Source organism: Centroberyx affinis, unplaced genomic scaffold (assembly GCF_046629955.1).
Source record: "Centroberyx affinis isolate AG114_WGS23_722 - 3 ecotype Tasmania unplaced genomic scaffold, CSIRO-AGI_Caff_v1 ptg001231l_1, whole genome shotgun sequence".
In the NCBI taxonomy this organism is placed as follows: Eukaryota; Metazoa; Chordata; class Actinopteri; order Beryciformes; family Berycidae; genus Centroberyx; species Centroberyx affinis.
The window spans coordinates 29,283-96,194 of record NW_027279744.1 but is presented as its reverse complement, the minus strand read 5'-3'; the positions used below and the strand labels follow the sequence as shown (position 1 = coordinate 96,194).

General features: G+C 44.2%; 2 protein-coding genes across 2 annotated transcripts; both read left to right on the top strand.

Annotated features, from left to right (window-relative positions):
• Positions 1–2,343: 2,343 nt before the first annotated feature.
• On the top strand, positions 2,344–5,329 carry ndp (norrin cystine knot growth factor NDP). The gene is made up of 2 exons (XM_071524764.1): positions 2,344–2,550; positions 5,105–5,329. The coding sequence occupies exons 1-2, from the start codon at positions 2,344–2,346 to the stop codon at positions 5,327–5,329; spliced, it is 432 nt and encodes a 143-aa protein (XP_071380865.1).
• Positions 5,330–15,358: 10,029 nt separating this feature from the next.
• On the top strand, positions 15,359–38,003 carry mao (monoamine oxidase). The gene is made up of 15 exons (XM_071524761.1): positions 15,359–15,456; positions 25,608–25,702; positions 25,874–26,011; positions 32,713–32,817; positions 32,924–33,015; positions 33,221–33,362; positions 34,737–34,886; positions 35,937–36,096; positions 36,388–36,484; positions 36,610–36,663; positions 36,751–36,808; positions 36,917–37,014; positions 37,173–37,284; positions 37,496–37,558; positions 37,654–38,003. Exons 1-15 carry the CDS (start codon positions 15,402–15,404, stop codon positions 37,807–37,809), a joined length of 1,575 nt encoding a protein of 524 aa, XP_071380862.1. The 5' UTR covers positions 15,359–15,401; the 3' UTR covers positions 37,810–38,003.
• Positions 38,004–66,912: the final 28,909 nt, after the last annotated feature.

Sequence of the window (66,912 nt, the reverse complement as noted above, 5' to 3'; positions counted from 1 at the left end):
CATAAATATAGTTTCAGTATTATGTTTGATCTGAATTGATTTTACAGATTTTCTGTTTATAAATCCCTTTCTTAGGGGCTTAGGGCTGCACCCGCATATTCTATCTGCTCCTCCACATGTTGCTTCAAACGCAACCCTGCTGTCTTAACAACCTGAAGGTGCAGGGTCAAAAATATCCCATACCTACATGGCTTTAATCCCTATCTATACTGATTTGTATTACATGCATCCACTCGGCCGGCTTCACTCTGTATGGGAAACTGTAGGTAATAACATAATGACTTCTACAGGTACATTACAACTACCTGGAAAAAGGGGCGCTAATGACTCCGATAGCGATACCAGCAACAGATGGGGATAACAACGGCCATTGTAATGCTGGGCCAGGTAGGGCTGGCAGGGCTGGAGGTGCTGATGGGTGCTGGCTGTGCGAGGCGGCCTGCCGGTCAGAGCAGACTGGGACGACTGCTGTGTAAACTCTGCAGCACATGTTCACTGGGCCAGCGAAACATCTCAGGGAGTATTTATTTTAACAGGCCAAATGATACTTCTATTTCTCACAAGAGGAATGTTAAGGCTAAATGATTCCCCTTAGAAAGAAAAACATTGGGGCTGGGGTTGGGAGGAGGGGGTAAAGCGGGAGGGATGAGGAGGGGGGGGAGGGTAAAGGTTTCAAATGAACCTGATGCATTCTGTGATTTCAGTTCAAACGAGGAAATCAGTGCAGAGTTGTGCAGCGATGAAGACGGATGCTAAAGAGGGAGTTTTGATAGAATGCAGGGTTTTGTGTTTTTTTTTCCTAAATGATCATTTCCTCTGTTTAAAGCACGCCAGTCCCTGCTCTGGAGTGCAGTTACTGCCACAGTAACTCAGGGCACAAAGCCATGGCCTTGACTTGCACTCACTCTTGTGCGCATGTACCGGCACACACGCACATACACACTCACGCATATACATAAGTGTGGAGTCAAACCTCTGCATACACAAACATTCACACACACACGTCACACACAACATACAAGCATAGAAACCCTCATGTACACATACACACACAGAAATAAGCACAACATAGTCAGACTCAATGACACACATGCACACAGACACTCACATATCTAGATAGACTAGGTTAACAGTGAGGATAATAAAGTTTATCTTGAACCTTGAACCTTGATCATACACTGCCAGTCTACATTCACACGTTCCACTCCTCTCCCGCTCCCTGACCCCGCACGTATACACACACACCTCTCCTAATTTGCAGCACATTCCCTATTAGCAAGCCCGCCTAAGCTTCTCTAGCTGCAGCCAGCACGCACCAAGCTCCATCTTAACACGAACCCTATTGTCAGGAGGACAATAAAAACTACGAAGTTGAAGAAAAAAAAATACATAAATACATGCGAAAATATGCGGTGGGACTGGCAGAGGGTTTGTGGTCGTGAGAGGGCTTGTTGGGAGAGCGATTTGTTTTAATGAAAAAGTCATTCCTGGGGAGAGGAAAGGGCCTGGCTGGAGGCTGTTTGTGCATGGCTTAGGTTTCTCCTCTGTGTAATAAAAGCACCGGGGCTTGTGTGTTTGTGCGTGTGTGTGTGTGTGTGTATGTGTGCAGTGCGTGGGAGTAGAGGGGATTGTGGAATAAAGGAGAAGAAGTGGGCAGCCAGGTTTCACTATGTATCATACACCTACGTGGTCCTGGCTGGTTTGGAGACTTTGTGACACACACACACACACACACACACATACATATGGATACTTGTACACACACATTCATGCACGTCAAAACTGCAACAGAGCAAGAGTCAATCATTACAACTGGCAAAGAATTCTACTAGTCCTCCATAGGTAGCCTGTCACACACACACACACAAGAGAGTGTGTGATCTGTTCTACAGCTCTCATAGTTCCCTTGGACCTACAGATGACTAATAGACAAAACATTACCTGATACTACAGCCTACACAGACACACACACACACACACATGTACATACACGCTTGTTTCTCTCTTTGCCTTTATCTGTTCGTATTTCCACTGATTCCTTGCTTTCTGTCTTGTCCCTCAGACTGTGGTGGGACCCAGTAGGAGGGAGATGGAGCGGCCCGGTGAGGCGATCCCCCCCCCACCCCCCCACCAGCTTCCTCTTCTGTCTACAGCTCCCTGACCTCGAGCCTCCAGTGTACTAGCAGCCAACAGCGAGACATACAAAAGACATCGCTCCTAGAGAGACGAGAGACGGTGAGAGAGAGACTTAAAGAGAAAGAGAGAGAGGAGGAAACGCAGAGAGACTGACAGCGTGACGTGTCGGACATCCCGTGAGGATCGAGAGCTTCAGGGCGGTCGACCATGAGGCCCTCAATCTGCGCGGGCCCCCCCTCCGGCCTGCTGCTGGTCCTGGTGTGCTGCCCCCTGCTGGGCTTGGTCCAGGCTGCCAGCAGCAACAAGGCCAGCGACAACGGACACCCGCACCTGGGAGACACCGACCCGGAGCGCTGCATGAGGCACCACTTTGTAGAGACCATCACACACCCCATCTACAAGTGCAATTCCAAGGTAAGACTGCTTGCAGAAAATGACCTACACTACCAGGCAAAAGTTCGGACACACCACATATTTCTCTATTTTTCATATTTTTCATATTTTAGAATAATAGTAAAGACATCAATTTAGAACAATTTACAATTAAATTTACAATCAAAACTATGCAATAACACAAATGGAATTATGCAGTGACCAAAGGCTTTGAAAAGAAATTCATAGATAGACATCAACTTCACTATTTATATTTGTCTAAGGAACAAATTTCAAGCATTTCATTATAAGCCTTTAGATCAAAATGGCTTTAAGATAATGAAAAATATAGTACATTCAATCAGGTGGGTCCAAACTTTTGACTGGTAGTGTATGCGCACACACACACACACACACACACACACACACACACCCTCACTGTAAGCCAATCCGCTCCTCTGCGGTCACCTGTGCAGTCGTTTTGCTAACAAGTTGTTTAAGGTAACCTGGCCAGTTCACCTGACAAATGACCAAAAGGTAATTTGTTACAAATATCAGAAAGAGAACAATCTGCTCCAAACCAGACCCCCGAGACGCAGACAAGCCCGGAGCCCCGGGCCAAAAAAAACCCTCAGCACTAACTAGAGAGTCATTTCTCTCGCACACATTTTTCTCTCTTTATGCACACTAGTATCGCTCTCTCTGCCCCTCGAAAACCCCCTCCGTTTGGTCAGTTTCTCTCTCTCTCTTTATCTCTCTCTCTCTCTTCGTCATTTTAGGCGAGTCACGCATGGGAGTGTGTCTGTATGTGGCGCTGGACATGGGCCACACTGCAGACATATTCTGCACCTCTGCTGGGACTTATTTTTGGCAGGGGTGGAGTCTCCTAGTCAGCCTGCTTTCTCCTGCCTCTGCCAGGGGTTAAAGGGAGAGAGAAAGAGAGAGAGAGAGAGAGAGAGAGAGAGAGAGAAATGGGGTGAAGAGAGAGAAAGAAAAGGGGATGGTGGTAACCTAATGATAACAGAGGTGGGACGCTCACTGTCTTTGTCTCTTGTCCCAGACACAACAGTGCAGTGTCAGATAGCTTCGAGACACTTTATGTAGAGTGACTGATCATCACCCCAACGATGTGAATGTTATTGTGGAGATGGGTTGTCAATTTCCCTTCTTCCCCTCCTCCCTTTGCACACTATTACGACTGTTCATCTTAACATGAGTAATCAGCAGTTTTGGTCTTTTGTGATATTGTGCCTCAGAGTGCATAGAGCAGGTGGCCAAACCACAGCTCAACTCAGCCGAGGCAGAACTGAACACACTCACAGTATGAAGTGCGCTTTCTATTACACGCTAAATTGACTGGAAGCCTGGCCGAGCGTCTGCTTTACCCCTCTGCCTGTACGCTCCACAAAAACATCCACCTGCAGCATGACTTGCTGTGTGTGTGTGTGTGTGTGTGTGTGTGAGTGTGTGTGCTTTCATCTGCTGTCCAGCTGTTGTCATGCTGCCATATTCCTCTACATCTCCATCTCCTTGGGCGCCGAACCCCCCCCCCCCCCCCCCATTTTCCTTCCACCTCCTGCTTTGGATGACACCACCCACTGGATAGTTCCACTCTATCACTGGCTGAGATAGATGAAGGCATGAATGGCCATCCACAGGATCTGCTTTTTTTATCTAGCTGGTCATGAATGGAAGGAGGAAAGGGAAAGGTGCCAAGGGAGAGGAGGCAAGGAGAGGAGGAGAGGAGGTCACAGAAGAGGATTTGTCACTGTTTGATAGCCTGATCCCCAGCTAGGGCAAAGACAAATGGTCTTAAAGTGGCGACAACACTCCCGAGGTGTGTGTGTGTGTGTGTGTGTGTGTGTGTGTGTGAGTGTGTCACCCTGCCATGGCCCCAGACAGGCTATTGTCAGAGTGGGGACATGGGTGGCGACACACAGCAGCTGACAGAAGGACATGACACAGGAGTCTGTTTAGGGAGGCGACAGGAATGTAGTGACCCACAGCGGAATGCCAGTCGGTCGGTCACAACACTAATCAGGCAAGCGCTCTGTGTGTGTGTGTGTGTGTGTGTGTGTGTGTATGTGTGTGTCTGTGTGTGTGTATGAGAGAGAGAGAGAGAGAGAAAGAGAGAGAGCTGAGTGGCCAGACATGTTGAGTGAGCCAGGCACAGGCGTGGGGAAGCTGGGTGCAGTGGTTATGTTCCCCTCACATTCCTCCTGCTGAGTTGAAGCGAGAAAATATCAAAGAAGGATAGCTTGCCGCATAGATTGCTCCGTTTGGGGAAAAAAAAAAACCCAAAGAAAGCGGCAAGGCATGGACTTCAAACAGTGTTAAGGAGTGTGCGTGTAAACGTGTGTGAATGGCTGTGTGTAACCCCGAGCTCTGAGAGGCAGCAGGTGTAGGAGTGAGTGACTGGTAGCGCTGCTATCTCTCAGCTTGCAGGTGCAAGGCCGAGGCTGGGAGCCTTGGGGAACACGCTGAGCACAAACAGACAGACTCAGACTCAAACACTGCCTCATTGTACCCAGACAACCAGGGAAAGAAATTTCTCCGCACTTCCCTAACACTGTGTGTTCTGCGTGTTGTGTTGCAGATGGTGTTGCTGGCTCGCTGCGAGGGCCACTGCAGCCACACGTCCCGCTCCGACCCCCTCATCTCTTTCAGCTCGGTGCTCAAGCAGCCCTTCAAGAGCACCTGCTCCTGCTGCCGGCCGCACACCTCCAAGCTGAAGGCCGTGAGGCTGCGCTGCGCCGGCGGGACGCGCATAACCGCCACCTACAGATACATCCTGGCCTGCAACTGCGAGGAGTGCAGTTGAGCAGGGAGCAGAATCCTTCCAAACCCCTAAAAACTCTCAAGATCCTGCATCCTGTCTTGCCCTAACGCTATCCAGAGCCTTTTGGTTGTTTATCGGGTCGAAAAGTGGCCCCGGAGGATAGCAACTCAAGCTGCTTATTGTCATCTTGTGAATGATAGTTTGGAACAATCATACCATCCACACATAGGCGTTAAAATTGACCTGCAGCCCTTGGGATTTGGACAGCACAGGACACCTTTGAAAACATACCCTCACTACTTATAAGTTGTCCTACCCGGTTCCTCATTGTTTAGCCATAGATGGCTCTTCAATCAGGACAAACCATATGGAAGCCTGTTTCCCCGGCACACAAAGCCAGACACCACAAACCACTGGAGACCCTCCTCACAGCAGAGAAGCACTACACTCATTACAGGCTTCAGTAATTCATAACACACACGCTCGCAAAACGCAGTATGAGAGCTCATTACAAACGTCAATAAGGCTGTACTGCCAGCGCCATAAAAACCCCACCAGCTTTTGACAACAAAACAACATGCCTCATTAAAAAGCAGCATGGGAAAGGACGAGGCGGGATGAGAGCGAGCGGGTCCATATAAGCCCCGACATATGGAGGATCTATAGAGAAGCACCTGTGCCGTGTTTCTCCGCTTGCTTATCCGCCCAATAAACATTTTACACACTCCCTGCAGACTTTCATCTAGCTGTGTAAAACATGACCAACTCTGACAGGAGAGCTCATCATTTGGAGGACAATAACAGAACCAGTGGCAGAGAGCGTAAAGGGAGCTCCGTGGATAGAAGAAGACCGAGGATAAATGCTTTGTTTGGCCAGCTTTTGGGTGGCGGTTTGTGAAGATGTGTACGGACTGTCATTCAATGTTCATTTTTAAATGTAATCTATTCTATTTGAATCTTGGTGATGTTCCTGTCAGCATTATTGAAACTGTAGCTACTATCCATGACGGGATTTATGAAATTGACGCTTTTGCCTGTTGTTTATCGTTACTAATGACATGTCCGATACTATGACTTGGAGAAACACTCTTGTCCAAACAGTGCTGTGGCTGCTCTGCATAAGTCTGTATACTCAGCCTCTTCAGACATCAGCCTCATGGCACCACCATGATAAGTACAGCTCTTCAGCCTGATTGATAATACAGTCTCTATGCATGGGCTCTAATGCTCTGCCTGAAGCCATTTACCATCAGAACTAATGGTTGGTTCATCTGAAAATGATATAGAGAAAGACATTTACAAACTGTATTTAATGGAAGAAGCCTCAATTGAAACGACTCAATGGAAGGATTCCTTAAACTATCCAATTTTCATAATTAAACCACAAGGAAACAGATATGTCAATTTGGAATTTGAATAAATGAATGGGGAGTTTTAGATGCTAATACCAGAGACAAATGTACCTGAGAAGAGAGGAGAGACAGTTTGAGGTTTGTGGCCCTCTTGCAGTATGTGCTAGAGTTGGAAACTACAGTAGCTTGTTCCTGTGAAGAAATGAAGTCTCTTTGATACCTGACAGAAACGCAGACCAGCGGCAGGGCATCCTGATGTCTCTGCGGACTAATGATCATGCCACATACTAACGACATCATGGCTTTGAAGCTTTTGAACCTTTGCTGCAAATCACACCCTGTCTCTCTCTCTCTCTCCTCCAGCCTGTCGCTCTGCACTGTGTAGCAGCATGAAGCAGAAATGCATAAAGCAGAAGTGCTGTACTGTAGTCGACCCTATACGCTTTGACCTCCCCAGGGGGTGAAAAGAGAATTTCCCTATGTGGATTAATTAAGTATTGCATTAAATAATCTTTACAAAATGTATGTCAAAAGGTGGCAATGTTGAGGACGGCCATGAGTGCAGAGCTCCATGATGAATCTGCTGATTTCTGCACCGCAGTGCTTTGGGCTCACGTCCTACAGACTTTCATGGTCCTGACCATGTTTTCACACACACATACACACACACACACACACACACACACACACGCACACACATGGACTGTACAGATGTCTTTGTTGCATTCAGAGCTGAAACGCTACCCTCCCTTGTGAAACGGCACAACATGTCGGTCTGTGGACGTTCAAATCCAGAACACAACTGACAGCGTGGCTGGCCGCTTCACACGTGAACCTAATAAACAGCTTTTCCCCTCGACTCTGGAGATTAATCTGCCTTTCTCTGCTGTCTCCTCTCACTGTGTCTCTCCTTTATCAGTACACACACACACACACATACACACACACTAGCAGAGAGGAGGCATTTTGTGACATGAGGCAGGAGGTATAATTATGTGGGGGACCAGTGTGACAGTATGACAGAGGAGCAGGATAATGGCTGTCAGACTGACGATAACTGTGCTCTTTTATGACCGTCCTAACTGCGAAACACAAAGGAGACGCTTAGCCCTTCTAATTAAAGAAGCAACACACTCAATTTTTATTATCAAATATAATTTTTTTCATCCCAGTGTGTTTCCAGGTGTGAGGCAGGCACATATGTTTTTTTTTTATAACCCTTCACATCACCCATATTAGACATCATACACATTTCTTCACCCTGGCTCCTAATCATAACCATTCAACCGTACAATAAAAATCAGAAGAGAGATGTTTCATCGCACTGTGCCATATGTGTCTTCTTGTCGAGGAGGAATTCGGGACTTTATGTTTAGCGTGCCATGGTCTGTTGCAAAATTGCAGATGTGAAACATGAACAACAGACATTTGCTGGAGTCGGGGGTTCACAATATGACCATTCATTTAGTTACCATTTATACAGCGAGTTTGGTGTTTGTCATGAGTTGTCAGCACATACTTTCCTTAGAGAGCGAGAATATGAAAACAATAATGACAATTGTACTGGCACACTCAAACACTTAAATAGTCTCAACAAACACATTCACCAGATGACAGCTAAACAGGATGAGAGCTAAACCGGAGAGAACTTTTTTTTTCCATTGCCAGCATCCTTTTATACAGATTTTTGAAAACTGAAATTAGCTTGTACGCATTCTTAGTAAATGAATCCATTACATCAAATATGACATTGTGTAATGATGGTTTATATAATAACCTGATTTTTCTGACAACCTACGATTCCTGAAGTGATAGGGCAGTGAAAATAAGTGAGAGGCCTGATGAAGAAATGTAAGACTGAGCTGAAGTCAGTTTCAGAGTACTGCTGCCCTCTGCTGACCAGCCAGACAACACACACCTGTTGCTGGTCTACAACTCAGTGTGTTAAATAAATCTCATTACCACCAACACGGTCTCACTGCAGTACAAGCTGAATAATCACACAGTGATGAGTAAATGAACATGAGGGGTGGAGGGTACAATTTCTGCTAAAGAAAAAGCAGGACAGGAGCAGCATTACACTCTTTATAACTCTTCCAAAGCCTGATACAGGCACCTTTGAAAAAATGTGTAACAGATATTGGTACACAATGTGTTCTCATGAAGGTCTGTAGCTATTCCAGTCCTTGTTTCTAGGTGAACTCCTCCCACACACACATACCTTCAGACTGTAAAGCATACAGGCATACATGCACACTTAAAATATGAAAGCGCACACATTGGTTACACTTGATCCCCCATAACTCAGCACCTCATCATCTGTCATGTCCTTAATGTAAAATCCCTCAACCTCTGAAATGCCGGCCTAGCCTGAGCTACACTCCTCATATACCCGTCTCTTCTTCATACTATCATAGCAGTGGACTATTTGTGACTTGGCAATTAGCCATTATGTCCACATGGAATCCGTGCAGTACATCTTCCATCAAAATCTTGTACTACAGTATGGCTTAGCTAGCTGAACTGCCATCAGAAAAATGTCCTATGATAAAGTACCACATGTTCCTGCAGCATTTTGGTACTTATAGATAGACCATAGAAATTCCTGTGTCAATCATTATGTGGTTCAATACTTATGCTGTGGTCTTCTTTTAGTACTCCAAATTTGGTGCAATTTGATGGGACAGTTTGCCATTGGTTTTGTTTTGGGGGTTTTTCTTTTATAAAAGGAGAGTGGGCAGTATACTCACTTTAAACCCTCAATGAGAACAAGGAAAAGATCCCATGAAAACCTTGCATGGGGGAAAAAATGGAAGAAACTTTGGGATGGGAAGCACAAAGAGGAATCCCCCTTCAAGGCCGGTCAGGTGTGCAATGGGTGCCCAGAGTGGGCAAACAAAAAATAACAAAATGTTGACAACAAAATGGACAAAATACACAGAATATGAATGCTGTGGTCAACATCCAGATCCACATCAACTCATCTTATGGGATATCTTTCATAATCAGAATCAGAATCAGAATCAGAAATACTTTATTGATCCCCGAGGGGAAACTGGGTTACATTGCAGTTGCTCACATTCTAGAAGAGAAATATATATAAGCATAGGGAACTTATAAGAAAAATAGAAATAAGAAGATAGGAAATATGTAAAATATGTGCATTATACTACAATATATAACAATGATAATAATAATAATAATAATAATAATATAGAAATAAGAGAAATAAAAATTATGTACAAATATGTGCATCAAACTCCAATATATACAAGAGTGTAAATAATTAAATAATTAAATATTTATTGCACAGTTGAATTATTGCACAAAATTATTACTAGAATCGGTATTGCACAGTTTAAAATATAAATTATAAATTATGGGGTTATAAAACTGCTGACAGGGGTGAAATAAGTCCAAGAGCCAGTCTATTGACTCAGAGTGTCTGACGCTCTGAGGGAGGAGTTGAAAAGTTTGATGGCCACAGGCAGGAATGACTTCCTGTGGCGCTCTGTGGTGCATCTCGGTGGAATGAGTCTTATACTGAATGTGCTCCTGTGCTTGACCAGCATGTCATGGAGCGGGTGGGAGACATTGTCCAAGATGCCATGTAACTTGGACAGCATCCTCCTCTCTGACACTGCTGCCAGAGAGTCCAGCTCCACCCCCACAACGTCACTGGCCTTGCGGATCAGTTTGTTGAGTCTCTTTGAGTCCGCTGCCCTCGACCTGCTGCCCCAGCACACAACAGCAAACAGGAGAGCACTGGCCACCACAGACTCATAAAACATCCTCAGCATTGTCCGGCAGATGTTGAAGGACCTCAGCCTCCTCAAAAAGTAGAGACGGCTCTGGCCCTTCTTGTAGAGAGCTTCAGTGTTCTTAGCCCAGTTCAGTTTATTGTCAATGTACTCTCCCAGGTAGGCTACTTGTAGTCCTCCACAATGTCCACACTGACCCCCTGGATGGAAACAGGGGTCACCGGTGCCTTGGCTCTCCTCAGATCCACAACCAGCTCCTTTGTCTTTGCCACGTTGAGCTGCAGATGGTTCTGCTCACACCATGTGACAAAGTTTCCCACCGCAGCCCTATACTCAGCCTCCTCACCCTTGCTGATACATTCAACTATAGCAGAGTCATCAGAGAACTTCTGAAGATGGCAGGACTCTGTGTGGTAGTTGAAGTCCGTGGTGTAGAGGGTGAAGAGGAAGGGAGACAGGACTGTCCCCTGCGGGGCCCCAGTGTTGCTGACCACTCTGTCCGACACACAGTGTTGCAAGCACACATACTGCGGTCTGCCAGTCAGGTAGTTGACAATCCAGGACACGAGGGGGGCATCCACCTGCATCACTGTCAGCTTCTCACCCAGTAGAGCCGGCCGGATGGTGTTGAAAGCACTGGAGAAGTCAAAAAACATGAGCCTCACAGTGCTCGCCGGTTTGTCTAGATGGGCGTAGGCGCGGTTTAGCACGTAAATGATGGCGTCCTCAACTCCAAGTCGGGGCTGGTAGGCGAACTGGAGGGGGTCCAAGAGTGGCTTGACCATGGGTCGGAGCAGCTCCAGGACAAGTCTCTCCAGGGTCTTCATAATGTGGGAGGTCAATGCCGCCGGTCTGTAGTCCTTGGAGCCAGCGGGACGCGGCGTCTTCGGCACAGGGACGAGGCAGGACGTCTTTCACAGCACGGGGATCCTTTGAAGACTCAGGCTCATGTTGAAGACATGGTGAAGCACTCCACATAGCTGGGGGGCACAGGCTTTGAGCACCCTGGAGCTGACACCATCAGGGCCTGCAGCCTGGCTTGAGTGCAGTCTCATCAGCTGTCTTCTTACATGGTCAGCTGTGAAGCACACTGTAGAGGTTACAGGTAGGGGAGGGGGAGGGGTGGAGTTGTCAGGTTGGAGAGGACAGTCAGTATGGGAGCCGGGGGGGGGGGGGGGGGGGTAGGACCCTCACTGGAGGATGGGGGGCTGTAGGAAGGGGGGGGGGCTGTAGGAAGGGGGAGGGGGGGGGGGGCGGTGGAGTAGACGTTGGTTGGAGGAAGAGCTGTATGCATCCTTCACATTAGCATACAACAAGTCCAGCGTCCTCTCCTCTCTGATTGGACAGCTCACATACTGTGTGAAGTTGGGCAGGGTTGTTGCCATGGTGACATGGTTGAAGTCACCCGAGATTGCTATGAGGGCACTCGGGTGTTGAGTCTGGAGTCGAGCTATGGCGGTGTGAATGATGTTACACGCCGACGTCGGGTTGGCAGAGGGGGGGGGGTGTAAACAGCCACCACAGTGACATGTGAAATTTCCCTGGGCAAATAATATGGCAGGTGTCGGAGCACCATCAGCTGATCCCGGCTGTAGACAATAACACTAATAATGGTTCTCTTCTGCCCTAGGATGTATTAAGCTTGAAATATAATCTACCACTAAGTAGTCACTATAGCTAACTACAACTAAAAATATCTTAAAAGCTTTGTATTCATTTACTCAATCTGGAACCATCTATTTTATTATAGAAACTACTCCTTATTAGTAACTCCAAAAAACATCTAGCAAATATCTATAAACTGCTGGACAAAAAAAGACAGCTGCTTTTGTTCTTCCTATTAAAAATGACATGAAGATTTACAAAGACCTCCCAGTGTGGAGAGTCGTCTGTGAAAACATTCAGATGATGTGAAATTCAAGTTTGCAGTTAATTCAATTTAAGACTCTTCATAGAGTTTATTTGAGAAGATGTTTTGATGGGTTTGGAACCAACTGACGTGTGCACACTGTAACACTAAAATGTATAGGCTACTTTTATGCTTTGTGGGATTATTATACATACATGATATACATATATATTATAGCTAAAATGACTCATTTAATAGGCTATAGCATTCCATCATGCCCTTCCCTTTGCTTAACTGGGGATCTAACAGGTTTAGAGGTTCCTCAGAAAAACCATAAGTGTATCCTTATCTCAATGGCTATTGCCAAAGAAATAATCATTTTTACAAACTGAAAAAATAGGGGTGTCTATCCATCAAATTACTGTATAGTTCAATTCCATCTTTAATGTTGCTAATTTAGAATATGTAACAGCAACACTAAATGGAAATCAAAAGTCATTTCACGATGTATGGAAAGCTTTTTTGGAAAAAATTGAAATCCCTTGGTGAAGGTGTGGATGAGTGGGTGAGGTGATGTAGATTTATTTCAGTGAGGTGATGTGTGGATGAATGTTCTCATTGTATGGGAATTGTTTTGAATATGTATGGTTATTTTTGGGTGTGTGTTTGTGTGGTATGTGAGTGTACGACTGTGTGAATGATGCGTGTATGTGTGCGTGTATGTGTGTATGCGTGTGTGTGTGTGTGTGTGTGTGTGTGTGTGTGTGTGTGTGCTGTATGTGTGTGACAATTAAAAGACAAATACCATTGAAAACTACCAATAATTTTTTTTTATGTTTTTAATCAAAGAGGAAGTTTTGGCATTCCTGTGGTCTTTGGTAAACTGATTTATTTGTGTGATTGAAGCCACCACTATTCTGTGACAATTTTTCATATCTTTCTATTTGACCATTTCCATGCCAAAAAAAATGACAAAGATTCAGTGTTTCCCGCAGTATTTCATTCTTGGCAGGGTGGGCAAACTGCTGAAACAGCATTTGGAACATCAAGGGACACTAAAACTCTTCATTGAAACCCAGACTGGTGACCCACCTCACATATTCAAGGAATTAACAAAAGATATTATTGAACAATTAAACAAACATAAACATTTCTTATAGTTTTTACAGACTGTTTTGTGTGTAGCTGTGGTCAGGGAGGAACCTCCATCATATCAGAGGTGGATGACATGACTGGCCGATATCCTATATTTCATCAAATATCGGCCCAGTATATTGCCAAACCTCTATATCACTCTAACCCTAGTACATTACCACTTACTCTACTGTGATACCTAAATCAAGCACCGTAGAAAAACTATGAAAATCTCAAAGTACCACAGGAGGTTGTTGTAAGGGTTTGTGTTCTAGCCAAACAAGACTGGCCAGGAGTTTCATTTGTACACTGAATGTACAAATGAAACAGATTGTCCAGTTAGGACGCTTGCTCTTGTCATGAAGTACACTGATGAGGTGAATCCAGGTAAAAGCCATTACCCCTTATTGATTTTCTTTATTAAATCTCTACAATCGCAAAGGAGGAGATGTAGATAAAGAGAAGCAGGCGAGTTAAAGAAGGATTTTTAAGCTTTGAGACAGTTGAAATGTGGATTGTGCAAAAGGGGCTGCAACTAATGTTTTGTACATTCAGTGCATAAAGCAAATGGAGTCTGTGGGCTACGGTGGAGTGCAGCACATACATTCAAGCATCGATTATGGACTTGCACTCTTGCCTTCCCCTCTCTTCCCCAGTCTTCTCCACACTGCCCTAGTCCTAGAAAGGACAGAGATGTGCTAGCGTGGGACTTTAGTAGCTTACCCCATAAATGAGATCAAACCAGGATTAGGATTAACCACAATATGTCCATTATGGATCATATACTGTGCTGTACTACTATATACACGAGACACAGATCCTTAGATATATCACTGCTTCACTGAAATACTCCCAACAACCTGGTACACTGCACGAGCAGGTGAAGTGCATGCCATATGAGCCAAGTTCAGCTCTTTGCTGGATGTAACCATCCACAAGGGGGCAACAGAAACTACAGAATGTGAAATCAGTTCATAAGGATATGTGTGTATTGACACAGGTCATTCAAGTGCAAAGCCTTGTGTTATCTTCTGCAGAGTCTACAGTGTATTTTAAATGTAGGCTACTGTGTCGACTAGAGAGGAGAGAGGGACAAAATAAATTCAGCTTGACACTGCCATGACCACATATGATACATGGCAGGACTATGGTTTCTTAACCAAACTGATATTTGGGGTTGAATTTGTATGTGGGCTTCAAGTGTGGCCCTGATTTTTCACAGGCTACATTCAATCTGACTTTCTCATTCTTATTAATATTCTGGCATTAGAAATACAGCTGGTATTCTTGTAGTTCTCTGAGTTTTGTGTAGTTTAAGACAATTCACCTTTTTTTGAGTGAATGGGCTGTCCACTCACCTTTAGAATTCTTATGCTTCTTATTAATTCTTATGCTATTCTTATTCTTATTTATTCAGACAGTGGGAAAGTAGCGAGGGTGACAGAGTAGGAGAGACACAGGAGTCAAGTCAACTTTCTATGTAATGTATAGTCATAGGCATATATATGAAAATTAGATCTATATTACAAGTAAAAGCTCTTGAGGAGATCTATTTGGTATCTCTCCATTTGTGTATTTATGGATCATTATCAACAGTTGATTTAAGTTTTGTCCACTTTTTTGTGTTTGTCAAAAGCTTCTTACGCCCCTGTGGCGCCAAGCCCTCGATATTATCCTGGTGATATATTATCCTGGTGATAGCCTCAAACAGTCTAACTGACCTGAAAAGACCTTGGGCCAAACAACATCTGGCATATGCCACCGGGCAATAGGAGCAAAGTGCACACTATATGGTTATTTTATGCTTCACGAGGACACGAGTGATGTCTCTGCAGGACCATTACATTTCATAATCCTTCATAACCACAAAGCAGTGCGGTGCTCTACTACTGGTAGGCGGAGTCAGGAGGGAGTGGGCCTGCCCGGCGCTTTTAATACAGATGCGCTCCTCGGTGAGTTCTGCGTTCAGCGGCGAGCGGACACAGCGCACTGGGGGAAGAGACGGAGCAGACAGCACCATGACTGCACCCAGCAACACGTACGATGTTATAGTGGTCGGGGGAGGAATATCAGGTACGTGCCATATGAAAAAAACTTCATTTCGCTCAATAAGGCGCGCGATGAGGCGGAGACAAACTCTGGATATATTGAGTGAATCCAAGCCATCGCGCACCGCCAGCAGTGGGCTGATGCGCTTTGTGTTAAGGTGACAACTGTTGCACAGCACCCGCAATTGCGTAACTATTGTTACCCTCAAATGATAGAACCGCTGTCGGATGAGCTGGAGGGGGCTTATGCTCAGGTCTACTGAGAATAGCAGAGACTTTTAGCAGCCTGCGGGGTTTCCTTCTCCACGGTGTATCATCCAGTTTATCCGTGTTTGCATGGCACGTCTCTTCCGTGAGGCCACCTCTCCCCGGTCCAGCGCTTTATCAATATAGGAGCGCCCGTTAAGTAACAGCTGACCTGTCAGATCATACTTCTATATTATATCAGAGAGAGAGAGGAGAGTAGTATTATTAATTATAGCTGCATCTGCATATAGTCATAAAACCTATCTACCTATTTTTCATTTTGCCTGCTAGCCAATAAGAGACAGGGTACACAGGTGAGGATGACCTAGCCTACATGTAAATAGCATGTGGTTCAATATCATTTTTCCACTATCACTAGTTGATTTGACCTTGCAAAAATCGGTGATCTGTCTGGCTGATGCCCCACATCCCAGTACAGAAAGTGAACTGTTGCATTGAGACATGATAATTACATTGCATAATAGCTATCTTCTTATGGGCATGTCTGTATTTGTTTTCAGCCAACACCTAAAGAGCAAAGTGTTAAGTAAATTAGACCGGAGCATCCTGGTTGAAGGTGGGAGCAGCTAAGGCTCTGCAGCACCCTTTGAAAGCATATTGTCCAGTTAGGTAACTCTTGGTTTCCTGGGTAGGAGGTGTAAATTCCTGGAAGGGAAACTCTGATACAGAGCGCTGATCACGCTTGATAAGAGAGAACTTGTCTGGACTCTGTTCTCATCCACAGCCTTGTGTTTGTTTTTTTTTACTGTTGCTGTCATTTTTCAGGGTTGAAAACATCAGTCGCCATATCAGAGCTGCAGACCACTTCCCTCTGATAGGTCTCAGTCTTAAGATACATACATGTGTCATCAGTACAGACCATCATAGAGTGCTGTCATAGAGCGCTAACTTATGAAACATAGCAAGAAAGCACATTTTTTGCAGGATCACTTGATGATAAATACTAAGAGCATTTCTGTGGTTCTGACAGTGGAGTGGATTGGAAGATAAATGAACAGCAGTGGAAAGATTCTCTGTTGATTGTCTGAAATATGACAGTGTATCTGTCATATCAGTGTGTCAGATCACACAGAGTCACAAATATGAATGTAATGTGGAGCCCAGTGACTATTCTGACCTCATGATATTGTCATGATTGTTGCTGGATGGCTGGATGGCTGTGCTTTGCTGCAGCTACACTCAGACTCAGATCACTGTGATACTTTTACAGACGAGCGATTATAAGGTTGTTGTAAGGTTTAAATGCCTGACAGGTTCTATTCTGTGTTGACTGCTGCTGCTTGGCCTGACAGTGAGTGAGCCTCTCTGTGCTCTCGCTGCCCCCTGCCTGACCGCTGTCCTCTTTCTACTAGACAGACTACTAGACAGTTTGATTGACCGCGCCTGCCTGCCTGCCTGCCTGTCTGTCTGTCTATCTGTCAGACAGTGAAGAATTTAGGTCAGTGTCAGTCCAAATACCAGTCAGACAAGCAAAACAAATGTTAGAGAAAAATGTTAACTTAATAATGCTGGCAGACAGCCCCCCGGCCGGTGTTCTCCCGCTCCGCCTCTCTCCACTCGTGTCACATTAGGGCGTTGTAATTACACCATTTGTTTATACTGCTGCCCTATATCAGGCTGCAATGAGGCCCACATATTACAATCACTGTCCAATCAAAGGACAGACGACGCGAGGGGAAGAAAGAACACTCTCTCCTTCTCTATCTCTTTTCTCTCTCTCCTGTTGTTCTCCTTTCGCCTGCAAATGCAATTGTCATTTGCCCACCTGCCTGCCTGCCAGCCAGCCACCAGCCAGTAGGACTGTGGCCCTTGAGGGGGCAGCCAGCACTTTCTGAGAAAACACTAAACACTTCTGACAGCCTGTTACCAAACCAGCAGCAGGGAGGATGCTGAAGGAGGAGGAGGGGGGAGGTGGAGAGAGAGAGAGAGAGAGAGAGGGAGAGAGAGAGACAGAGAGAGAGAGAGAGAGAGAGAGAGAGAGAGAGAGAGAGAGAGCGGAAAACATAAATAATGGTCTTCTGTCATGGCGCCTGTGAAAGTGGAGACTAATGAGGGAAATTGGGGCAGGAATAGAGGAGGAAGGAGACAAAGAGGGAGATAAAAAAAAATGTGTGAGAATTGGGGAAGGGAGAAGGGGAAATGAGTGTTTGGAAGGAGAGTGAACGGAGGAACTTGAGGTGGCTGTAAAAAAACGGAAAGAGGATAGAAGAGTGGAAACAGGCAAAGTGGGTGGTTTGGGGGTTGGAGGTTTATTTCCTCCTGCATTGACTCAAAAGCATAATGCAGACATAAGTGATTGCAGTTTCTCATCAATGAAGTGAGCAGTACATGATTGAGAGACCTTGGCTGGACTCACTGGGCCACAGGTCTATAAACCAAGTTACTGTTTGTGTTTCTGTTAGTGGGGGAAAAGTGGCGCCACATTTACTTCGTTTTGTTGATTCAACCTTGTTCATGGAGGGAAAAAACAAATCTTCATCGTTCTGAGATGACATGTTAAATCTGGCAACGGTTCAGCTTTGCATTTGTGCAGTCTGGAGTGGTATATGTCTGGGGTTAGGCTATTTTGGGTGTGTTTATGTGCGTGTGTGTGTGTGTGTGTCCATGTCTTGGTGCCAGTCTGCCCAGTGCACTCTTTTGTTAGTGGGTAGTATATGAGTGATGGCATTTAGAGGTCTGAAAACCAGCCAGGGACAAAAGCCCACTGACACACCCTCACACCAACACACGCACACACACACACACACACACACACACAAAAACATGTGAACACACATTCGCAAACTATTAAGTGTCTTAGAGCTGAGCTACTTAAGACCACATAAGAATGACTGGCTCTCTCTTGAAAAAGAAAAAAGTATTCCTTCCTGAATGAATCTTTCCCATATGGTATCATAACATCACTACACAGATCTTGGTTAACCTTTTTTGCATTTTCTTGCTCTCAAAAGCTTTTGGATTTTTGTTCTTGAGTCATACTGAACGTTGTAATCCTTTGTCAGGCCAATCCCACACCATCTGACCAGGACACTTAGATGCACCTGTTGAGTCTACAGAATACACTATTGGTTTTCCCACAGCTTTGTTGAAGCCACATCCTTTCTAACAGCTCCTAAGGCAGCATGGAGCCTTTAGCCTTTCTGGCAGTCTGCCTAATTACCATCAGCCAGGCTGCAATCCTAGAAGACCACTTTCTCTGTCCAGCTGTGCAAACAAGACAAGCTACCAGCCTAGCTGCAAAATATAATCATTAGATGGATGTCCCATATATGCGTCTGTATGTATGTTTGTCTGTGCATGAGCGTGTGTGTTTATCTTGTGTGTGTGTGTGTGTGTGTGTGTGTGTGTGTGTGTGTGTGTGTGTGTGTGTCTTTGTGTGTGGCCATGAGAAATGTGCGTCCGTAATCTCAGCTGTGTTAACCCTCTCTGAAATGATAGTGATTGTGAGAAAACCACATTTGGCTGATAGATGTTTGCACAACTGGAAAATGGATAGGCCTAATTTCTGTCTGTGTAAGGTGTGATATCTTAAGCATGGGATTTGAGGCAGGTGTTACGTGGGAAATGTCCCCATTTTTCTTCTCTGTTCCATGCAGGTTTGTTGTGTTTGGCCTGTCAGTCAAAATGATTTTGCAGCATTTCAGGCACAGTCCAAGTGTGTTGCTTTTCTGTGGTCGATTTATTTAATGTTGGCATGAAGAGGACTTGTAATGTTCAAATGACTGACTACAGTCATGTCCCAAATGATGGCGATGATAGCCATTATTGATTAAGTACTGACTGAAGATTGATCGATTTGAGCGTGTGCATCAAGCAAACCTAATCTTCAGCCATTTATCAGCATTGTCCCAGTGTAATATTGAACCGGCAAACTAAAACAGTGTTCATCTTTGTAAAACTATTCGCTACACGCCTGACTGCCTTTCTCTGTTGCACAGAAAAATCAAAATCAATTCTAACACAACCTGAGCTCAAATCTATACGCATCACTCTCTCATCGCATGGGGAAAACACACTTTCTCATCTCTCTCTCTCGTTCTCTCACTCTCTCTCTCTCTCTCACTCTCCCTCTGTCTCTCTGAATTACAGGCTAACGTGTAATTGTTTTTCAATAGCGCTGCTTGGTTTGTCGCCTCAAAACAGCCAATCAGTGTCTCGGCCCTGAGAACATGAGATGGGGGAAATGTGATTGCTGCATGTCTCGTAAATGTCTCGCCCTCTGGATCAATACATAGCCTTTAAGGGCCTCACTTCACCTCGCTCAAGAGGCTCGCTTGTCGCTTGGCCGCTATTGGATTTTTTGTTTGTGTTCCTGTTTCTGTTTGTTCTGCAGGGGAGAAACCGCTTTGCTTTAGCTGACAAAGACAGCAGCCAGAGGACTCTCACTACTGTTATGACATAACGCCCTCTCTTTCCTCTTTCTCTTCCCTGGGTTTTGCTCCCAGACACACACACACGCATACATCCACACACACACACCCACACGCACACACACACTGTCCCCCAGTTCTTCCCAGAAGGAAATTGGCAGGCTTCTGTAACCTAGTAAGTTTTCACAGAAAACAAAATGTCACACATTGAGAGCATTTAGCAGCACGGCAACTTGCAGAATCTCATGACTATTGAATAGTTTTGAGAAGAAAGAAGAACAGTTGTCAGAGGGTTTCTTGAGAATCTTCAGTGTTTTGTAAAACATTTCCTGTCATGGGCAGAGTGCTACTGCTCCTTCCCCGGGAGGAAATGTTTATAAAGTGCAAGTTTTGTTCTCATTTTCAGCTGTCAGAAGGCACAGGTAGTTCTGACAACTGAGTGTTACAATGTCCACATTCAGTGCTATGGCACAGCTGAGAAAGAAAAGGCTGCAAAATGGAGATTCCTATAGTGCCAATATATGCCAGATGGTAGTAATTCACACATCCTAGTGTTTCTAAATGAATATTTCTCTCATAAATGAGACATACACCATGCGAAGAATGAAATGTGACACCTACTCTGACAAAATGATTACTGACATGCAAATGCAATTATTAGTCATCTTAAGACCTTTGCTTACAAAATAGTAACATCATAGATGATATAATCAGTTGTATTTTTGAAATACAACTGATTATATCAGGGAAAGGGAGGGAAATTGAACAATCTACATCACGTAACATTTCTATACATTTTCCAAAATGGATGCATCACATTTTGAAGTGAACCCCTTCATTTCTAGGTGTTATCGTTCAGACATTGTGTGCTTCAGTTCCAACTGGCAGCCAAGTCATCCATGATGAACATACTCTGCAGACATACTGGAGAAGCCAGCATGTGAATATTAAAAGACCTTTTAGTTGCAGGAGCGTTGGTGTAGCAGACCTATGCAGGCACTTTGTGACAGATGAGCCAGCAGCTACGGCATTCCTGAATTGCTGTTAGAGACGCTGAGTTGAAGCTGCATGTCAACTCTCATCTGCTGCCGATGTGGGAGGCTGCTAATGTGATCTGGACTGTTAGAACTGGGCAGCGCTGGGGGACAAGAGATGGCGAGAGCAATCTGAAGTGGAAAGACAATTGACAGGTGGGAGGCAAGAAACAGGAGAGGGAAAAACAGAGAGAAGCGACAGTGGAGAGATGAAGACAGAAGCAGGAAAAGGCTTTGCAAGCAAGAGGATTCTTCTGTAGGGACAATGCTGTTAAACATTAAGCTCCACATGATTAGACACCTTATGATTGTAGACTTTGGCCAGCAAATAACCATAGAGAGTTGAATAGCTAGTTTGGTTAGCTGTTTATGGCTGGCTGGTTAAGTAATACAGTTGATATGGTATGATAACTGTTGTAGATCACAGGATCCATATCAAGCAGCTTTGTCAGCCCGATTATTTCAGTCATGAGATGTATGAGAAAAGATCAGAGAAGAAGAAACAGCTCCCCCACTCCAGGTCATTCACAGTAAGAATACGTACAGATTTGTTATATTATGAATTTGGAACATGCCAAACAGCCAATGTCAATATAAGCTGGGTCGGTGTGTTTGCAGGTCAGACAGTCTCTCACAGTAGCTGGATAGTGAAAGACCAAAGTATTTGAGTTTCTTAGAAACTGAATAATGAAAAAAGAAGGCACAGGCTGACAGCCAGGTTTGGCTTTGTTTTGTTCTTGAGGTTGAAGATAGATTAGCTAATAAAAATAACTTCTTCTTCCAGTTCAGTAATGTTGTTTTTTGTTTTTCTGGTCTTCAGATGAACTGGTTATGTCACTGTTGCTATAGGAGAAAGCTCCTAAGCTCTGTCTTTTCACACTGAAAGAATGGTCATTTGAAAACAAAGGGGACATTTACCCCTCCAACACACTGATCCACACACACACACCCATTCTCTCTATCACAGACACACACACACACACACACACACGCACAAATACAGTTTGTCCCTGCCAAGTGGCTGCGTCTTAACAATTACTGTTGTCAGGGAAACAGTGTCTGTCCTGCCTGTCTCGTTTTCCAGTAATAAGCACATTGTATTGACATGGCAAAGAGCAGAGGATGGAAAGGAGATGTTTATGTGTGTGTGTGAAGTGGGGGAGAGGTATATTGTGCAGGAGCTTTTTCTGCCCCATCTTAAAACAACTTAAAGCACGGGTCTACACTAAAAGACGAGACAGAACAGAGATTGCCACAAACCCACTCTTCACTAGCTACCTTCAGGTCAAACGACAGAAACGACACTGTGGATTTGGAAACTGACAGTAAATGCAGATGCAGACTGGAGCAAAAAAAAGCCAGTCTGGATTTTTTCTTTTTTTTTATCCTTACGAACATCACAGAGAGACAAGACAATTAGGTCAACCACAGCCCCAAGGTGCTGCGCTGGAGAGGAGCGACGGTGGGGAGCGAGGAGAGGGGGAGAAATAAGAAGAGAGATAATCACAAGGAGAGGAGAGAAGACAGGAACGGAGAGATAACGTGAAAAACAGGAACAGGAACCGCCGACAGTGGGCTGCGGAAGAAGAAACAGGGTGAGGAGAGAGGGAGGTAGACGGAGGAGGAGAGATCTCCATTCTCTCTGAATAGGTCTTTGATTCTCCACCAAAGGCTGGCTGACCTTTTCCTCCATAGTAATCCCTTCAGGGACATTCTCCACGGCTGGGTGTAGAAGGGAAAAGCCACCGCATCAGGCTCAACCCCATTTTACTGTATATGGCACAACCTACAACACACACTCAGCTCAGTCAAACAGAAAGACCCATATGTCAGATTAAAGGCGCACATTAAAGGCGAATACGGGGGTTTTATTTTTAAGTTTGTCCCAATCTTCAAGGTTTTTTGGTGTCTGCACATTCGGTGTAGTTGGAGATATCAGAGCTTGTTTTCCTCCCTTCAGAAGAAGCCATTTCCTGCCATTCACTCTTGTACAGTATGAAAAACAACTTCCACAGACTTGAAGATTGCCAGAGCTAGATAATCCATCACAGTAAGCATGAAGCCTGAATTTGGTTTTGTCAAAGTTTCTATTTTATGGTTATTTCATTGTGCCCAAGTTGTTTTCATATCATATCAGTCGCAGTATGTTATGCTGTGCTTACTGTCAATCACCCGACACCCACAGGAAGTCTCCGCCAGGCAAAATAATCAAAACATGTCACCTGACAAACTTTATTGTCACATCCATGTCTTTTTATTTGGGGCGTCTTTGTTAGCTGGGACTACAATTAATTTCAAGCTAGGTCTGAAACGGTAAAGTTTCTACTTTAAAAATTATGAAAAATTAGTACATGTTAAAAAATTAAAATACGGCATGCATTCCTAAATGACTGGGGGAATTGTGAACTAGACATAGATGGTAGTAAATGAGCTATAATTCTGAGTGACACCAGTACTCTCCTTTAACCCCAGTGTGAGGCTGCAGTCCCATAACATAGTCACAGCCTGAACAGACCTAGACCCACACCTGGACTCAATCTTTCCACCTTCCCATCACTATACCGCAGCCTTAATCCTCTTCACTCCTCTCCCTTATAAAAAATTGAAAAGAGCAGTTCCCAAACTCATATTTTTCTTTTTTCTTCCAGTCTGTCTGCTTCATAGTTGCATGAGCTGAATTTCAATCTGCCCTCCGCTGTTCTCTTCAGCTGAAGTTCAGGACTGGAACAGTCTTAGCATGCTGATTTTCCCAGTGCTTAGCAGCGCAGTTCATTCCCCACCCCCCCTTCATCTCACAGTGGGGAAGCGACTACGTGGAAATGGAGGTAAACAACAAAGGAATGCTCAGTCTGAGTCCTTTGAAGTCATGATGACTTCATGTGCATCTATTTGTCAAATTTATCCAAGGCTTTATGTTTTTCTAACAAAAAGATGATGCCTCAAAGAAGCCAAACAAGCTCTTTGATCAGAGCAGCACCCCAATAGGAGGCCACTTTACTTTCTCCAGTGAGTGCTGCGGGCATAAACAAGAGACGGAGACAGAGAAAGATGCTCTTTGTTTTGGACGACAGAGAGTCTGACCTTTGAATTGAGCACACCTAATAGCATCAATTTAACTGGGAAGATCTGTGAGCCTCCTCTGGCCAGGGCTAATGCTTTCTCCAAAGCCTGGCGGGCTGGGTGTGTTTGTACAGGGGCGAGGAGGGTGGGGGGGGGGGGGGGGCAGGTCGAAGTTGGGTAATACATGACAAAGTACGTTTAAACTAATATACATCCTGCCAGCCTCTCAGGCTTAGCGGGATCTGGAGGGAGAGAGAGAGAGAGCACGCGGGCCAAAGGCCATGAAAACATTTGCACAGATGTGAGCGCCTGTTGAGACGGGAGCTCCAAGCGTGGAGGAGCGCACTGTACACTTTTTTTTCCTCTTGGCATTTCCTTGGCTCTCATCCTGTTTAGTCTCCTACCAGCTACCCCCGTGCTTGGTATGTGTTTTGCATTCTTCCATTTGGGTGTTGTCTGAAAAAAAGCTCTCTCTGTATACTACATGCAGTGAAGACTATCTTGTATATCTTACATGTAAACACTCATCTATCTCTTTCGTTCTTTTTCTCATGTCGGTGCTCTGCAGTGGGCTCTTGGATGGCTGCTGCACTGACAAAGTCCAGCGCCACTGGTATTTCAGCATAGAGTATGTTGACTAATCCTCTGCCTGTGTGTGTGTGTGTGTGTGTGTGTGCATGCGTGAGTGCACAAACTCTTTCCTGTGTGCTTGTGTAATGTCTTATTGAATTAAAGTTGTGACAGCGATTGCTCGAGGTCAGTGTGTGGAAAGCTGTGTTCTCCGACGTGGATCAGTCAGTCAGTCAGTCAGTCAGAGGACATGAAAGCGCCGCTCTACTCTTTGGTCTCTCCTCACATGATTAGCAGGTCAGCTGGTTTGTGTTTTGTTGTGGAAGCGTTCCTCTCTCCCTCGCATGCCTGCAAGGATATCCCCTCCCTCCGCGCTCCCACCTCTCCCACCAACTTTCCCCGTTCCCAGCCAGTGTCCCACTCATTCAGTAAGCAACTGATACTCAACAACTGGAAAGAAAGAAAGAAAGAAAGAAAAAGAAAGAATTAATTCTAATTCTAAAACACCTTTATTTTGACAAGTCCAGCTGAAAGCAGAGAAACTCAAATCATGATCACGTCAGCGGAAACAGGATAACAATAACACAAGATGAGAGAAGAGAGAAAGAAAGAAACTGAGGCGTACTGTTTCTGGTACTGAGTCAACCTGTCATGATTGTTGACAGACCTCTGGTCATCATGGACAGCGGCTCGTATGGTTTCAATGCTGAGTCTGTCTTCTGTGCCTTTACTGGGGAAAAGTTAAAGGCGAGGGAGGAGGAGGAGAAGCCTTTACAAACACTCACTCACACACACACACACCTTACTTATCTGCAGTAGAGGAAGCATATGTTATGTGTCCATGCTCACTTCTCTATTTCTCTCTCTGTGTGCAGGACTCAGTGCAGCTAAGCTGTTGAAAGCCAATGGGCTGAATCCTGTAGTTCTGGAGGCCAGGGATCGGGTTGGTGGACGCACCTTCACCGTACGGGTAAGACCAGGAGAGCCAACAGTAAATGTTCTTGTAAAAAATTGCTTTCTTTCTTGCACCAGAATTCTGTATTGCAAAAATGAAATTCTACTGTTTTATTTGAAACTTTTTTCAGCATTCTGCTCTGAGGTGAATGTTCATCTTTTTATGTTTTGACGGTGCTTTATGCAGAATAAGGAGACAAAGTACGTTGATCTGGGCGGAGCTTACATCGGCCCGACTCAGAACCGCATCCTCCGACTGGCCAAAGAGTACGGCATAAAGACCTACAAAGTCAACGAGCACGAGAGCCTGGTGCATTATGTCAAGGTGAGTGTCCCATTATCTGTGTGTGGTTTTGGATGAGTGCCACCTTTGGTTGGTATCATACCCGTAGAGACCCACTTCTAACCGAATACACTCGCATGTCAGCCTATGACAGATTCATACGTTTCCCAGAAGTGGCCTTGAGTATTAGCTCTGGTCACTGTCGGCCATTTCCAGCAGATAACACAGACGCCCTGAGCGGACCGGCTTGGCCATGATCCAGTGCGCAGGAAATGCACGTCCACACCAATCTGAATGGCTCATTCTACAGGCCATGCTAGGAAGGACGTATGAATTTATCATCCACAACTAATCTGCTTGTATGAATTTATCATCCACAACTAATCTGCTGAGTGTAATTTACGTGAATTACACAAGTAAACCTTCAAGGAATACATCAAATTTTGGGGAGATTGGCCTGATGGTCAACTGCCGTTAAGTGATGAGAACATAGACATCAAAATCATCTATGTTTACCCAGTAGAACATTTCCCATGGTGCTCCATGCTAACACTTTAGCATACACTGTGTTGAGTGATAGTAGGTGACTAGAATTATCCAAAGAAAGAAGACTGACCTTTTAGTAATAAAAAGTTGTTAGTAGCTTTATTATATGGCCTGCAGTAGAGTCATACATTTTTTAAATTAAATATCATCAACTCAATATAGCTTTTATAACTCTTGAGATAATGCTAGTTGCCTACTATCACTCAGCATAGTGTATGCTAAAGAGTTAGCATGGAGCCAATGACCTTCTGGGGACACATGGATGATTTTAGTGTCATATGCTCTCATCACGTTGACCAATTGGCCGATTCCTTTAAGTTAGAATACTTTCTGTACCGAGCTAAACCCTTACAGACTGCCAAGGAGGGAATTGATCCATCAAATCGGTCAATCTGGTTTGCTGGAAGAGTAGTTGATTGATAATAATTGCAAGTGGCAGCTCAGCTCAGCGAACTGGCAACAATCTGACCTGTGATTGCTTGATTCTGATTGACAGCTGCATTAATGTAGCTTCTCAGACTCTTCCCCATGGTTTTCAGGGAAGACCGAGGCATTATGTACCTATATCAATAATTAGTTTCCTACCAGTGACTGACTACATGTCTCTCAACCAGCCAGCCACCCCTCTCCTCCCCAGCATTAGTGACTGGCGATGCTAATCTACGCCTGAGGGACTTCTGTAATGCAGTTTCTCCTCCTCTGAGTGGTTGAAAAGAGAGGGAAAGCGAGGGAGGAGGACAACAAAAGGGAGAGACGGAGGCCATCTTTCTTCGTTCTTCTTATTCTTCTCTCCATATCTTATTAGGGTGGGCGCACCGCTGTCCTTAACACAGGCATGCTGTTCCGCCTGATTAGATTTGCTGCTGCTGCCATGTACCCTGGTCAAACTACCCCTACTGTAAATCAGCGGGCTGCTTCCTGTGTGTGTGTGTGTGTGTGTGTGTGTGTGTGTGTAGAGGGGATGGCGAAGCTTATCTTGACATAGACTGTGTTCTTATACTTGACAGAGCTTATACAACTCCAGCCATATCCAATGAACAGTAGCTTATTTTAGACATGGACTTTGAGCTTTCCTGGGGTGTGGACGTACACACACACACACAAGGTACACACACACCACACACAAGGATTTTATGTGCACAACATTAGTATTTGAGTGACAGAGGAGGCATGTTTAGAATAGAGTGTGGTGTGTCAGTGGGTAATGTCAGAGGCCAATCGGTGGCTGCTGTGTCCTGCTCTACTGTTCCTGCATTCCCCTCCCTTAAAAGGGATTTCCACCGAGTAGTGTTATGACTATGCACCTATGTCCTGAACTATCTTAAATTAGATGAGTACAGTTCATCTTGAAAGAAATCCTAGATAGATGGGCAATATGCATGTTCAGATTCATCGCCTATGGTCACAGATACCACACACCCAGTCCATGGTGTCATAGGGAGAGTTTAGTGCTCTGGTCATCCCAGTACTGTAATTTAGCACCAACGTACTACTGACATGACCTACTTCAGCAGGGCAGTGAAATGTCACCAGCATGAAGGTTGGCATAGATGGCAGTTACAAATTAAATCTGTGGTTTGGCAAAGGACTTGACAGGACAGCCGTTGTGTTTTGGAGCATTATGTGGGCTCAGAATCCATCCCTAACAGAGTATGGGAGCTCCTAGGTGAGTGTGTCTCCCTAGCTACTATCTCTGTGAGATCCACTCAAAGACACACACACACACACATCACACACACACACACACACACACACCTCCCCGTTAGCTTCCTGGCTGGTTTCCATGGCAGCGTGCCTCATCAAAAGCTGCTCACCCCTATCAGTGTCTGACAGTCAGTGTTTGTATTTGTGTGTGTGTGTGTGTGAGTGTGTGTGTGTGTGTGTGTATGTGGAGGGGATGGGGTGAGCTTTGTTTCTGCTGTCACTGCTGCCGTAGCTGGCTTTACAAAACCCTCCAAAAATTCCTGCCACAGTCCTCGATGCCTTGACTTCAATTTCAGTAGGGAAATCTCTGCAGCACAGAACCCAGACAAGCCAATTACATGAAAGACAACATCAACAAGACCACTAGCACAGAAATAAACTTTCAGCTGGACAACCCGGGTCCAAACCTGTGTTGTCAAGCATGCGCCGAAGTGTCCTCGAGCAAGACACTGAATCCCCAGCAGCTCCAGACTCTGACCTCTGACCTCCTTGTGGAGGGGGCAAAAGAAAAGAGAATTTCCCAACAGGGATCAATAAAATAGAATAGTTTTATTATTATTATCATCTCTAATGACAGCCTTTAATTTCCCAATCTTTCTTAATGAAAGCCTTTGATTTATTTATTTAAAATGTATTTATTTTGTTATTTATTTGGCCCTCGTCAGCGCTGTGCAATAAACCGTAACCTTCACCTAGACTCCACCGCGTGGAATTTGCATTTCATTCATAACCTTATGTTACGTCGCTTTTGTGAGTATCACTACAATGTGTTTTGAGTGTAAGTAGCTTTGGATTAGCCAAGACGCTATTCAGATGAACAAGCTCAAAATAAGCACCGCACACTGCTGAGGAGTAACTGAAGTAATTTCCTAACAACAGCACTAATCCCAAATGCACAAGTAAAGAAAGCACACAGGATGAAATTGCCACTTATGTTCCCGGTCCTAATCTACACAACAGCATTCACGTTACTCCACAGGACAGTAGCTGGAGTTAGCCAACCCACATGTGTGCCAAGGCATTGTGTAATTAGGGTTAGCATTCAAGCAAGCTGCGTAGCTAATCAGCTTTTCTATAGCAGATTGTAATCCAAAAGGCCAGACCTGGTTTCCTTTATCAGCAAACTACTGCCTAACAAGCAGCTGCAGCTCTCTCAGCACTGGATTTATTAATGAAGTATCACTATCAGGGATTGCGAAACAGACTTTGATTAAATACTGTCTATCAGAGATTGAGAAAGAGCGGAAGGCTTTCAGGTTGCACCATCCCTTGGCCGAGTATGGATGGCGTGTATATTAGCATCGTTCACAGGGCTATTGAGAGATTGCGCAAGTACCTTAAGCACTGCAATTCATTGGAATGTTGACATATAGAATCATAATTTAGTAGAGCTATAAATAAATTCATTTTTATAAGCTGTGAGGAAAGGTGCTCAGTGGTGTTGTACAACTTTACACCGTTGAATCTGCCATCGCATGCGGCTCAGACCCTCTCCACCTCTGGCCCGGGCGTCTAATTAAAGACACAAAGACCAGTGAAGAAAGAGACACTTCCATTTGTGACAGAATCCTCGTGGGAGGCTGAATCATACCAAGCCCCTGGACTTCAGTGCGCTCGTTTTGCTGTGGTTATTCTGGGATGGCGGACTATTCTACTGTAGCACAGCAGGAAGCACACCAGTTTGGTTTTCACTGAAACAGCAAGTCTGTTTAAAGAAGTGGAGACAAGGCTCTCCATGTAATCACAATGGTGGATGAATCAACAGACATATCGATTATCATCTTTGAACTCTGAAGCAGCAGGTGGAAGAGTGTATTAGTCCGCTTAGCCCAGTTTCTCCATCTGTATCTACTGATAGAAATACCTTCCAGTCTGCAGTACGGTCGTCTCTGTCTTCCTGCACTGCTAAGGTCGATACTTTCCCCTTTGAGTGAGGCTGACTTGCTGCTCACCGGCAGTGTCGAGACAGATGCTGCCTCTCCTCCCTCTCCGCTCCCTTCCTCTCCTCCATGTGTATTCACTTCACCAGCATCACCATGGTGACAGACCCGTCGGTCCACAGCAGTGGGCAGTACTGAGCATGGTGTGGTAGCAGGTACTGTACCTTGATAAGGCGCCTCATCTCCTCTCTCTCTCTCTTTCTCTCTCTCTCTGTCTGTAAGAAGGAACTTTTTGGGGGTTAGTTTCATTTTCCAGACTGCACTCTGGAATGAATTTCTTCAACATCAATTAATTCTTCATGTAGTTTCGAGATTATCACAATCCCACAGCTACACGTTTCGGCATTCTGCCTTCTTCAGTGGCTGTGACACAATTGTGATCAGTCTGTTTATGCTAGTAATCGTACTTTATTGAGATCCTGCGCCTGATAAAAAGCCAAAAAGAGAGTAGTATTATTATTATTATTAGAAAGTATTATTGAAGAGAGCACATTGTTACCCATCCAGGTCATTGACTTCCATTCATTTTGGATGCTCATTAGGTTTCATTCACTTATTGTATATCTTTGGCAGTTACCTCTACTTGTCAGTTGATATACTTGGGTCTGATACTGTAAGCTGTTATACCGGTCTGCTTAACAGACAAAACAGGTGGCGAGCTTGAAATTAGTACTAAGTTAGTTTGCACCTGTTAGACTGAAGTCGCCAACAGCCGATATCTTGTGCCAATATTCAATATCTTTACATATGACCATTTTTATGCCAAGAAATTAGGAAAAATATTCGTTGTTGACCCCATTATTTTATTCTTGGCTGGTGGAATAGTCTGTGAAACAGCAGGGGACACTAAAGCTCCATTAAAATCCATCCAGAGCGAAATTCTTTTAGGTGGGTTAGCAGCTTTGTAAGACAGGGAGATCCACCCCACCTACAGTATTCAATGGTAGGGGGAACTCTGGGATACATTAGGCCTTTAAATGTATAGTCAGTTTACAAAAAATTGAAAGAATAAATACAATTTATTGCAGGCTTTACATATTGTTTTTTATGTAGCTGTGGTCAGAACCAACATCATATCAGCAGTGGACGAAATGACTGGCCGATATCAGATATTTAATAAAAGGCCAATCCTCGCCTGATATATCAGTCTAACCCCAGTCAATACCACTATATAAGAGGGATCCATATCTGTGTTCAAGCTCAGAAAGCCTCTGTGTAGGCCTGCGGCTGAAGAGGAATAGTGATTCTCTGGGACAGAGAGCACACACACCTCGTATCAAGGGCGCCACTCTAGATAACCGATGTTTGTGTCTTTCTCGCAGGGGAGGCTGGTCTCTAATGGGCTTTGAAACAAATTTACCTGTCAAGCCAAATGTCATGGATGTTACGCTAGACACAGTAGACAGAGTTATGTAAACACACACACTCCAATGAACAGATATTGTTCCTCACACACCTAAATGGAATTTGCTAGATCACACAGACACAGTACCAAGCAGCAACCTTGACCTGGAATTCACCCTTGGAAATACCAAAGGTAATGGTAGAGCTTAACATGGCATGAGTCGACCTTGATCTTTCAGTCAACCTTTATCACTTTTCTCGCTAGAGAAAAGTGAGAGCAAATGAACAAGGAATGGATTGTGCTCACTCTTATCAGGTTTGCTGACTCTGAATCTTTGATCAGTTGTAAAATATTGCCCAACTGGCCATATCCAAAGCTGTTTCTCTGCTTTCCATGTAGGAAGGATTACCGCAGTGTCATTGCAGATACACTGTTCACAGTCATTCTGACTAAGCACATATGTAGGGTTCAACTGACATGGGTTTTGGGATATGGGATGACAATACCAAAATTTCAGCTTTGAAGCTGCTGATAGCAGATATTTTGTGTTCAACATCTTTAAATATGACCATTTCTATGCAAATAAATCACAAAGAATCAGTGTTTCCCCCAGAATTGTATTCATGTCAGGGTGGGAAAGCCTCTGGAACAGCATTGTCAGACTAATGAAATTCTTTTAGGGGAGCAGCTCTTTAAGGCAGGGTGACCCACCACACCTATTTAATGGTAGGGGGAACTGACATTACTGCCTTAAAATGAAGAATTATTAAAAAAAAAACAAAAAAACATTTAGAACAATTGAACAAATGAATTAAATATGCAAATATAATAAAATGTCATCGCCGATTTTACAGACTGTTTTTAGTCAGAGGAAACTGATATCCAATATTTAATAAAAAGCCAATATCAGGCTGATATATTGGCTAACAAATATATCCGTCTAACCCTAATATCAACAGGTGTCTATTTCCAGCTGTGTGGTATTGAGCAGAATGTATGTATTATATGTAAGTGTGACACAACTGACCCAAATTTGGAGTTGACCAAATTTGGAATTAACTATGATATTAACTAGGATTTAAATGTATCATAATCTTTGTATAGCAATTATGGAGGCAATATTGAGGTTGCTGGTAATTATGACAATGGCATTGCCAGTGATGGATGTGATAATAATGTTGATGATGATGATGATGTGTGTCCAACAGGGAAAGTCCTACCCATTCAAAGGCTCCTTCCCTCCCATGTGGAACCCCTTCGCCCTGATGGACTTCAACAACCTGTGGAGGAAGATGGATGAGATGGGCAAGGAGGTAAAGAAAGACTCATCATCATCATCTCTGTTCATTTATATCCCCCCCACCCCACCCCCCTCTTCCTCCTTGCTCATCTTTGCTAGATGTTTACTTCCTGTTTTAGATCCCTAGAGAGGCTCCCTGGAGAGCTCCCCATGCTGAGGAGTGGGACAAGATGACCATGCAGCAGCTCTTGGACAAAATCTGCTGGACCAGGTAGAACATAACACCTCAGATGCTTGACGTAGTGCGCTTTCACCTTCATTAAAAATAGAGATTTGCTGATTGGCTGATTAAATGAAAGCTTAATAAATAGATGAAATATTGTCTAAGATCTGGTCTACACACACCTTTTCCACAGTTTTTAGGTATGAAGGAATAGTAAGTAACTATTCCTCTACCCCCCTCCCCTATCTTCCAGTGCTGCCCGTCGCTTCGCCAAGCTGTTTGTCAACGTGAACGTGACCTCTGAACCCCATGAGGTCTCGGCTCTGTGGTTCCTCTGGTATGTCAAGCAGTGCGGAGGAACCATGAGGATCTTCTCCACCACCAACGGAGGACAGGTATGTGCATACTTAGATGCATCTGTGCATGCGGTCGGGGGGGTTTCTTGTCTTGTGCGCCTGTCCATCTGGCCATACGTGTATCCCGTAGAGGTACATTCACTCATGCAAAACAGGCTGAGTGTTACCGAGAGATCCCACAGCTTCCCAAATGAGCCCCGATCCCTGTCCTTAGTTTCCCCCAGATCAGCACAGCATAATTATTGCCTTCACAAAAGCCGTTTTCTTGGAGCGCTGAGGGAGCCCATTCTGCTGCCATACTTTGGAAGGTCTGAGTGGCCCTGTTGCCATGGCCACGGAGGAAGGGGGACGTGTTTGGGTAATTAGAGGATGCTGTTGCTAGCTCCATTGTCATTTCCTGTTTGATAGACCTCCCCGTTTCAAGTACGTGCACACTTTTGCACGGGTACGCACATGTACACATACACACACACACACACTGCTTTGAGCTCAGGTTTTGTTTAGAATAGAGAGACTTAGATGAATGGTATCCATTTACTCAGCTCGTAACCTTGGGTTTTCAGGCAGGCCTAAAGTAATGTGTAATGGAGAAGATTTGGACAGTTGGCATTAAGGATCAACTCTTGAAAACTCTCCACGCCCGAAATCCTTCATTTCCAATGGAACTCAAAAGTAAACATCTCCTGGACAACAAGAAGCCTGTCTTTGTTCAGTACAGAGAAACGCAGCATCACCCCATTTAAATCTCTGGACCAATTTTTGTAATGGGTCTGTAATTTTCTGGGCAGCCTGGCAGTCCAAAGCCATCCAAATGCCACAGTAGAATGCACACAATGTGTTTGTGATCAAGGGGAGCAGAGAGTTGACTCTAACCATATGGAAAAGGTCACTGTCTGTTTAACTCTGCAACTCTGTGGCAGCTCCTAATCTCTCTCCACCCCCTCTGTCCTCTCTCTATTCACCATTCAGCAGTTGTTGGCCTGAGCTCTGCAAAAACACTTTCCCCTGGTTCAAGAATGTTTGTGGAGAAGGTTTCAGGATACCAAGTGTCTAACATGGTCATCAATCAAGTAACAGCTTGCCCTAGAAAGAGACCAAGGTTTTTCTTGGCACAAGGCAATTTGGAACACCATTTGTACCTTGTTTCATCGGCATAAATCTAGGTTTTATGAGAGCGGGGGACGCTTTCTCTGGATGGGATTTGGTCCACGGAGACCGGTTTATCTAACATCAGCAGAGACCACCTTGCAAGTAGAGCGTAGCAAGACTTAGGTCCTTCCAGTTTTGTTGCATCTGGACTGTGTGATTTAGCTGAAGCTCCTATAGTGGTAGCCAACACAGAGGTCCCCACACCCTGCTACCTTCCTCAGTGTCTGACTCCTGACCCCCTGCTCTCTCCTTCCATCCCTGCAGGAGAGGAAGTTTGTGGGCGGCTCCAGTCAGATCAGTGAGGGCATGGCCAGGGAGCTGGGTGACCGGGTCAAACTGCAGTCCCCAGTCTACAGGATCGACCAGACCGGAGACATGGTGGTGGTGGAGACAGTCGACAAACAGACCTACATGGTGAGCGACTGCAGCACATACTGGATCCTCCCTGTTCTATTTGCCTTTTGTCCTTTTGCGCCTTCACCTCCCAGTTGAATATGCACTTTTACATTGGTAACACTTTACTCAAGGCATATTGTGAGCTAGGGCTGGGCAATATATCGATATTGTGATATGAGACTAGATATCGTCTTAGATTTTGGATATCGTAATATTGTGATATGGCATAAGTGTTGTCTTTTCCTGGTTTTAAAGGCTGCATTACAGTAAAGTGATGTCATTTTCTGAACTTACCAGACTGTTCTAGCTGTTCTATTATTTGCCTTTACCCACTTAGTCATTATATCCACATTACTGATGATTATTTATCAAAAATCTCATTGTGTATATATTTTGTGAAAGCACCAATAGTCATCCCTACAATATTGTCGCAATATCAATATCGATATAAAAATATTGTGATATTTGATTTTATCCATATCGCCCAGCCCTACTTACAACTGAACATTTAGCCCACTTTGTAGAAAATACCGAGATATATATTGTGTATCGCCATTCAGCCTAAAAATGCCGAGATATGATTTTTGGTCCATATCGCCCAGCCCTATTGTGAGCCATCATAGGCATATTATAAGTATATTACATACAGGCATGTTGTAATAACAACAGAAAATAAAGTGCTTTTAATGTGCCTAGAATGCCTTATAATATATTATAATACACTGTAATATAGTAAGAGCAGCAGTTATATACAGACAATACCCTTGTAAACCCTTGTAAACAAGAAGAAATAGGTGTGTAGTAAGAAACAGAGAGAGAGAGATAAACGGAGATAGAGCACAGAAACAGGGTGAAGGTTCCTCCAAAGCTGCATTGTGAACTCTTTGTGACTTTCTTCCACCCACACAGTCTGAATCAGATCAATCTGCTGCTTTCAATGTTGTTCTATGCTGCCACCTACAGGCCGCCTGGCAGCCTGCTGCATGCAACGGCAGTGATGTGGCTCATTCACATTGTGCTCTGTGTGTCTGTGTGTGTGTGTGTGTGTGTGTGTCCCCTCTCTGCTAGGCCAAGTATGTGATCCTGGCCACGCCTCCTGGTCTAAACCTGAAGATGCACTTTAACCCTGAGCTGCCCCCGCTGAGGAACCAGCTGATCCACCGCGTCCCCATGGGCTCTGTCATCAAGTGCATGGTCTACTACAAAGAGAACTTCTGGAGGAAAAAGGGTGAGGAGGCAGGGGGAGGAGGAGAATGGGAGGGAGGGATGGTGGTACTAGTAATATGCTGGTAAAATATACATATATGACTCTTTCTTTCCCTTTCCCCATTTCTCCCTCTCTCTCTTTCTCTCTCTTGCTTTCTCTCTCTCACTGTAGCCTGTGACGCTGCAGCTAGCTAGCTGGCTACTGGAGCTTGTTCCCTTTGCAGGAGATGGAACATTCCAACTAGCTAAAAGCCTGCTGGGTAGTGTAGTTCTCACACTGCGTGTGTGTGTGTGTGTGTGTGTGTGTCATCAGGTTACTGCGGTAGTATGGTGATTGAGGAGGAAGGTGCTCCCATTGGCCTGACACTAGATGACACAAAACCTGATGGGACTGTACCTGCTATTATGGGGTGAATATGGAGCTCTGGACCTCTGCAAAATGACCAAAAAATGTACTACTTGATATAAAACTGTAATTGCTTATTCGTGTTCAGTTGCACAGTGGCTTCATATTGCTCTTATCCCTCTGTTTCAGATTCATCCTCGCACGCAAATGCAGAAAGCTATCAGGCCTGACCAAAGAAGAGAGGTAGACGCATGGTGGAGACAAACAGATTAATACAGTCTTGCATGCAGCAGGATAGGTTTAATCCTAACTGTTGTCTATTGTGTGTAGGTTGAAGAGGATCTGTGAGATCTACTCCAGAGTGCTGGGCTCAGAGGAGGCTCTGCATGTGAGTTTAGGCACAGAATAAAGCATAGTGAACACATAATCGCACAACTACAGTGCAATTACATTCATTACTAGTTGAACCATTCATGACTCTGCCTGTCTCTGTCAGCCTGTGCACTATGAGGAGAAGAACTGGTGTGAAGAGGAATACTCTGGAGGCTGCTACACAGCCTATTTCCCCCCAGGAATCCTCACCCAGTATGGCAAGTAAGTCTCTCACACACACACACACACACACACACACACACAATCCCTGTCACTGGCTATTCAGCAGTTATTTAATACCTTGCCGTCTTGACATATATATATGGTATGGTGTATGGGTCTAACCCCCCTATAACTTATCCATCGTTGCCTCTCTCCAGGGTCTTGAGGGAGCCGGTTGGCAGGTTGTACTTTGCAGGAACGGAGACAGCCACAGAGTGGAGCGGCTACATGGAGGGGGCGGTGCAGGCCGGGGAGCGGGCCGGCAGGGAGGTCAGGGCACAGCCAATCACAAAACTCTTTCATCAAACCACAGTCAAATCTGGGTCAAATCTTCAAATGACTGCCACAGTACTTTCCTGTGATTGTTGTGTGGCGTAACTGAAGAAATCGTATAGAAATTAATGAATTGAATATGTGAAAAAGTCCAGTTCTATGCATACTGTGCCGTGCCTCCTGTACCAAGCGATGTCTTCTGTTGCAGGTCATGTGTGCGATGGGTAAAATCCACCAGAGTCAGATCTGGCAGCCGGAGCCTGAGTGTGTGGTGAGGAATCTTTCTTAACTTATATAAACAGATCAAATGAGACTCAAAAGTCAAATAAACTTAACCTTGCCCCTCCCACTCTCTCTCTCCATCAGGAGGTCCCGGCCCTCCCCTTTGTCACCACCTTCTGGGAGAGGAACTTGCCTTCAGTGGGTGGGTTCCTCAAGTTCATGGGCATCACCACCTTCCTGTCTGTTGCCACGGCAGCCGGCCTGGTGGCCTATAAGAAGGGGTTCCTTCCCCGGAGTTAAGCTTCAACACCCCGCCCACGCTCCTCATCTAACTCCTCTGCATCTCAACGGCGCAAATCTCAATAGCCACTGTACTCTTGTACTTCTAGTGCACTACTTTTTGACCCAAACTACAAAGTAGTGAACTACGTAGGGTATAGGATGTTGTTTGAGACACACCCGACTGTATATGTCACGGGAGAAGGACTGTTCAGCTCGCTCACTACACTACTGCGTCATCGCTCGATTCACTGTCTATTCACAATAGAGAGAAAGAGAGAGAGAGAGAGAGAGAGAGAGAGAGAGAGAGAGAGCAGCGGGCTAATAAAAGGGAGAGATGCTCACTTGAGAGGAGTTGAGGAGACCTGTGGCCATGATAACTGCAGTATAAAACCAAAATAAGTCTGAGATTCAGATTGTAAAAACCAATGAAGTGAAGGAAAAAGATCTAAATCAGTTATTAAAAAAGGAAAATATAACTATCACCATTAACATTCCGTACATTTGCCAATGACATTCACATTCTTTATTACGTGGGTGAGTTTATTAATTTGTCATGCTCATTTTGTGTGTATGAGCTTGAGTGTGTTTGTTTGCATGCATGCGTACATGCGTTGATGAGCATGCGTGTGTGTGTGTGGGTCTATGTAAATTGTGTACTAAGGTGTGTGTGCATCCACTATGTCTAATTACCTCTGCTGATTTTAGGTGCTGATTTATTCTGGCCATGCAGCTGTAGCTAGCTGACAGATGAGATCCAGTTAATGTCAGAGTAGAATAGAATTGTGCCATCGTCCATTACAAAATCATGAAGAAGGCTGAATAATATGGAGGACCACAAGTGTCACGGAAATAGTAATAAAGCATTTAATTAATTAATAACTAATTGTACAATAAAAATAGGCATTAATAAATTTGTTTACAAATTAATTTATTAGTCTAATTGACTAAATTACAAAGTAATTCATTATTTGATATTTTAATGGGCAATAAAAAGAGGAATTATAAAAAGAATTTACAAATGAAATATTAATCCATCAATAAATAGTTCAAATTAAAAAGGGATTTACAAAAACAACCATAAAACAGTCAATAAGTACATCATTTAAAAATACATTAATGAATTCATAAATAAATAGTGGAATTTAAAAATCTATTTGAAAATGCAGTTTAAAAAGAGAAATAAATAACTGGATTCACAAATTGAATTTATTCATAGATTAATAAATTAATTTGTAAACAAATTTATTAATGCCTATTTTTATTGTACAATTAGTTATTAATTAATGAAATGCTTTAATACTATTTCTGTGACACTTGTGGTCCTCCATAAATAAAACCTGCATCCAGGGGTATTACGTCTCTACTAAGCTGCTGTGTATGGTTAATAAGTATAAATAATGGAAGCATTTGAATGTATTTTCTTCAGAGTAGATAACATTAAGTATTCGTTGGTCTTTTATGTTAATCGTATATTTGAAATATACATTTTTAATTTTTATATCACTCCCAGTTTAGATGCAGACAAGGCGTAATACTGTACTTAACCATGAACTGTATGTTAAGATTTGAAAGCAGTCCAATGCTGATATGTGTGTTATTATTAGAAGCCATTTTAGAGCCGTTCACCGTATTTGTATTCCGATGTGTGAAGACACAGCAAGCCTAGAATCCCCCTGTGAAGGACTCTTCTCTCCATCGATAGAGTCTAGTAGTATAACAAGACTTCCATTCTGCTGATTTGCATTGCATCTATTAGATACTATCTTATTTACTTGAAGAGAATCTTACTAGTTTCAATCAAAATGTATGTTTTCTAACAAAAGTATTTTTTTCTGTTTCTTCTTTTGAGGAAAGAAAGCTATTGCCTCTTATGAAAATAAAGTTTAGAAAATAGATGAAGAAATTAAGGGTTTCACTCCAAAATACTCTACTTCCATTTGGGGGGGAAATTGTCACCTGATATTCATTCTTCAGTATTTCAAAATGCAACTGATTATATCACTTAAAATGTTTATTGTTTACTATTTTGCAAGCAAAGATCTTTAGTCAGTGAGTAACTTCAACAGCATTCCATAATGAGTTGTACTTCAGGCGTCATTTTCAATCATTGGAAATCTGATTTTGGAGTGAAACCCTTCAGATAGATATAAAGAATACAGATTATTACATTACTGAATCCAAACAAGAGAGTTCTATCATTAGTCCGTCTGTTCTGAAGTGTACTGTACTGTGTGTACAGCGCTGTATGTCCATTGAGTGGATCATGCTGTTCGTGTCCCAAAGACAGGTGTGTTTGTGAGTGTAGTCTCTGTTGTGCCTTAATGGAAGTTGTGGTGTTTCTGTCATTTATCTCAAGTGCCTGTGTGACTATGACACTCTCTGCCCTTGTTGCCCCACCCTCCCCCCTCCCCCTCCCCCACCTGCCTGCACTGAAGGTGAGAGGTCAGATGGGTGTAAGGCATCATCAGTAACTACTTATGTAGGGACCGGAAAAACAACACTTTGTCTTAACACATCCAGAAGCTTTCGTTTTTAAATTTCCCCGTAATCCTATTGGCTGATCTGTCACCTCTGGAGCCAGTGAATAACCTGTATTTTCCCTGAGTTATGTCCTCGCCGTTAGCTTTACCCAGGCATATACTGTACAACACAGTGTATACTGTGAGTAATGGAGCTCAGTCTTCAGGCCGCTCACCTTCAGTGAAGCAAGGTGTGTGTGTGTGTGTGTGTGTTTTGTATTGTTGTGATTGCAGTGCTTCACTATCTGTCTACCCTTGTGGCGCCCTCATGTACGCTCTCTCTTTCTGTAGCTGCTCGCTTCACCTTGTCTGCACTACTACCCCACCCCCACCCCCCTCCCCCAAAACCCAGCACATTGAGTGGTTTTGCACTTGACTCTCCCAGGCCTACTCCAGAGGCAAGAGGTTGTATTCTACTATATTATAGAGAAGGATTGGACGATGGTGTCACTTGCACTTCAGCTGCTTCCAGGAAGCCTGGTGTCAATGTTAACCATTACCTGACTTCAGTGAACAAAACAAAGCCAGAGCACTCGACCTGTCCTTCCGAACTCCCATCACCGATCCATCAATAAACATGGTGCACAGTTAACTCCATCATCTGATCCTTCTTTATGGTTTTCTGCTGACCGCAGACCGTCCTGTCCCTGTTCTCCTTCTGTGCATATGAGCCTCCCTGAATATTCCTGTGACCCATTCTTTGACGTCTTTGTTTGATTCCTCCACAAAGCTGGTGATATTTGAAAAAAAAATGTGAAATAAATCTTTTACTCGTCTTAAACTGTTTTTCTGTGTATCATTAAGTATGCTGGTTGGGGTGGGGATGTGAGTACATATGTCACGTTCACTTCCAGGATCAAACGATTATAGTTTAGGCCCTGACCGTATCACCGCATCACACTTAGCCCATATATCCTGTGTGATCTTACAGTGCACTTAACCAAATACGGCTAATAGCAGATAAATTGGCAGAGGTGAGTAGCAGAGGAGCTCTGCCCCCATCAAGCTGTGGCCAAGGTTATTAAGACAGATGGGTAAGTGATTCTCATTATGCTCACATTTAGTACAATCTCACTGTAATTTTCAAAGCAGCCCTCTAGCCTGGCCGAAACCCTCTCTACAGTGTGTGTGTGTGTGTGTGTGTGTGTGTATGTGTGTGTGTGTGTGTGTGTGTGTGTGTGTGTGTGTGTGTGTGTGTGTGTGTGTGTGTGCGTGTGTGCATTAACCAATTCACATCAAGATGTCGGGCATGGGCCCAAGGGAGCGGAGGTTCAGGCGAACACAGCAGATGGAAGCAGTGCTGCTGGCCACATGGTGGCAGTAGTGAGTCACACACAGGGCCCATTTCTTCAGCAGGGGATAGAGCAAGGGGGAGGGGAGCAGGGGGGCAGAGGGGTTGGGGGGCAGGAGACAGAGGGTGCCACTGTGAAACCAAACAACAACACTTATCAGAGATGTCAAACTCCTAACGTGTAACCTTTTGTACTGATTCACCCAGATACAGTCTGCCCCGTGAGACAAAACACTGTAGGGTTCTGCTTATCTGTATCAGACCAGTCTAGTCTCTCAGGGTGTGTGTGTGTGTGTGTGTGCGTGTGTGTGCGCACCCGTGCTCATAACTGTTCTCTCTCTTCTGCCTCATGCCAGGATTTCTGCTCTGCGCTACTCTGCAGGGATGAGATGCCATCCTCTTTCATCTCCTCTGTATTTAATTTAATCTTCCCCTTGAGCTATTCCATGCGGGGCCATGCACATGAATTAAAGAATTGTAAAATCAATATAAATCATGATTGGAAGCCAATATACAGATGTCAGTGTAGGAGAAATGTGCTCATACTTTCCTTTTCTTTTTTTTTGTTCTGGTCAGCAAGATTGAAATTATGAAGTGCAATCCAAAAAGCCTTTGCAGTGCCATGATATCTGCCTGAAGTTATGAGCACAGCCACTAGAGGGCAGATAACAACCATTTTACACCATCAAAGCAAACTCACCACAGACTGCTGTGCATGTAACTAAATACTGGACAGTACAACGTTGTCGAACAGGCAAAAAAACAAAAAACACTGTTTTTCTTTCTCTCTCATTTGTTTCTAATTCTTATCTTTTAATTGCTGTGAGAGTGATTGTCATGTGCACATATAGGCACACACACACACACACACACACACACACATACAGAGGGAGGGAGGTGTAGGAGGGCTTTCCTGTCCCATTAATCCTGACCAGGGGTTAGTCATGTTGTCTCTGGGCTGGTTTTGCTGGTTGACATATGGCACTGATGTCACTCTCATCACTCCGCTCTGAGCTGTGATAGCCAGAGGCTTGTGCAATCCCAGATTGACACATCAGGCTTAGTCACTGTAACCGCTTTCCAGCACCAAGTGTCAACACTCTCGCAGCATATGCTTCCCAGTCGGCAAAGAGGTTGTATAACTCTGGAAGATGACTGCAATACAGTGCAGCTGGCCACACTGACAGTGTCAGTTAGCGTTATTATTATTTTTTTTAATCATGTGGATGTACATACACACTCATTTGCATGTGCATGTGAGTACACATACACACACATGCACATACATACTCCCCCACAACCTTTAGACACGCTGGCCTCCCTTTATTAGACTACAGCCCTGCTCCTGGCCCCAGTGCAGCTTGCTGTGATATGAAATCTGACACTGTCAATTTGCCTCCCAATCCGTCAGACTGTGGATTGGATTCAGATGGCAGTGTTGTGAGGCCCGGGGTCTCTGAGCTGTGGCCTAGGCAACCGCTCCCCACCATCCACCCACTGCCGTACCCCCACGAGTCCCGTCGACGGTGAAATCGCCTGCAATCTCCCGTTAAATGTTCCCACTCCCAGACTCGGCGCTAGATTGTTTTCTGGTCCGCAGGTAGGGGCGGTGCTCAGAGTCTCCCTCGGGCGCAGAGGTGAATCGCAGGGACAAAGATAGCTTAAAAACAACAGTTTCTGTCTGGAAGCACTTTGTTTCTTCTATTCTGGTGCCGTGAAGCTTTGGATTTGTCATGGTTGCAAATTACACCCCACACGTTTTCATTTAAGTACATGTCCCAGCTATTATGAAAGAAGATACATAATTACCCCACAAAATCACACTTTTAGATTCTCATCGCTATGTGTCTGTCAAAATAGAAGCCATGCAGTCACATTTCCAGGCACAGTAACAATCAATAGGAAAGCAGGGTTCATTTCCACAAAGTCAATAACCATACTCCAGTCACGCTGTCATCAGCTGTCATTTCAGAAACTGTGAGGGACTCCGCTACCATACAATGTGAGGGAGCGTATTGCAGGTAATAGAGCCATCATTGCTGCTCGCCCCACCTGACCTTAACAGTGGGCCATCTATGAAGCAGCAGGGCGGGATTGAGCTTGTATCCCAGCCTGCACCGGGCCAGTGGTGCTTAACGCTTCCCCACCTTTTCTACTGCGCTATAGGCCTCTACCTTATTGTTCTGGGCTGCTGGGACCTCTGCAAGATTTACTGCTAGATCCTCAATTGATTACACCGCCTTCTCTTGTTAGACGTTTCACAATGGTCAGATGAGGAAAAACACGCTCTCCGGTTGTGCTCCATCTCAAGATGTTATGTTTATACTTTAACAAAGTAAAGTTGCAAATATTCCAAGTAGGTTAGAGTTCTGAATAACTTTCCCTAAGTTTCCGAACTTACGACCTGTAACAGCTGCACTCAAACGCACCTGAATATAAATCGGGGTATAAAAGTCGAGCTTGGGAAAATAACGTTGTATTCAGCATATCCAATATAGCGTAGTCTATGGGCTATTTTTAGTCTGGTGTACCACAAAGATCCTGGTGCAGGGGTTGGACCATTAGCCTCAGAATGGCTCCTCGGTGACATTGACAGAGCGCCGAAGAGGATTTCATCTGATATGGAGCCATCAGCGCCTGGTAATGATCAACATCGCTCACTCTGTCAAAGCAGACAGACAAAAGAAAGAGAGCATGGAAAAGAAAAGTTAGAGAGCGGTAAGATAGTAGGAGAGAGGGTGAAGGAGGTGAGTAGGCAGAACGATCAAGAGGAAGCGGAGAGCAAGGTGAGATCAAGAGGGGAAGACGCAGAAAGGAGGGGGGGAATCTGCTGAGGTGTGCTGAGAACAAAGTCGGTCCTGACCCTTGGGTTTTACCTGTAGAGGCCCAGCGGGGCGCCGGAGGAGAGAAACTCTGACTTTTTTAGAGTGAGAGGAAATGACCCAGCACCTCCACTAAATGACAGTTTCTGACAAGCGACACGAGTTTCAACATGAAGCCCCAAATGCGACAGACTCTGTTTCTCCCTGCCGGATGGCCATACAGCCGCCTAACGGCCCGCATCTATCTCTCCGAGCAGAGATGACCCAGCCGCAGAGAGAGAAGAAGGGCTTTCTCTGATGGTGGATGAGAGAGTAATCAAAGTGAATTACGCCAGGCTGAGAGTTTTAATTCCAGCCTGGCGGTATGTCACTCTCTGTAGCCCTGCAGGCCTCTCTGTCACAGCTCTAAAGTGATAAATAACTGGGGTAAATAATAAATCTACCCTAGACCGCAGTGGGAGGGAGGGAGGGTCTGTGAGTTTTAATCCCTAGAGTGAAATGACTGCAGTGAAAGTCAGCGCTGGAACCCAAAGGAGCCTCTCTCTCTCTCTCTCTCTCTCTCTCTCTCTCTCTCTCTCTCTCTCCCGCTCTCTCTCTCTCTTTCTTTCTCTGTCTCTGTATACAATAATGGCTCTAGTCTCCTGTCTCCTGCCCAGGTAGGTAAATGGTCCATTACAGTAAAAGTGAGGAAATAAACACTAAAGTGCAGCACTTAAAGAGAATCAGCTGCCACTGTCATATTCCCAGCTGGTTAAAATGTGTTCCATTTAAATGTGTAATGCCTTAGAGGGTAGAAATAGCTAATCACAACTCATTCTAAATTAGTCTGTGCAAATGGCAACCTGGCTTAATCATATTGGAAAGCTAACTGTGTAGAATGTTATTTGATTATTCCGCCTCACTGAAGACCTAGCGTGTGGGCTCACTTCTAGAGTGAAAACTTATGTGTGTGTGTACATGTGTGTGTATGTGTGTGCGCATGCATGCATATGCATATACATCTCAGTACAAGTACAAGCTTTTCTGGTCTTATTCTGTTTAATCTACCTTTTGAGAAGCTTGAACTTTGCCCTCGGACAAGTAAAGAGGCTTTTTGCTTGAAGTCAATTCATTTCCATCTGCTGGCCTGTGGAACCAACTGCATCTCTCTCATCTCACTGGGGAGGGAGAGAGAGAGAGAGAGAGAGAGAGAGAGAGAGAGAGAGAGAGAGAGAGCACTGAAGCATAGAGCCCTTTCATTATGTATCCTCAGTTTCACACGAGAGCAACAGTGTGGCAAATTTCAGTGTAGATTTGCTGTCATCAACTGGACACATCTCAAAAAGCCTGTTACAAAGGCTGATGTCGGCAATGCCAGAGCGCTACACGTTAGTACACTGAATAATGGGAGTGTTTAGGTGGGATCGTGCGACCGGCGGCCTCGGAGGAGTCAGGGTGCACAGGAGCATGAAGTGACAGAGACCAGCCTCTCCTCATAAAGACAGCATCCAGAGGAATCCATTCTGGTCACACTCTGCTCTTAATGCCTCTTATTTCACACTCACTAAGCTGTCAGAGGGGAGGGTGCGCACTGCAGGAAACATCCATCTTTACAAGTCATTTAGTCGCGAATTCAGTCTTAAAATGCTATGTTTCTAAAAACGTGAGAAATTATGCCAGTGGCGCGAGATAATTTCACTTGTTTCAGGGATTCTCAAGAAACAAGTGTCCTTATCTTGAAACAAGGGAGAACAAGACAAATGAGAGTTCTAAGAAAAATAAGATTTTAAGATTCAGTACTGGATTAAATTACTTGATAAAATGGATTTTTTGCATGTGCGGGCCCCATGAGCTTCCACCATTCAGTAAAACCCATTAATCTCACTCTGAGAGGGACTGTGGGTAAGCAAGCATGCCTACACAGATACCAACACTGACCAGCAGCCATATTCGCTTTTCCATTCTGCCATTGCATCTTTCTGCCTCACCACCTTACCTTTTGTTCCTCTCTGCACCACCTCACCCCATTCAGCCAGCTGGGGTGTAAATGCCTTTGTGACTGTGTGTGTGTGTGTGTGTGTGTGTGTGTGTGTGTGTGTAGGCGCCCATTCCTCTCTGATTGCCACCTACTGGCCTTCAACTCGATTCAGCAGTGAAATGATTTGTGAAATGGTGTGCTTTCATTTTCTCTGGATGAAATCAGGTCATAATCAGAGACATTGTTTATCATAATTTGATGCATCCACAGAGTGCTGTTCTTTCAGGGCGCTGCCATCACCTGCCGTCAAAATCACTAAGAAACCTACTGACTATTTTTCCTAAGCGATCCGGCTGGCAGATATAGCAGGTTGTCTTAGAATGATCCGAAGGCTTTAGTCAGCACAAACCAGGACGATATAGTCTAGCCAAGCAATCCTTACTGCAGCACTAAAAGTGTAGCACTTTATAATTGGACACACTTGATGACAAATCTCTCATCCTCTCAGAGGCTCAGGGAGAAATCTCTGCTGCACTGTTACGGGCTTGTATATCTTGACATTTGTCATCGTCAAAATGGATCAATTTAGATCTGAGCCCCGGAGGCGGCAGGAGTGTGTGGAGAGTTTTATCTTTTGTGGGGAATGTTTTGCTAAAACAGCAAACACTACTGGATGCCATTCTGCAGGGGAGAATGCCGGGGTTGAACTGTCTCTGACCGGCACACTGCTTCTTTTAGATATGAGGACGCAAGACACATGCACAAGCACACACACACACACGCAAAGAAGACCCCCTGGAGGTCTGTCAGCTGCACCTCAAACCCCCTTGGGGCCAACAGATTCATTTGCACTCAATTATAAATCCAATTGAAATTTTTAATTCAAAACCTGCAAGGAAGAGGTTGAATGCATTCATTACCCTGTTCATTGAATTCAAGTGGGGGAAAACAGTTGAGTGAATATGAAAACTTGTTCCCTGCGTCTAGTTTATGGCGCATCCCACTCTGAGACAATGATAAGATACATCCATTTATAAACAAGCATAAGTGGAGTGGCACAGACAGTAAATTAGCAGTTCAGTAAGATATGCCCCAGGAAACAGAAGCATCATTACCACCGAGGTGATTCTTCTTTATCATTTGGTGATTTTCATAAATAGGGCGATGCAATATATTGAACAGTCTAAGAGCTTCCACTTCTCATTCTGCATAATTCATCAGTCTCTTCCTCATTTCTCTGTCTCATCTTCGACTAGGATTTCTCAAAAAAAAAAAAAAAAAGATGGCAGCACTTGCCTCAAAATAATACAAAACGACGGAGTACTTACATTGCGCTTAGTTTATTCAGAGCACACACACTGGCAGAGAGAGACTATTCAAGGCTTCATCAGAGCATATATCATCTCCCTCGATTTGGCCCCTTTTAGCGTCTGGAGGAGAGACAAGGAATCGAGAGGCAGAGTGTATTAAGGGTCCTCAGATATTGCTAATGCAGAGGGGACAACCTGGATTCAAGCTGCAACTGGAATTGTTATCCTTCTCTTCCCTATTCAGGTGTGGCAGCCTCTCTCCGTCTCCCATCTCCCAGGCCTGACCCCATTCACACGCTCCACTGGCCACCTGCATTGTGGGCAACGTGGGCTGATAAGCTGGGCCAGCGAGCCTATTGAGAGGCTAACCTCGCCTCTACCTCTGGCACACAGGTGGGGACAGACGAGGGGGGGGGGGGGAGAGAAGGGAAGAACGGAAAGGATGGGAGACAGAGAGAGAGAGAAAAAGAAAGAGAGAATCAGAAACAGAGACAGAGAGACTCGGGGGTGCTTTGAATGAACAGTAACAAAGTCTCAAAACGCTGTTGGAGCTAAAGAGCTTTGCTGGAACAAGACAGCACTGCAACACCACTGGCCCCACAAAACGCTCTCTCGCTCTCTCCTCTATCTCTCATACACACACACACACACACACACACACACACACACAGTAATGCCCTCTCTTTCAGTGCATGGGTCAATGAAGAGTGGTAGCTTCAGGTTGAGCCAGTGGAAGGCGTCTCAACCAGAGCTTCAAGCCACCAAACCAGCAGCTGCACATAGAGTGAGGATGATGTGCTGAAGGAACTGAGAAAGAGAGGGGAAGGAAAGGATGAACAGAGAGAGCATCTTCCCATTGGTGTTGAAAGAAGAAATGGGGCCACTTGCATAACATCAGTGTTAAAGAATCATTAACACTCCTGGCATGAAAGTAGAAGCAAAGTGTATACAAAACGCGCAAGGGGGGGAAAATGGCACTTATCTCTGTGATAAAAGTGTTTGTGATAAACAGGGTGACTGTTCCCACTCATGACACAGAAAAGAAACTTTGATCTTACTGCCAGTATGACATGGCATGAAAGCACCATGTATCACACCCACACTGCAAAAAATACCCCCGAAAATTACAAGTAATTTAATCCTATGTTCAGCCTAAAAATCAGTTTTTTTTTCAAACAAGTGAAATGTGCAAAACAGGTGGGGATGGGGGTCAAATTCATCGTTTTGTCATTTTTTTCTCCCATTTTTCTAGAATCAGGTGACCAATGTCCATTAGCATGAAATCACGCATGATATCAGCTGCCTCAAGAAAATTCCTGAAACAAGTTGATTTGAATTTGAGACCCTTTAACCCTTTAACTTTTTCTTTAGAGAAAATAATGTTTTAACACAATAACTGACCTATTAAGATGGATATTTAGATCCTGCTATGACATCATATCACACAGAGCAACATCCCAAGGTGTTATACTACTGAAGATGCTAAATGGATAGTCCTTATAACCCAATTATCTACAGCCAAATCCTAGGCAATAACAAGTCTCCCCCAAAGAGGAAGACGTCATGATAGATACGCCAAAATCCCACATTTAACCCCATAGCTCCACAAGGTGTACTTTCTCTCTGTGGCATCCTGGAGTAGCATAGAGGCTTAGCAGTGTCACAAATCTCCTAGCAACCATGTCTGGCGTCATTATGGAGATCCCAAATTTCAAAATATCAAAAATCTCTAAATATATAATAACAGGCTACCTGAAAAAGATTGTTGTGGTGTGGGTGTAGGTCAGAATTGATGTTACTGTGACACAGGAGCCTGTCTTTCTAAAGTTTAGCCCTATAGCTTCTGCTTCAAAAGACTGAGTTTGTAGCTTGAGAACCTTTACTTCTTAGCTAGTGTGCTAATCAGATGTGTTGACAAGGCAGTGATGGTTAGCTGACCAGCTACTATGGTCAGCTACCTCCTGTATGTAAGCTGACATCATCTAAACACAAAATCGATCATAAACGTCAGTGAAGAAATGATCAGTTCCCAGTCAAAAAAAGCACAGAAATGAACCATGTCTGTAAAATTCTATTGAGATGGCCAGTTGTACATTTAGAAACGCAATCAGCCGTTCACAGCTATCGCCCAAGAGCTGTCAACCTCCAATATGGCCGCCAGAGGGTGCGTGACATCACCTGAAACCCCTCCATACTGTGTATAAGAGACCTTCTCTCCAGGTGGGGAACATGTAGAGCTCATCTGGAGCTCACTACTGGCAATGCCATGGATATGTGTGCTAAAATGTCACAGCCCTTCTATCATCCCCCTACCTCTACAGCGGCTGCCCGTGTCTACAGGCAGTTTTGTGTGCCTGCATAAACATACACACACTGTATGTGTGTGTGTGGCTATATGTATGTGTTGCATGTGTGTGTTTAAGTGGACCAGTGTTATCAGCAGAAGCTGTTGCCTCTGGTCAGCAATGCTCTATCAGACTGGCCCATTCCTCCACCCTCCCTCCTTTCTATCTCTCCCTCTCTCCTCCGCTCCCTCCACCTCCCCCTTCCCCATCTCCCTCTCTCCACTTTTTCCTCCCTCCATCTCTTTCAAACAATATCTCCTTCTCTCCATCTCTCTCTCCTTTCATTTGGCTCCCTCCATCTGCCTCTCTAACTATTCCTCTCAGTGCCAGCTCAGACCTGACATTTGGTTTCCTGCTGGAAGCAGCAGGACAGAGAGAAAGTCGGATAGAGGGAGCAATCGGGAGGGCGGTGGGCAGAAGAGGAAGAGAGAGAGAGAGAGAGAGGCGGTAAGAGGCTTGGTAGAAGAGAAGAAAGAGGAATCAGGTGATCGTGAAGAGCAGGATGAAAACAAGGATTTGTGAGAAAGAATGACCCCAGGAGGTAAAGAGAGAGGATGAGGATGCAAAAAGCAGACCAAGAGCGGCTGAGGAGGGGAGAGATGTAAAGAGGGAGGGAGGGAGGGAGGGAAGTAGTTTCCATAGTAACCTGTGGTTATGCGAGTCTGGGATGCCAACAAGGAGAGGTAGGAGGAGAAAGAAAGGTAGAGAGAGACGGAGTGAGAGAGAGAAAGCTGTGTTGTGATTTAATTGCTGCTCTCCAGCCTAATCTCCTGTAAGCCCAATGAATCCTGAACAGCCGCCTCCGTCCAGGGAGAGGGCAACACTCTCCCAAAAAAGTTGTTCGCCGTCAGCTGGGCTGGGGTCTGAGGACTGTTACACAAAGAGCCTGAAAAGCCTATAAACTAGACAGATCGCTCACCAGGATAAGACATGCAGCGTTCTGGCATGCTGGCGATGACAGATGATGCGCAGAGCAAGAAAAAGACAAATGACAATGTGTTTGATGTGCTAACTTAGGAAGCTGTCAGGCATTCAACCTTCTCCACAGGGGGCTCATTATCACACTTGTCCACCTCATTCCAGAGTCTCATCGTTTTTTCAGCACAGTATTAGCCCAAACTACCCCGCGTTGCACCATTAACAAAACGCAGCCTATGCTTCGCAATTGGCCAAACGGATGCTCATAAATAAAATCACGCACATTATTTGAGACTGGATGCCCTCTGCACTGTACTCAACTACATGGTGAGGATAATGAGAGTCTGATGTATTTTTGGCACCTCTCTCTCCCTGCCTCTACATGCACAGAGGGTCCATTTGTATTGATTAGAAGCTAATGGTGTGCAGCCCCTGTGGATTTTGGCATCACTCGCCCGGAAGGCATGTTAGACTCTGTGAGCGAGCTCCAAACGCGCCTCACTTTCCACGTTTTGGCAGTGATTTTCACGTGCATGTGTGTGTGTGTGTGTGCGTGCACATTTGTGTATTTGCGTGCATGTGTGTGCAGTGCGTTCGAATGAGTGTGTACGCATCCAGTGTGCACCCATCTATGCATGAGTGTGTGTGCGTGCATGTGTGTGGTTTTTAATAACCTAATTCCCTTCAGAGGGGAGTGGAGAGGCAGTAGCCCAGGCAGTCTAGGAGATAAAGCATTCAGAGCTCTCTGAGATGGTTTTACTGCAGCACACACACCAACAGCACCCAAATCCAATCCTTACTTACTGCCTTCCGCCCCTTTGAAGCCCCGGCAGAATCCATTGGAATATTCCAGCTATTTTCCAGTGTGGGGAATCTCCTAAGCCTTCCACCGCTCTGTTTTCACTGGTGACCTGAATCCCCACGTTGTTTATGTCTTCAGAACTGTGATTGATCAGCATTCGAAATGACAACCATTTTGTGTGTAATGGATACACGTGTGTGTGCGCGTGTGTGTGTGTGAGCGTGTTATGTTAAGAACGTAATTCTTTATAGACAGATATGTGTCCTGAGGGTGGCGTCAGTCACAGTCCTGACAGCTCTTTCACAGCTCTCTTGCTCACACATACACACACTCACACACACACACACACACACACATACACACACTTAACTTAGTAGTCATGGCTATATGCTGACTACAAAGGACTGAAATTCTAGTTTCAGGACTAGGAGATTGATACGATAGTGGGGAAACCATGTGATTTAACTACCTGTCCACTTGTCCAGCTGTCCGTCTCCCACTGCGTTCCTCCAACCTGTCGAGCTGCCCGTCTCTCTATCCGACCTTTCTTCTGCCTGACACGCAAAACACACCACTCCTGAGAAGTAACAAATGTTTTAAGGAGGGCGCCGAGAAGACTGAACAAGGAGAAATGAAGTCATATGGAGAGTGTGAAGGGAAGGAGGGAGAAGACAGGAAGAGAGGGGGAGGAGAGCTGCGGCAGACAGATCCCCATGGCCTGGGGCTGAGATCATGGGGGGATGAGAGTGATGAGCTCATCTAAAGCAGCCTCCTCTGTACTTTGCCCTATAGGAGGAGTGTACTACCAAGGCTGCCGAACTCAAGGTTCCCACTGGGCTGAGATGGGACTGTTCCCCAGGCGGGGGCTGGGTTTATAGAGATGTCACAGCTGATGTGAGTCCTCTTCAGTTTTCATCATGAAATACCACAGATAAGTTCTTGATGATACAATGGATAAGGTAGATACAGACACCCAGAGATAGTCAGTATATTTGCAGTTGTATCGGCTTAAATCACTCAGAGTGTGAGTGTTCAACTAAAGATGCAAAACCTTTATCTATAATAGGAATTCAAAATTTCCTCTATTTACATACATATATGATCAAAGATGTTTAATGAAATCATTAAAATTTGATGTTGTTTGAGGGGTTAAATCCTTTTTTACAGGCAGTTTCAGACTAACATCACAACTGGTTCGCCTCACTGAACAATTAGTCAGGTTTGCAGCATTTGAACTGAATTGCATTCGTTCAACAGGTTTGCCTCATTTGAATTAGAGGAGCTGGTGTTATTGGCCAACCAGTGTCCAGTATTGTGACTGTTCTGCCTGTGAGGGCTCAATTTCCATGAATCATGGCTCAGGGCACAAAGCTCAGTGAAAGGCACACGGCGCGAGCCCACAGGGCATGGCAACTGAGGCACATGGTGCACCTGCAGCACAGTTGGAAACAGGGTTGGATAAAGAAGAATACATTATCAGTAGGTGTGGTGGGCCTGGTTTCATAACCAATCAAATCACCTGTTTTCTTTCCCTTTAAAAACAGTGCACTCAACAGCGCTCTGACAGTTTGGTGATGAAAAGAATAGTCTGGAGCGGCTCCACCACAAAAGCTTCTCCCAAGAGGAAACTGATGTCCTTGTGCGGGAGGTGCAGAATCACCACAAGCGAATACATGGCGCCTTAAATAAGCTGCCGAGGGCAGATGATGTTATATTAGCTTGGTAGGAGATAACACATTTGGTTACTGTGTTACTGTGGTCCTAGGAGAATCACTGCCCAGTGCAGGAAACGGTTCAATGATATTAGGCTAAGCGCCAAACAAAAGTTGGCGGCGAACCACAGGGACAGTTTGGCAACAGGAGGGAGCATCCACCAGCCAGTCGCTGATGTCTGTAGAGGATGCAACCGCCTCAACAATCCCTACTCTGTGCATCATGGTGCATACTGACAGTTCTGTCGGATGACAATCATTTACAACACGTGTATATAGTTTGAATGAAAAATGTTGTATCTTATTTTTTCTGCTTGTGGGATTTATATCAAAGTCAAATTGGCAACATATCATCCACAAAAAGGGTTTGCATAGGATCTGTTCATGTGCGCATCGCTTGGCAAAGCCACAAAATAGCACAGAACTCACCTGCGAGTGTTTTTGACCTGGTCTGAGCAGGCAGGCGATGCAAGCACAAATCCCTGTGACCCTTGACACCAAAATTGCTCTGTGCTGCTTGATTGTTACTGACACACCCCCTACTGCGCCTCTCCTCCCACTTAGGTGCAGTCAAGTTCAAGACTGAATCTTATAAAAGCGCTCCTCCCAAGCACCTAATAAATTAAACTAAGCTACATTCATTTGCAAATCAACATTATTCTTATCCTGAGCCACAGTATATCTGAAAATAGTAAATAGTAATAGTAAATCATAAAAACTGAAAAATATGGGGCCTTTAAAGGGAAAGCAAACACCAACATTGGGCCACTTCAAACACTGTGTGTCATGAATGTTAAGTGTTCTCTGTGACCTTCAGCATGATTGGTGAGTGAAAGAAACATAACAAAAATCCTGAACCTTCCATTTAAAGTTACTATCCTCAGATGATTAAATTTGATAACGTCACACGTCTGAAAATGTCAAACGATTCTTAGTTTGAAGACTGCAAATGAAAAATATCAGAATATCTTTCCATCATAATTATACTTAGTCCATTATTTTAACTGTCTTTTATTTTGTGGAGGGAACATGTAACTGCTGTTGGCATACAAGAGCGACACAATGGAGGATACTACTGTAAACACTTTTATACACACACAATCAATACAGCATACATAATACACACACAGGCAGAGAAAGCTGCTGATGTGAGAGTACTGCTAGCCACCACTGAATCATAAGGGTCTGTAAACACACACACACACACACACACACACACACACAGCCACATACACAGGCACACAAGCAAATACACACACACAAGAAGCCCTGAAGATGCTTCGCTGGCACCCACATGGCATCTGTATCTGTGGGGAAAAGCTGTAAACATACATCAAACCCCACAAGCTGCGCGCACACACACACGCACACATACACACACCACTGTCTGACATCTGTTTGAGGTTTGTAAATAGAAAAAAGAAGCCCAGCAGCAGGGAAAACTCCTATAGACTGATGCCACACACACATACACATACACCAACTTCACTGTAGCACAGGTTTTGAAGCACCTTACTGTATGTAACATAGTTCAGCTTTCGTTAAAAAATGAACACAACCACTGCCTTCGTACACACACACACACACACACACACACACACACACTTTCCCCTTGACCATCTCTCTTTCTCTTTCCTTTCCTCTGTCTCCATGTCGTCCGTCCCTGCTGCTATAACTGACGGTGCAATGAGCCACGGTACAGTGAGCCGCTCTAGCATAGCAGCAGCCCTCAGGCCTTACAGTACGGAGTGAGTGGTAGTCTCTATTGGTGATTACTGAACCATCTGTCAGTTCACTTAGCATGTTAACACTGAAGGAACACACTCCGACTCTCCTCCCATGGCACACACACAGCATTCCTCGCACACGGATCAGCAACTTCGAAAAAAATAATAAAAAAATAAATCCCCCTCGGATACACTTACACTCTTAGATATCCTCAATCTGTAATGTTCAATGCATTCCTGGAGTTATTTTGTGTGTGCCCACTTCCCCTCCACCAGCCTTTGTTTACTTCTACTTCACTTAGTGATTTCCTACACAGATTTGACGACGCCCCAGAGAACATGCATGAACTCGTTCCACTCAGCTGTGGGTTATAAGTGTTTATTTATGTATGTATGTATGTAATAGCGATAGCAATAGAAAGAGCGAGAGAGCGAGTTTTTCCCATTGAGAAAAAGTAACAGTGGATTTCTCCCTGTATGTTTGCTGAATGTTAATGCAAAATGGCGAGTCTAGAAAGAAGCCCTTGATTCTGAGGACTGACCAAAACCTGACATTTATGGTTGATGTTGAAAATGTTTCTGCTATCAAACGCCACCAAGAATAAGAAAAATACACATCCCCAAGCAACAAAATGGGTCCAGAAATTAAAGATTTGTCGCAAATAGTATGTGAAGTAGTGTTTTAGGGTGGATTTTTCCTTTGAGTCAATTTATTTTGCCAGTCTCAAGGCTGGAGTCTGACCAGGGCACGTGGATCACAAATAGCTAAACATCATAATGCACAATAACCACATATACTTGTACCAGAGGAGTGGAATTTGATTTAGAGTCAGTTTTGCATTACCACTTATGTCTGAATCATCTCAAATGGATAGAGCACAAATTCTGTCCATCATCAAGTCTCATTTTTTACTTGCTTGTAGCAGTGGTCCTGTACTATTGCTCTGTGCCAAGGGGAATTGTTATTACAATCCTGCAATGCAACTGCAAAACAGATGCAGGGTGGAGTGCCATGCAATGTAAGGCTATTCTGCAGTGGCAGTGTGCAGTGTGAATCATGAGGGAGTTTTTTGCATAAGCAATGGTTATGGTTTAAGTATGTAACTGCTGCTTGAAGACTCATCATGGCCCACAATATCACATCTTGTCAGTCTGATTATAAGGCACCTCCATCACTTGGGTACCCATGATGCTTTGCTGGCAAATGTCACATATTAGTTAGCGCAGCGGTTCTCAATCCTGGTCCTCGGGACACAGAGCCCTGCTGGTTTTTATTTTAGCCGTCTAATCAGGAACTGATTTAGACATGGGAGGTGAATGCAATTAGCTAGCTGGTAGGATAGAAAACCAGCAGGACTCTGGGTCCTGAGGAGCAGGATTGAGAACCACTGGATGGTAGCACATATGAGTTTGCCTGGCAAATTAATCAGGAAAGCAAACATGTCCATGAAAGCAAAGAGAAAAGACATACATACATAGGCTATGCACTGGCAGGCATACATGCTACCACACACATACATGCAAACACACACAGACACAAACACCTCATTACCTTACATTTAATGATTGTGATCCCAGCAGTACATTACCATTTTACAGGCCCATTCCCAAGGATGTAACAAGGACACATCTCAGTCCTCTCTCTCCCTCCTCAGGGGGCCGTCCACCTTTATCCAATTACCTACCGCATCACCTACTGCATGAAAGGAATATCTCCACTTGCATTGTTTATTTGCTTTTCTCTTTTTTTTTATTGCACATGCCTCATCTGTCGGTCTATATCATCTCCACTCAATCCTCTCTCTGTCTCCCTCTCTTCGTCTTTCTCTCCCCCTTTCCCCAAACACTCTCTTGCAGCCGGTCTCTCTCTCCATCTCCGTCTTGCTTTTCATCTTTGCTGCTAATATTTTTCAGTATGAATCATTACACATTTGCCACATTCGTCTGGCCCAAAAAATTAAAAGCATTAAACCACTAATGAAAATCAACATTAGCTCAGACTTAATCAGTGCATTTGGATTAGACCAAATGAAGTGTGTGAGTGTGTATGTATGTGTGTGTATGTTTGTGTGTATGCACATGCATTTGTCTATGTGTGTACATGTGTAACTAACTGCATGTGCGTGCCAAACATTCCAGGCTATGGCTAAATGCACCATGTTTTGACTCCACAATCTGCAATAAAAATATATAGCCAATTATTACAAGATTGTAACATGTAAACAAATGTATAAAAATTATGAAATGATAAAAATATAGTATTTGAAACTCACAGGAGGTTGTATATTAATAGAAGATACAGTGAATGATATAGGCTGGGACATATACAGCAAGTCGCATTCTGATTTCAAGTTATGATGTGACAGAGCATGCCCATGCGCCAAGGGCACTTTCAGTAATTTAAGAAATGGTATAATATTAATAGGACTTAATTACATCTATCACTGTGTTAACATTGTTGTGTGTACTGTGTATTTGGTGGGAGCATTCCAAATAAAGGTTCAGACGTGAAAACAGTCTTGTATTGATTGTGTGAACCCACAAAGTTATAAGTCTATACCTAAAGGTGGCAATCTCATGCCCACATGAACCCAGTCACAACCATCATACTTTGCCAGTACCAAATTTCATAAAATTCCATCAACCGCAATAACAGATACATGACCTTGCTGGCCCCACCCCATTGGTCAGTTGTAAATACTTATAGGACATGTGTCCCCCTCTACTCAACTGGGCCCCGCTCCTCCTGCATTGTTTACTTAATCCAGGTTAATGTGATGCCAGCCGTTTCAAATTATCTTGCCAATCCGCATCCAGCTAACTCTGTTGGATGTGGATTAGTACACTCCGGTTTTGAAATAAAGGGAACATGAGTAGAGATGAAATCATGATCACCAATCATATGACTGGCAGGCATGGCATCATGAGTAAAGAAAGAGGACTGTTTTTTTTTTTTTACTGCGGCTGAGCAAGAGCTCATCTTTGAAGGCTATAAGGAACCAAAACATATATTAACAATGAAATGCAACACTGGCAAAGCCTCTAAAACGAGAGAGCAATTGTGTCAGAAAAATGGAAATAAATGAAATGCAGAAGCAGACTATTTACAATTGCACCTACAGCCCATATTGCATCATCATAGTTACCTATATACAGTGTGTATTTTCATTGTGGAAATTATTCAAAACAGCAGAATATGGCATATGATTTCTTTTGACGTAAGCTGTCATTCTTTAATCAGGTATAGCAAAGCACTTAGTTCATGCCTTCCTTTCACAGCTGTATTGTCTATATGTAGCAACAAAAAAAGGCAGAGAAGAGGTGGGGGGCCGGCAGCCCCAGACTAAAGCCCTGCACAAGAGCTGGCCCTTCAGCACGGTATTCACCGACCAATGGTGGAGGCCTTACCTGGGAGCAGATCCTCTGAGCGCAGTCCAGGATGCAGCAGCAGCTGCGTTAGTGGTAAAGCCAAAACCACTATTTTACCTTTGTCTTTTTTTTAGTTGCAGGATGTGGTGACACTATTGCCAGAGCCTCCACCAGTAGCTGGTGAACCATCTATTGTATGCTATTTTTTTAAACTTTGTCAGGATTTTCAGAATGAGATATTTTATTGTAAAGTGAACTCATATCTTGTGTTTTGTAACAGACTGTTGGCTGTATAAATACCATTTCAGACTGTTCGCTCCAGGATGAGGTAAGTCCCAATTGTAACACTTAACTTTACTTCTGCAATGCCAAATGCACTCAAGGCAATAAATCTGTTGCAGAAGTCCAGCACCACCCTTCTGGAGAGGGCAGATGCAGCCGGTGTCTCCACTGGACAAAGGGGTAGAGAGGTGAGTTCATGCTGAACTTGGTGCAGCTTAGTAATGTTACGGTAATGAGTAACTGAATAACTCGCAATTTGAATCTCCGGAGCCTGAGGAGGATGTCCAATCCTTCTGTAAAAAAAAAGTTGAAAAGGAGATACTGTTGCTTGATAAACAGCTGGTAAGTGATAATGCAAAGGAATCTATGAGTGTTATTTTATTTTTGCATTACAAGCATAACACCTGTGAGTTGAAAAATTTAATGTGAAACAAGGCTTTGTGAAGCATTTTTTTTAAATCCCAGAGAATAAAGTAGCCTATACCAGAATGAAGCAGTACAAATGATTCAACCAAAGTATTGGGCGACAATTCTGCCCCTTGCAGCTCTGCCACTGGGCTGGTCAAGGTGCACTGGCTCAAGGTCATCATCAGCTTGCACTTCAACTGCAGGGACCCTCTCTTTCCTTATGGTGGCTACATTGTGTAGCACAGTACAAGCTAGTATTGTGTCACATGCTCTGTCAGGTGTCATATCTCAAAGACACTGAAATCTTCGCTTTAGTTGCCCAACGGTCATTTCAATTCAAGCCCTTGTCTGGGCTAGAGCTGCTCAGTAATGGGTCTGGGGCCCTGGGGTGGGCTCAGTGAGTGGGGTCTTAAAATTGGCCTGCAGGCATGGCCACTGTCTCCTACATTGTTAAGCTCAGGCCCATTTTGTCTCAAGCGGAGATGCAAATGTTAATTCATGCTTTTATATCGTCCCATCTTGATTATTGTAACTCCCTTTTCACCTGCCTCAGCAAAACATCCCTGGATCGTTTACAAGTGGTCCAAAATGCTGCTGGTAAACTCTTGCCCAGGTCCTCCAAAAGGTCTCATGTGACACCGATTCTGATTGCTCTTCACTGGCTCCCCATCAAATTCAGAATCCAATTCAAAGTTCTTGTGATCATCTATAGAGCTCTGCATGGTCAGGCACCTGCCTACATTAGAGATCTACTGCAGCCCTATGTCACCAGCAGGTCTCTAATGTCCTCTGATCAGGGTTTGCTGGTTGTTCCTCAATCTAGGCTAAAAAGTAAAGGAGACTGTGCTTTTGAGGTTGTGGCTCCTAAACTTTGGAACTCTCTCCCTCTGGATTTAAGATCTGTGGACACTGTGGACACCTTTAAAAAGCGGCTCAAGACCCATTTGTTTGTTGTTTTGTTTTTTGTTTTTTGTTTGGTCTGTTTTTATTGTGTTTTATGTCTGTATGTATGTTTATGCTTTATTTCCCCTGTGAAGGTGTTATATAAATAAAGTTACTTACTTACTACTTACTAGGATCCCATCATAATGACCTCTGGAGAGCAGTGAGATTACTTCATGAGATTTTAACTCTGTGACATTGACAATTCATTAAAATGACTGTACTGCTTAGCATATTCCATTACTAAAGGAGCATGCAGACACTGCACACAAATCGTGCTTCAATACTGGAGTCAGGTAGAGTCACAGAAAAAAAAGTTGATTAGTACAGGTGTGTCCAGAACTAGAATTTGGCTATAGGCAGCCTACATAGATTGGTGTAGGTCAGGCTACCTGCACATTAATACTGTGGAAGCCTTTCCTGTTCACAAAATCCCCCTCACTGGTCCTGATGGAGCCTTAACCTACTGCTACAATGACATTTTGGAAATGCAAACAGATTAAGCTATTAAAGGATGTTATTAAATTGATTATCATTAAAAGTCCTGGTATGTTAATACATTTTCGTACCTGAGATTGCATGAACCCCCTTATTAATAGCGTGTTACCTTCCATGGCCAGGAAATGTGACAAATACATTAAGAAACCGTTTCAGTGCCAAGTAACCTGCCAACTTCCCTGGTGCCGCGGCACACAGCCATTTTGCCAAGATTCTCTGCAAGTACAAGAAAAAGCCGCTGGCGTGATCAGGTATAATCCCTGATCGACTAAACCTGTATCTTTCAAACAACAAATTGTCTGAATTAGCCAACAGATCTTACCGATCTGTCAGGACACGTTCTCTTCTAAAAGCATGTCTAATTATAATAGGGCCTTGATCTTGTGCGCCTTGACGAAAAGGAAATAGACTACAAGTATACAACTAAAATAAATAGTTGAAAAATAAAAGAATAAAAGCAATAAAGGAGACTATAAATAATTGTAGGGATATGTAAACATGCTGTCGACAATACGTTAAGTAGACTGTAAAAGTGAGACATATGGGAAAGAAATCGATCACTAACATTTCTGTTCTTCTCTAAAGAACAAACTATTATAATGAATAATTATACACAGTTTCTGCTGCCAAGGCTAGAGAGTGTTGCTGGAGGAAAACTGCAGATAGTGTAAATGCGTAAATAAATAGGCTTATCACTGCCCGTCATTAAGGCACAGTGGTCATATTTTTAATTTATACAATATTGTGCCGTCACATGGAGGCTGTGAAAAGATTTTCTACTCACAAAGTCAACCTCATGCTCCCAATACGGTCCAATAGCACACTAACACTAAGAACTAAGTAAATGTGGTGGACAAATGGCCTGGAAACGCTACAAACATTTAATATATTTCTGATATAATAAATCACTGATATAATAACTCATTATGGAAAGCAAAGGGGTTCTGCCGGGCTCTAAACACCCTTGCCCTTACACTTAACAATAAATTGAATTCATTGTTGATAACTAATGTAAGCTGCCTGCTATTTGATAGAAGCCCTCTTTTATAGCCTGAGTGGGCAAACGGCCTGGAAATGGTACAAATATTTATTATATCTCTAATCTAATTAATCATCAGGGAAAGCAAAGTGGTTCTGCCAGTCTCTAAACACTGTTGCCCTGCGAACAACCCCTCTTACTATCTGTTAATTCAATAGTATCTCCCTGTACAGTTCATTATATTACTTGTCTCAATATTTTTGTTTATATCTGGTCTTGGAGATGAAATTGTTGCAATAAAGTTATTCTAATAAAGGCCATGGGATCCTCTAGAAATGGTGATGCCATTTTTCCCGAGAGTTGATTGGTGAGGAGGCGGGTTTTTTCTAAGTTTGGATCCAATAGCCTAAACATAACCTGCAACGGAGTATGTTAGCTATGCAGCCTAAGTTACCATTGTGATGTACCTCGCATAAAAGTGAGCCACTGCTGTGAGACTGAAAAGCCAAAGGGAGATATACATTGTTTGGCTTTTGTGGTGCTCCCTATGACCCAATTTTTCAGACATGGATTTTCTCAACTTATATACCAACTTTGTGATGATTGGAAAAAGGGTCGATGAGTTATGGCCAATAGTGTATTAGGGCACACCCTTTGTGAGGCTCATTGGGTTAATGGCAGCCTTATTGTTTAACCAAATGGACCCGTTTATGGATCATTTGTGCATTTAGGTCCCTTCTGCAGTTTTTCCAAAACGCAAATTAGCAAAAAATCCTGTTCCTTGAGCACAAACAAAAGCCCATCTAGGGAGAAATATTGCAAATTAGCTTAGGCTATACATGTTATATGTGGCTTCAGATGATTTTCTTTGAAATGTTCTGTTTATCTATCTGTCCCTATTCAAATAAACACTGAAAAAAGATAGCTGGATATGTGTACCATGTTTCGTATCAACTAAGCTTACTATGTAGAAGTTACAGCCTTTCAACGTTTTTAAATTTGACCTTTAATTATAGCGTGCCCATCAGACCGGGGTAATACTTGCTGTGCAGGTGGCGTACACCATTATCGATCACTGTGCCAAACTGCATGTCTCCATCATGTATCACCTCATGGTAAATTACACAACTCAGTAATAATAATAATTTAAAAAAGAATAATAATAATAAAAACAGCACAAAAACAATAGCGTCTCAATCCTACAGGTTTGAACCCCTAAATATTCTCCTAACTGCTTTCCACAGACATGTGTCTTCATGGAAGAACGGACACAGTGAATAATTGTCTTTTCCCCTCCTTCCTCTCCGGCAAGGAGCAACAGTCCATTAAAAATATGTCCATTTTATTCCTTCGGCGTGCCTTTCAACTCGCCTGTCTGGGGACAGAGCACCGCGGGGCAGATGAAATTGAGCAAACACCAAAAGAGCTATTTTTCAAGGTAGCGCATTCATTTTTAGAGTGTTGCATGGGGTGGGGAGGTTTAGCACAGTGACACAAACGCACAAACACACACGCCAAGCCATGAATTAATCTCTGTAATTGTCTCATTGAGTTTTAAGAGGAATGTGTGCGGCAGAGAAAGCCTACAATCAATCAAATATAGATATACGCGCATACACACATGTGCACGCCCAGACACACGCACACACACACACACACACAAACAAACACAACACCACAGTGGCTTGTGCCCTCTTTCTCCTCGCTGTAATGACAGATCAGTTACATAAGTTGCTCCAGTATGTCAGTGCCAGGCAGGGCATGCAGGGGTGTGTCTGCCAAGATTACAACTCTTCCACTGGGCTTCAGTTGGTCCTGCTATCCCCCCATGGAGAGATGAAGGGCTTTGAGGAACAGGCCAGCTGGTTGGGAACAGAATGTATAGGTGTGGAGTAAGGCGGAGATTATTCGGAAGCCACCATAGAAAGGGCAGAGGAAAAGGCCCTGATTCAGCCCTGGGCTCCGGCAATAAACAGCGCTCTGCGTAGGCTTGGTAGAGATGGATGGCAAAAGGCAGCGGAAAAGAGAAATATAATCACATACTGTACTACCTTTATGTAGCCGCTTCTACTGCTGTGTGACAATTTTATTGGACCCATAAGGTCTTTGGGGAGCAGCAGAGAGAGAATGTTTTTTCTTGCGGACTCCAACAAAGCACCTGGCATGAGCGCATCCAAAACAGGCAGCTTTTCTCAGCTCAGACACACCATTTGCCATTCAGCTCATACCTCCTCCTCTCCCTGTCTCCTCCTCTCACCCCCTCTCTCCTCCCCACTGCTCGCCCTGTTCCTGATAAGCACTCTACAGACAGCACCTCTGCTGCAGTCAGCTAGACCAGACAGATGAGCTTCCTCTCTCCTTCTTTCTCTCACACACACACACACACACACACAGACAAAATACACACAAACACAAACACACACACCTTGGCTTTCATTCATTTCATCAGCCCCACCAGTAACCAAATTATTCATCTATCCTGTGGGCCGTGAAGTCCATTGATTCAGCCCATGTTAACCAGCATTGATTTCTGCTCTGTTAATGACATTAGAAGAGCCACTAGTCTGTGTGAGGACAAGTCTCATCTTTGCTGGACCAGGCAGGCTTAATGATCACTTTCTGTGTGTGTGTGTGTTTGTTTTTTTTGCCCCAGGGACATGGTAGCATGCAATTAGTCTCAACTGGGCAGAAGAAAATTGACTTGCTGATGATCATGCGTGTTTTCCATTGGCAGGTCCCCAGTCAATGCAAGAATAACACTTGTTGACACAAGCTTGGGCGCAGAGGGAAAAAAAATGGCCTCCTCTCTGACAACACAAATAATCAATCAAATAACCCTAACCACCGAATCCCCCAAAACTGGCCAGACGGAGATAAAAGTATTCTTACTGTTTTCCAATCCATCTCGAAGAACACACAGCATTACAAAATTATTCATATGGTTGTCGGTTGCTAAGTACAAACATATCAAACACGCAGATGAAAACAAGAAAGTAAAAAAAAAAAAAAAAAGATTGGAGGAAGGCATGAAAAACTAAGAAGGGGGGGCGTGTGGGTTTGTGTGAGTGTTACTTGTGGGGCGTGAGTTATCAAAGACAGACGGAGAGACTGTAAGGCAGTGTCAGAGTATTATAGAAAAGACACAAACAGCTCCTAAATGGATTCCTCCAGCAAAAAAGATGATGCATTCCACACGCAATACTTTTCCTAAAGCCTCCTAGTGGGGAAGTACAGTTTACTCTGCTCTTGAAAAATGAAACAGGCTTTGCTTTAGACTCAGCCAGGGGCGAGACTTAATACTCAACCAAAACCAGCGAAGAATATCATTAAGCAACATTGCCATGATCTGCTCCTTTGATGCGAAGAAGTGGGCTTGTTGGAGCTGGATGGAGGGAATCACACATCAGAGATAGCCCCCACACTGGGATGTTTACAAAGATGTGTACAGAGTAAATAAAGCAGTGTTTCTAAAGCCAGTAAACTCAACATCCACACATGATGTTTGAACAAGTGTTTAGGAGTTTGCTTGCATGCAGCCAACTTCTGGGATACAACGTAATGACTCTAGCGCCATTTTGTCCATATAGCGGAAGCTTTACAGGTTTGCATGCATATACTGTGTTCCAACACATACATAAGCGTAGAATATCAAATATGAACTCCCTCCACACACAGAGGTGAGGAGAGGAGAGGAGAGGAGAGGAGAGGAGAGGAGAGGAGAGGAGAGGAGAGGAGGGGAGGGGAGAGGAGAGGAGAGGAGAGGACTGGAGAGGAGAGGAGGGGAGAGGAGAGGAGAGAGGAGAGGAGAGGAGAGGAGAGGAGAGGAGAGGAGAGGAGAGGAGGGGAGGGGAGAGGAGAGGAGAGGAGAGGACTGGAGAGGAGAGGAGGGGAGAGGAGAGGAGAGGAGAGGGGAGAGGAGAGGAGAGGAGAGGAGAGGAGAGGAGAGGAGAGGAGAGGAGAGGAGAGGACTGGAGAGGAGAGGAGAGGACTGAAGAGGAGTGGAGAGGAGTGAGGGGGAGAGGAGAGGAGTGGAGTGGAGTGAAGGGGAGAGGAGAGGAGAGGAGTGGAGTGGAGTGAAGGGGAGAGGAGAGGAGAGGAGAGGAGAGGAGAGGAGTGGAGTGGAGTGAAGGGGAGAGGAGAGGAGAGGAGAAGACAGGATGGGAGTCCTGACAGTGGAGTTGACTGCTATCATGTCACCCTTCAGCAGACTCCTCCAGGGGAGCTGATGACATCCATGAGATCACAGGACCATTGAAGACTCTGTACATAGTCTGTGATCATCCTCCTCCTACATCAAAGGAATCACAGCATCACACACTATCCTTTTATTTCTTTATTCTCTATACGTACCTCATCACTCATGTTCTCATCACTCTATTGAGCTGGTGCTCTTTGAAGTTAACCACTGCTGGGTTTTCTACAAATCTAAATGCCTTTAGTTATACAACCAAGGTCGATACATCACTCACATAAAATCACAACCTGTCGTCACCGGAGGGACCTGTGGCACTCTCCATGACAATCATTAAAGGTCCCATATTCTACACTTTCCAGTGTTTTATTTTATGTCTTGAGGTCCATTAAAAGCTGTTTGTGACACTCTCAATCCATTTTTACACGTTCATTTTCCAGCAGCTCTCTGAGCCTTACCAAGAACAGGCTGTTTCTGTTGCTGTGTGTTTAAGGCTCATTAATATTAACTCTGTTCTGATTGGCTAACCATTTCAAGGGTGAAACGTGAGACACCACAGACCCGGCAACGACAGGTAGGGAAAACTCTCCGGTAAATAAACAATGGCAACCGCTCTACTGCTTTGAAAAAAACATTTTGCTAGCCTATTATTTCTTACAAAAATTATAATGAGCGAACCTTTGCGACGCCACAAAGTTACGGAGGTCCAAACGGCTCGTTTAGAGGCTTGATTTTCTAATATGGATTGTGTGGATTTAGTTGGCGACCGTGCGTTTTGATACTTTCACAATGTTTAGAGAGTACATCCAACGCCTTTATAATCAAACAGGCAAATCCTGTTTTACATCATATGGAACCTTTAAATTGTTAAAACCTTGTGTTTGTGAAAGGCATAGGTGACAGTAAGAGAAATAAAGTAGAATGTGTTTCTGTGATTGAGTTATAGAACAAACCAACAGATTATTTTTCAACAGGTCACAGCTATAATGTTGCTAATAGAACGTTGAGGATGTCTCCAACTGTGAGGGTTGTCTCCGATATTTGTTTA

What these genes read in the sequence shown, in the direction of transcription:
- ndp (XM_071524764.1), top strand. Translation starts at nt 2,344, where the DNA reads ATGAGGCCCTCAATCTGCGCGGGCCCCCCCTCCGGCCTGCTGCTGGTC. An exon ending in TCTACAAGTGCAATTCCAAG is followed by an intron (nt 2,551 to 5,104) that starts GTAAGACTGCTT and finishes GTTGTGTTGCAG; the next exon opens with ATGGTGTTGCTGGCTCGCTG.
- mao (XM_071524761.1), top strand. Translation starts at nt 15,402, where the DNA reads ATGACTGCACCCAGCAACACGTACGATGTTATAGTGGTCGGGGGAGGA. An exon ending in GCCTGGTGCATTATGTCAAG is followed by an intron (nt 26,012 to 32,712) that starts GTGAGTGTCCCA and finishes TGTGTCCAACAG; the next exon opens with GGAAAGTCCTACCCATTCAA. An exon ending in AGCCGGAGCCTGAGTGTGTG is followed by an intron (nt 37,559 to 37,653) that starts GTGAGGAATCTT and finishes TCTCTCCATCAG; the next exon opens with GAGGTCCCGGCCCTCCCCTT.